The sequence below is a fragment of the Girardinichthys multiradiatus genome, chromosome 8 (genome assembly GCF_021462225.1).
Source record: "Girardinichthys multiradiatus isolate DD_20200921_A chromosome 8, DD_fGirMul_XY1, whole genome shotgun sequence".
NCBI classification, from domain to species: Eukaryota; Metazoa; Chordata; class Actinopteri; order Cyprinodontiformes; family Goodeidae; genus Girardinichthys; species Girardinichthys multiradiatus.
Window position 1 is genome coordinate 19137484 of NC_061801.1, and position 72089 is coordinate 19209572.

Genomic DNA, 72089 nt, shown 5'->3' on the forward strand with positions numbered 1-72089 from the left:
GTAGCAGCAAATTTCAGTCGAGCTTGAAGATGTCAGTTTTGGAGCAGGGATTTCTGTTGTAGTCAGCACTGGAACAATGATCCCAAACACACATCAAACCTGGTTTGAGAATAGACAAAGTAAGTTAACATTAAGCTTATAAAATAAAAACAAGAGTGGTCAAATGTCCAGCTGGAATTAAATTGCCCTTTCCAGAGAAGAGGATTTTGCAATTAACTGAAACAAGACAGTATACGAAGTATCATTTTTATTTAAAGTTAAATGAACCACAAAGAGTTGCAGAAAGTAGTGGAATCATTAACAAAAATTATATTTCTCAGTATCCATTAAAAAAGAAAACTTGATTTAAAAAAAACAAACAGGTCAGTCAGAATTGAGAGATCGCCGGGGTAAGAAACATTCAAGAGGAAAGTATTAAGAAACAGCTCAAAACAGGATACGAACTTAAGAACATGAAGCATCATTTTCACTTTTGTTTCTACTGTAGCTGCAGCCCATATTTAGATTACGTCTGTTGCACCAGTAAGTGCTCTGAAAGGAAAGAAAAGAACCACATTCAAGTGAATGAAAAGACATACATCAGCTGACATGACCTCAGAGTTATCTATAAAGTGCCCTTTAGATTTAGTTGTGTTAGAAAAACAGGAGGGAAGAAAATAAAAAAAAGAAACATGTAAGAAACGTGCTGCTTATATTCAGCGGTAATCACAGCTTTCCACTCAAACATTTACTCACGCACTGCTTCATTTTAGTGTTGATCAGTAATACTTCTGTTAAATGTAATACATACATATATTTAGATCTTATGTAAGAACTTAACCCCCCCTCAAAAAACGATTTTACAGCATTATGAACAGCAACAGGCATGGGGAGTATTAAGGTAATCACAGAAACTTGCCACGATTTGACTTTTCCCTTCGTGACCTCGAGAGCGATTACATTTCCAAGTTGGTATGTATTCAAAAGCAAACACAACACAGTTTCATGCTGCTTTTAAAACACTACGGTAAAAACATCGTTTTCAAACACATTTGCTATCACCGTAACAGATGATATGAATTCTTCTCGTCACAGACTAACCAGATCTGAACTTCAAGCGTCATGTCGTATGCAGGCATTGAAATAGTGAAGAACATTGTTCATCAGTAAAAATACATAACATATTATCCTGCCAGTTATACAAACGATTAATTAAAGAAATTCTGTTGCATGACCACAAAATTATGTAAATATATATATAAAAAAAGGGAAATCATAGCGGAGGTCATGTCATGCGCCGTCAGTGGCTTAAAAAAGAAATTTTTTATTCTATAAAATCTGCAGCAGCGTTATCTGATCACATGACCCAGACAAGGCTCTACGGGGGGGTGTGTCTGATTTCCTGAAATGTGATTGGCTAGCATTCCTAAGGTAACCTGGTGTCTGGTTAAATATCTGTATAAGATCTAAGATCATAGCACCTCTGCAGCTTCTTAGGTGGAATAGTGCATGTAGGAGCCAGATTAAGACCATGCTAAGAGCTCTCCACTGAAAGGGACTTAAATGTTGAAATGCATCAGTATTTTCCAGCACTGCAGAGTTTCACAGGAAGGGGAATAAGGGGAAGAAATTGTGGATTGGGGATTTCCAGCTCTGGTTATTTTCCGCTTATGCCTGTAGATGAGACATTTCAGAAATGAGGCAGTGCATCGCTCCCTTTTCTCTCCCCAGCACCTTGTAGGGGTGACCCATCCCGCACTGAAAAGTTAGAAACATGTAGGCATATTGGCTCGACAAGTCGCTGTACAGTCTTAAAGCCACGGTGCAGTGGAGACGGCTCACAGTCAGGCATTACAGTACAACATGCTCGCACAAAAACTGCTACAGCGGCTGGTTTCACGTCCCTGTAGATGCAGTTTCTATTTCTTGCTATTGGATTCAGTCAGAAGGGGAGCTTTAGTCGACTCCCTCGAAGCCTTGAGCATTCTCCACCGCCATGAGGAGTTTCTCTCTCAGGTCCTCAAAGGATTCGTAGCTGGGCAGATCCAGGCGGTTAAAACTGAGAAGAAGAAGAAGGAGAAAATGACCAAAACTAATGGTAATGGAAAGAAAGTTTGAAAGAGAAACTAGTTCTGTGCAGACGTGGAGTACCATGTATGAGCTCTTGGCAACTTATCTGGTGTTCCCCACTGCTCAATTGTAAACAGCTGAGGACCATTAGAACCTAAACAAAAAGAAAAATAACATCATTAAGCACAAAATGTTGAAATGACATAATACCTGCTTCATATCTGGAGTTTCTTTCTCTCTCTCTGTGGTATCAGACGTGAAAGTCAACAAATTAAATTGGAAGTAAAATAAACATGCGTTATGCGATATGACTTGCAAAAAATCAACAATATTGTTTTGTCTCTCTGCTTTGGGTTCACGGCCAACAACAGACCCCAGAAAATGAAAACACTGTCCTGTTGCTGCAAAGAAATTTTATATGATGCATCATTTTTATCTCAACAAGAAAGTTTAGCGGAAAATGTTGCCTATGACCGATGGACCTTTGGAACTGTTATATTTCATACCGATGCTGCCGTATGCAGTTGTTTTGATTTGGGATTGATTCAAAAATATAATGAAATCAGTCTTCTGTATTTAAAAAAGGGGCAAGCAAGATATTCCTGCTCTGTTATTTACTCATAGCATTATGTGCACTCTTCTTTAATGGTGCAGGAATTTGAATTGCAGCTGAACACCGATATATATATATATATATATATATATATATATATATATATATATATATGTATATATAAATTAAATGAGGAAACTGAAATATATATTGAGATTTTTTGCCACACAGTTTTAGCCAGATATTCATCGCCAACAATATTTTTATAAAGGTTTAGCATTTTTTCCTCACTAAATATATTGAGTTAGCGGGTAAATCACATTATGTATCATGTTACAGTGATAGCAGTTGGATTGTTAGGTTACAAATAGGACTAATAACCATCAATAGAGAGATTCAAACTGGTTACCGGAGTTTCAAAACAAGCTTTGAATGAAGGACATAAATCTGAAGAGAATACATCACCATAAAGTTCAGCAAAGCCATTCATCGGTACCCGTGACGTTCCTGTAACAAACTGGAGGAGTCGGATTCTCTTCTCAGCATCCATCAACAGGACAACCTTATGAGAGAGGACACAAAAACTCTCTCAATGACAGATTCAATAATTTTTTAGTTCACTAAATACTTTATTGAAGTCTGTAACTTCACACTTTAAAAGGTTCACATTTGTTGTTCGTGTGTGAAAGATAATTTTTTGTTTTGGGGTCAACTTAATTTGGGTTTGACGGCCAAAGTTTAGGATATCAATGATGTCAAAGTGTCCTAATGACAACCAGAAAGCAACCGAACCAATTCAAACAGAAATGTGTTTGATGTGTGAGAGGACGCTAGCGCTCAAGTTAAGATAAAATCTGGGGCATGTAATACTTCAGGCTCTTTCATCAGAGCAAACAACTCTGTTCTTCCAAACAGACTTTGATCTGGCAGGTCGAACACACAGGAACATGACATGAACCGGCTTCATTATAACACTCTTCCAGGATGCTCACCTTCCCAGCAAGGTTTACAAAGAAGTGAGGAAACTGTATGATATTATGTTTATAATCTTTAAGAGAAGCTAGAAGAATCCGCTCTGCAAAACTAGCACCTTTCATCACAGTTAGTTATTTGTCTGTTGGTGTTAGTGACAGTAAATTGAAAATCTTTTTAGAAATTGGGTCCTAATAGCAAAAACAGGACCTTGCTAAATTATCTATGCCCCATGAACTTCTATGTTCAGGAATGTTTTATGCCTAAATGATTCATAGGTCAGAGTTAAGTGTGTAAACAATGACTAACCTCTGATGGTTAAAGTAAAAAAAAACAGGAAATGAGTTGTTTTTAAGCTGCTAATGTCTAATGTGCCTTCAGAGGCACATAAAGACAGTAACAAGGTCGGTCTTCTATCACCTAAAGAACATCTCCAGGATTAAAGGACTAATGTCTCAGCAGGACCTTGAAAAACTAATTCATGTGTTCATATTTAGTAGAATTGATTACTGCAACGGTGTCTTCACAGGTCTGCCTAAAACGTAGATCAAACAGCTGCAGTTGATCCAGAACGCTGCTGCCCGCGTCCTCACTAGAACTAAGAAAGTGGAGCACATCACCCTGGTTCTAAAGTCCCTACACTGGCTCCCTGTAGCTCAGAGAATAGAGTTTAAAATACTTCTGTTAGTTTATAAATCACTGAATGGCTTAGCACCAAAATACATTACAGACTTGTTGTCAGTGTATCAACCAACCAGACCTCTCAGGTCTTCTGGCTCAAATCTACTCTGCAGAACCAGAACCAGAACCAAACATGGAGAAGCAGCTTTTAGTTCTTATGCTCCACTAATCTGGAATAAACTCCCAGAAAACTGTAAAAGCACCAAAACCCTAAATTGCTTTAAATCAAGATTAAAAACCTATTTGTTTAGAGTGGCCTTTGACTGTACCATCTAAACATTGTTAGTTACGTTTTCAGTCAAGTTTTCCTTTCATTTTCTTATCCATCATTCTATTCTATTCCCTTTATTTTATTTTTATTTTTTTAAATTACCTCTGTTGTTTGATTTTCTGTTTGATTGTAATGTTTTTCCTTATGTACAGCGCCTTGAGTGCCTTGTTGCTGAAAAGCGCTATATAAATAAACTTGACTTGACTTAAAGAACAAAACAAAACTTTAAAACATCTGCGAAACTATTTCAAGATCATTTAACAAATGCAAAATAAATATATTTCAGGAAAGTCCCTGCTTATGTTGGCTAGACAAAACCGTATTCTGATCCTAATACAGTTGAGGAGGCCTGGCCAGTGTCCTGCCTGCAAAGCAAAACTGCACAACAAAAGTCATGTCTGAGTCTAATGCAAAAAAAATTTATTATATATGTTTAATGTTCAGTCCTAATTCAACCTAATTCAGTCCGAATAAATTCAAATAAAAAGGTAATTCAGCTAAATTCTGCCAGAAACAACAAAAAAGACAAAACAAAAATGGCTTCCGTTGATTCTAAACCAGTGGGAAATATCTATTAGCCCTTTAATCTCTTCAACTTTGTGTTTAAACATATTTCAGATAAAATGATCTGATCTAATCCTTTCTTTTAACAAACCTTCCAAAACCACTGTATCACCGGGTGGTTGGGACAGTAGCCGTTCTTGTAAACCGTGTGCTGTCTCCAGTCGTTAACGTCGACGTCGCCGAGGCCACACATGAGCAGCTTCAGAGGGGGAGCATGTGAGAAAACACAATAAATTTAAAGGCAGAAACACGTTTTATCTAAATATGTTAGACTGAAGGTTATCAACACAATAAATCAGTGACAATGACCAAGGTGTTGTCCCAAACAATAAAAAACTAAAATATGAATATTAAAGTTTTCCTTTGAAAACCCTTATATTAAAAAAATAACTCTTAAGTTTCATAGTTTTTACAGTAACAAATGATCAATTAAAAAACTGTTTTTCCATAACCAGGCAGGTGTCCATACCTCAAGTTCATTTTCATCAAAGATCTTGATCAAATCTATTGGAATGAGCTCAGTGAATCCCTGAAAATTAAACAAAATAAGTTACAACAAGGCAACCAAACAAAAACTAATATTTCAATTAGCTAAGAGAACCAGAAGAATAGAGTTAAAACGGTTTGTAGCTATGACCTATACTAAAAATCACAGCTGCACTGCCCCCATGTGGACATTTAAAATCACTGCACATGAGTACCTCCAAGAAGGCGTTCATCTGCTTCTGGACCCGGTTGACAAACCTCCACTGGATGACCAAGCTGAAAGACAGAAGATTATTAAAATGTGTTAGAAAATGAAACCTTAAATGCTGATCTTTTAAAAGAAAGAAGCACGAGTTAATTTCTCACTCAATGTATTCCTTCTTGTTCTCATTGGTGACCACCATGTCTGAACCGCTGGGCTTCAAGTCAACCTGATATGTCTGAGGAACAACACAGAAACAAGATGAAGGCTAAAATAGAGAAGCATTTATAAGTATGCTATTCAATGAACAGCAAAAATAAATGAATAAAATGCTATTTTGATGTCTTCTCACCTGTCCAAAGTTGTCCTCGTCGATACAAAATCTCAGGTCCAGCTCTGTGGGGTCATTCTCCAGAATCCACTTTAAGGAGTTATAGTATTCACTGTCCTGTGGGGATACATGCATGTGTGTCGGCCTTTTAACTGGCTTCCATCTATTAGCTCAGAGATTTTATTTTGAATGAATTGAGAAACACTCCAAACAAATAATAAACATTTCCCTTGAATGCAATAAATCAGTGGATGTGTCAGATTTACAGTAATGGTAAGAAAAAAGTACACCCCCTGTCAGTTCGGCCCTTCTGAAATTATTGAAATCAAAAAGAATCCTAGCTTTTCTTTAGCATGACTGTTTATCGCAGGGACAAAGTTAAGTAGTTTTGATCAGAATTGAGAGGTTTTTTTTAATGAACCAGGTCTTATAGAAGAAGAAGGTCCTACCACAGACTCCATGTCCTTAAGCGATATCTGTTTCCCCAGCATCATCTTATAAAATGGACGGATGAAAAAACCTGCAAAGACAGAAGGCAATGTTGTAATATACATCAGCATGTGTGGAGAAAAGCTTAAAACACAACAATGACCACACTGCCAATGGTTTTCACATGCTGGACCCATCAAAACATTTGAAATAAACAGAATCTGAGTCCCTCCTGATATCCATTTGTTGGTTTACCATCTATGATTTCTGTCCCTCAACCAGCTGTACAGCCACAGTTCACACAATTAATGCTTTTTAAGTCCCAGCTTATTATCATGTGCACAGCATGTAGAACTGTATTGCAGGCCAGGCACATTATTCTGGGGTAAGTAGCTGAAACAGTACTCGTTAAAGTTTACGACGTTCAAAGCAAGGCTTTTGGGTTTTACAACCCCTTTGAAAAATTTATGAGACAAGCTTTCTGTAAGTTTATCACTGCATGATTATCTGGAAGCACATTAAAATACACTATATTGCCTTAACACTCAAGCGTCTACCATTTGAACCTGAGTGACATCAGATTCCTAATCTAAAGGGGTTTAATATGATGTTGGCTCACGCCCTTTGCAGCTATAACAGCTTTAACTCTTTGTGGATTGATTTGCACTTTGTTGTTTGTGGGAATTTTTGACCCTTCTTCCCATAGCGTCTTTGTGAGCTCAAACACCGTTGGTAACAACATAACCACGCTCTAATTTATTCCAGGGGTGTCGTCTCAGGTGAAGGGCGGGACGCTGTTGAGGTAAGTCAAGTCCTTACACACCAGACTCACTGATCCGTGTCTTTTTGGACTTTGCTTTGAGCACTGGTGCTCAGTCCTATTGGAACAGGAAGGGGTTGAATCTAAACTGTTCCCACATTGGAGATATGAAAAAGTACAAAATCTCTTGATATGCTAAAGCATTAAGAGTTCATTCCTTGGAAGTAAGGAGCCAAGCCCAACTCCCAAACACTTGACAGCATCCTCCTGGAAGCTGCCAAACTCTAACTGATCCGTTGGATATCTGCCAGACATAGGCACAATTTATCAATCCAGAGAACATGTCTCCACTGCTCTAGAGTCCAGCGGCAGTCTGCTTTAGGCCACTCTTTGGATTGGACTTGGTGATGTAAGGCTCGGATGCAGCTGCCTGGCCATGAAAACCGATTCCATGAAGCTCTCTATGCTCTGTTCCTGAGCTAATCTGAATGCCGCATGAGGTCTGGAGGTATGCAGGTGTGTTCTCTACAGAAAGTCCTCTGCATATTATGTGCAGATTTGTACACTACCCATTTCAGCATCCATCGACCCTGCTCTATAACTTTACGTGACCTACCACTTCATGGCTGAGTTGCTGTCGCTCCCAGTCACTTCCACTTTGCTGTAACACAGTTGATGGTGGAACACATGGTTGAGAGGAAATTTGATGACTGGACTTATTACACAAGTGGCATCCTATCATGGTACCATGCTGGAAACCACTGAGCTCCTGAACGTGACCCAATTCTTTCACCGGTGTTTGTAGATTTAGTCTGCACATCCAGATGCTGAAGTTTACACACCTGTGGCCATGGACATGATTGGAACACCTGAATTCAATGGTTTGGATGGGTGGGTGAATACTTCTGCAATATAGTGTATGTTACAAACTGTCCAATCATTCAAACGTTAGCCTAGCACTTGAGAAAATTGCTCTGCATGGAAACATCACCAGAAGAGGGAGGAGTACAGGTCCTTCTCAAAATATTAGCATATTGTGATAAAGTTCATTATTTTCCATAATGTCATGATGAAAATTTAACATTCATATATTTTAGATTCATTGCACACTAACTGAAATATTTCAGGTCTTTTATTGTCTTAATACGGATGATTTTGGCATACAGCTCATGAAAACCCAAAATTCCTATCTCACAAAATTAGCATATTTCATCCGACCAATAAAAGAAAAGTGTTTTTACTACAAAAAACGTCAACCTTCAAATAATCATGTACAGTTATGCACTCAATACTTGGTCGGGAATCCTTTTGCAGAAATGACTGCTTCAATGCGGCGTGGCATGGAGGCAATCAGCCTGTGGCACTGCTGAGGTCTTATGGAGGCCCAGGATGCTTCGATAGCGGCCTTTAGCTCATCCAGAGTGTTGGGTCTTGAGTCTCTCAACGTTCTCTTCACAATATCCCACAGATTCTCTATGGGGTTCAGGTCAGGAGAGTTGGCAGGCCAATTGAGCACAGTGATACCATGGTCCGTAAACCATTTACCAGTGGTTTTGGCACTGTGAGCAGGTGCCAGGTCGTGCTGAAAAATGAAATCTTCATCTCCATAAAGCTTTTCAGCAGATGGAAGCCTTGATACAGCACTCTGGGAACAGCCTATTCGTTCAGAAATTTCTTTCTGTGTCTTACCCTCTTGCTTGAGGGTGTCAATAGTGGCCTTCTGGACAGCAGTCAGGTCGGCAGTCTTACCCATGATTGGGGTTTTGAGTGATGAACCAGGCTGGGAGTTTTAAAGGCCTCAGGAATCTTTTGCAGGTGTTTAGAGTTAACTCGTTGATTCAGATGATTAGGTTCATAGCTCGTTTAGAGACCCTTTTAATAATATGCTAATTTTGTGAGATAGGAATTTTGGGTTTTCATGAGCTGTATGCCAAAATCATCCGTATTAAGACAATAAAAGACCTGAAATATTTCAGTTAGTGTGCAATGAATCTAAAATATATGAATGTTAAATTTTCACCATTACATTATGGAAAATAATGAACTTTATCACAATATGCTAATATTTTGAGAAGGACCTGTATATCTGTATAATTCGAGGCAGCTTTGCATGCTTTAGGTTGTCAGATCATTATGGGGGCTTTTTGAACCTAATTAACCCCAATGTGGTGCAGCATCTTGAGCTTGATCTGCAGAAACTCCAGTTGGGACAAAGCATGCATCGCTGTCAAGAACAACAGAAACTGCAGTGCCCCCAATGCCATTTGTATTGAGTGTAATACCGATGAAATGTAGTGCGTTATTCAGTGCTGCTGGGCTCTCAAGCACTCACGAAGCCCCTATAGTCATATTCAATACATTAGAATATGTGTTCCTATACGACTCGTTTGTCAGATTAAAATACCTTTTGAAAATAACCTTTAAGCAGGTATTAAACATGCTTTTCATTAGGCACACATTTCTATATTGAAAATGTTTTTAAGTGGTCTGATTTAATTCTAATTCTAAATGTGTTTCATTTCCTGTTAGCAGAAAACCATCATAATTAACAAAAATAAAACATCTGTCTGTGTGTAATTAATCTATTTATGGTGTCTCACTTAGAGAATTGAGTTACTAAAATATGTGACCTTTTCAATAATTATAATTTATTGGATATGACCGTATATTAATTTAAATAAGGTATCAAACAAATTCCTAATTTGAACTTGCTCCTGTATCAGTGTCAAGAAAATCTTCTTTTTTTTTTTAAACATACAGAGGGTTTCGAATCAATAATTTTACCATCCAGCAGTTTTCCATGAAACACAGCCATTCCTGCCACACGGCCGATGAACTTGAAATAGGAAAGGTGATCCTCGTTGCAGAGGCCAGAGTTGGGATTGATCTGGAGAGTGTAGTTGTCCCTGGACAAAGACGAGCAGAGAAACATGTTTTTAAAAATAAAATCACATATTAAAACACACAGGCAGAGAATATGATGTTTTATGTTAATTTCCCCTTAATTAGAGAAAAGACAAATTCTTCTTTATCTAACAACTAATCAGACAGAAAACGTCAAGCTGATTTCTATTTGCTTTTCATTAAGCTGCTGCTCTGAGATGATGTTAAAAGCAGATTTGAAAAACAACCAAAAAGCTTTTAATTTAAAGCCTGGATGTTTTATTACACTTTTCTTTTCCAAGAACAGTTGGTTTTTACAGCCTCTTTGTTATTTAACTGCACTTGTGCACAAAAAAGGCAGAGCTGCGTCATTGCAGGATGATGATGGTGCCAAGAAAAGGAACAGAACATATGGCACTTTTATTATCATGTTTGTGGGAAGCATTTGCCTCAGGATGGCTTTTTGAATACGAGGAAAAGTTAATCATAGTAAAAGGAAGCCTTGACAGGTCTCATGGGAACAAAAACAGCACAGCAGAGGGTATCAGTACACCTTGTCTCCCAAACACATTAGAAAAGGAGGTTATTTTTAATTACACCATGGTCCTGTTACAACTTTACACAACATTGTATCCCACGTGTTCTGTTGTTGCAGGAATTTGAATGTTTCACCCTATAGAAATAGTCCCCACAAACAAGAAGACGCTTACGTGGCTGAGTACTCGAACAGGCCGTAGTAGGGATTGAACATCTCCTTAGACAGGAGGAAGAACCACTCTCTGGCCACGCCACCATAGTCCAATCCTTTCTCAGATTCAAACTCAATCCATAATCGTGCTTTTAGAACATCTGGCCTCTTCAGGGACATGATTCGACGGTAGGACTCCTCGAAAATGTTGTTCCTGTGTAACTTCATCTCAAATCGGTTGGGGATATCAGCCTGCAGCAGCAAAGAGAAAACCTTCTTACTACAAACACACAATTTAGAAAATCTAAAACATGCTGTTAAGCATGTACAGATGTAGCTGAAGACTGGCAAATAAGACAAAACGCACCAAACTCTTTTTATCTAATAAACCGTAGAGGTAAAACTAGCAGCTACTAAACATTCAAACATGCTCCAACAATTACTACAATAAATCATGTAGGCAACATGAGATAAAGTTAGTTTTATTCTGCTGTCAGCACAACGTATGAAAAAGAGATGCATCACATTATTAGTGTATTTGTGGGTCTCTATGAGATTCTGACTGCATTACCTCCAGTAAAAAGTACATGTTTTTTTATTTAAAAACAGAAAAGCTAGACAAGTTCCCTCTGTGGTTAAAAGAACAGATTATTACAGTTCTAATGGTATCTATAACATTTATTTATTGTTTTTCTGATTCAGATATGAAACATGCATCTGCTGGATTGAGCAGTACTTTTCAAGCGCTTATTGGCTGGAATATCACCCTTTTTGCCATTTCCACTCTTTATAGAGTAACACAAGTATAACAAGCTAATATTCTAAGAAAGTTAAATAATCCTAATTTCCAATCGGAAAACCAGAAAGCCCCCTGGGGTCAGAGATTTACTGGGAAAGACAGGGGTCTCCTTGCAGTTCAGAGTTCAACATGCAATATGATGGCTAAACATAGAAAACATGATGAAAGCTGCAGGTGGAAACAATGTTTTTACTTCTTCTGTGGCTTGTATTTTATGAACCGAAGGCACAAACACTGTAAACTCTTATTGCTTGGACGCATAAAAAGAAGAGAGGAAGTTTCCAATCAGCTGGGATTGCTTTGCACCACAATTATTCGCAGATCAAACTGGAAGGGGCTCAGGTGTTGCATCATTCCAAGATTCAAGCTCGGACCTCCGGGTCAAATCAAATGCAGTGTTGAGCTATCCACATGCCTCTCATGGCATACCAACTATGATTTTTACTGAGACCTTACTGAGAGATGGGTGGCGCTCCTTTAGTTTTCATGCCGTAACTGTCCATGTTTTTAGGAGGCATATTGCCAAGGAGTTGAATTTGTATTCCTTGTAAGCGAGGGGACGGTGTGATAGCATTCTCAGCCAACTGGCTGGCAGTGCACAGCAAGAAGTGGGGGACCGGCATCTCTCTGGCATCTTATTAAAAGAGGTTTAAATCGTAGGAACAGTATTAGCAGATCTGAAACCATAACTTTTCAAAACCGTGCTAGACCTTAGTAATGGAAACTAGTCTATTCCTATAAAAGCAGCTTCCTATGCAAACAGAAGTCATTAGGGTTTGGCAAGACACCAGAGACACACGGGGTAGGATTCTCTTCTTACTGGTTTCTTTAATTTCTTCCTAAAGTAGTCATATTTCTGCTTGAACTCTCTGGAGTAGGGAACAGCCTGTAAAAAGAAAAACAAACAAAATGGTTGAGGACTGACCAACAGTCTTGAATAGTAAATAACTGGAATGTCTCTGGTGAGTAACAGATAAAATCACACACAATGAAATAAATATGTTCGTATATTAAGTAACAAATGCAGTGACAAAGTGATTTATCTCTGCTGAGGCTGAAAATAGTGCGTGTCAGATAAAACTGCATTGCATCATTTCTTGACACTCTTGTAACCTAAAAGCAAGAAGATTTATAAGAGGTCCAGTTACTTACGGGCCCTGTGATAGCCGGACTCTGTAAGCGGGGGTCCTCCCACTGAGTGATCTTTGTATCTGGGTAAAATAGGCAGAACATTCTTTTATATTGTTTCAGACCCAAGGCAGGGCAAACAAAACTCCAATAAGATTTCCTTCTGACAGCTTTTACAGTGCCATGCAAGTGTATTTATACCCATTGAATTAAAAAATGCATTCCCACAGCATGATGCTGCCACCACCATGTTTCACCGTGGGAGAGGTGTACTAATAACAAACTAACAAACCTCTGAGGGCCTCAGAAAACAGCTGGATTTAAACTGAGATTCAATTATTCAAAGGTGGACTATTTACTAATTAGGTAACTTTTGCAGTGCTATAAGTGGGACAGAATCTTATTTAGGGATAGGAGTAAAGGGGGTTTAATACAAATGCAAGGCATAGTTAATACTTCTGCAAGGCATTATAAGTTAAGCTTTGCACAGAAACCAAAATAAAAATCAGTCAGAGAAGGAATCTTTATGCTCATGGTAAGCAGAACTCGGGTTGTCCAAGTTTTGAATATTTTTGCCCAAAATGTACTACAGGTACATGGACAATCCAAAGACAAGAATAAAAACATAAAATTATGGAAGAGATGAGAGTAATCTTACTGTGGTCAATGTAGAAAGTGCGTCCATCTGTGTGAACCCTTTCCTCCCATCCAGGCTGGAAGAGAAATGATAAGGAAAATGAGGAGTCCATTAGACAACACCATTACAAAAGCTCGAAGTTATTTTGATCCATCCAATTATTTTTTCTTCTTGGTTGTTGTTCAAATTGAGCTGGCCAGGTTATCAAAAGGTCAAAACACTGAGATCACAGCACTGCAGGTGAGGCAAGCTCAATCAGACACAGCAAGAGAAATAAAAGGATTTCCTGCCCTATTTGAGTCAAACGCATCAGCAAGGCAGGCAGGGCTATGACCACAACAGAAATTTAAATCATCGCCACTGATACAAGCCAGCATACCACCACTGGCACGGCGAGCACTCGATGTACGGTGTCCCAGGCCACACACACTCGTACAGCACCAGCAATCAGGGAGTCAAACGGTCGCAGTAGATTTAGAGTAAAGACAGGAGACAGGAACAGAGTCGAACAGGGTGTTGCTACAGGATGTATGTTTTTGTGTTTCTAATTATGCTGCTGCTACATGAGTGGGGGCCAAACAAAAGCTGTTAATACATGCAGCAAACAGCCTGTCCCTTCCTCCGAAACACATTTATGGCTGCTCTAGAAAGCTCTCGCCATTTTTTCACTCCCCTTCTTCCTTTAATCAGCACCTCTATTAACATTTTTTCTCAAGGATCTTGCCTTGTTCCGCTATACAGACATTTGTAATTGCGCCTCCGTTGCCAATGCAGGAACAAAAACTTGGAGCGGGCTAAAGTATCCAAGGATAATGATTTTTTGGAGCTCTAAGCCAATCATTTTAAAAAATGGTGTAGTGCTGTTGCAGGGATGGAGCTGACAGAAAGGCAAAGTGGGGGAAAATACAAAAATATTGAAAGGATGAGAGAGGTACAGTCCATCCATGCTGGTCATGAGAGAGAAAAAAAAGAGAAAGAACCGGGGAAAACCAAAGAAAAATCTACAATGCTCTCTGCAGGCGAATAATCAGACAGGTGGGTAGGTAGGCGGGCAGAGGAAGGGAGGCACCAACCAACCTCCTCTGGTAGGTTCTGCCAAACAGATATGGCCAGGTGCAGAAGTAGCAAACATTAGATCCATCAGAATGGAAAGAGAAGAGAAAAATGAAAGAGAAAGAGCGCACACACACACACCATACAAGCCTGTGAGATAGCCAAACTAATGAAGTTCTGATTTCTTAACATCATTAGCCTCAAGTAATCTTTGACCCATCAACCCAAATCAACGGTGCTAAGCTTGATGGAAGGTTTTACCAAAGAGAACTGCATAACATATGCTGCAGAATACAAAAAATAACACTCAGCATCATTAAAACAGATCGCAGCATTGATTTATTTGAATTACTAAATCTGAGTCCAGGTATATGCATAAATCTGTGCTAATGAGTAGAAAGGCTACTAGTTGAGCAAAGCACCACTAAACAATTTGAGTCCAGGCACACCTACATGGAACTTAAAAAAGTGGTTTTATCTTTAAAAGATCTCTTTGAAGCCAATTGTTGTTGTGCGCCATGTCCAATACTTAGCGGCATTTTTAAATCCAAACTTAGACCCCTGCAATACCTGGTTACCTGATCTCCAGAGAAGCAAAAACATTAAAAGAATCTCTAAAAATACATACATTGGTCATTTATTTTCAACTTTTAAATCAACTTTTAGGTTAGACAAAAAAATAAAACACATCTGGTAGGAGAGCATAACAAAAGCTTTATACTTATTATTGGTACTTATGTAGCATCATCTCACTCTAAAAATTAAGAAAGAAAACAACATTTAATTGGGTCAATTTGGAGAAAAAAATACAAAATTAGAAAATAACAGTTTTTTCTTTTTTTCCCCCCCAACATCAGTATTTTCCAACAAGCTGGCACCTTTAACAACTACCAGATAGATGTATTTTTAATCATTTTAAAAAGTGGAACTGTGACAGAGCTGAATGAGGACCCATATTAACTGCCACCACACACAGCTAACTGTTAGTGAAATTTAGTGAAAAATCTCAACAACAAATGGAGAAACATTTTGAGTGAGGCTGGGGACTAAAACAACCCCAAATCAAGCTGTGATGGTACTTACAGGAAGAGGACCGAGTTCACCGGGTTCCATGGAGTTCTTATTCCTCATATGGACTGGATATTTCAACCTGGGATCCTCCTGAGCAGAGGAACAACAGTAAGAAGGAAACATTATTGTTGAAAATAAACTAATACCTAAATGTTAATTTTATGGATAAAGCACTAGATATTCAAAACGCCCCCATAACCTAAAGATTATTATGTCACCAAAGCTTACTTCCCATGAAGTAGTCACATTTTAATTGACTGGTACACCACTAGATGTCACTATGAGCAAAGCTAATCTTTGTTCTTGATTTCTACGTTTAGATGTAAGAGAATTTCAGATACTACACACCACAAAACATGCAGCGTGTTAGCTCACCCAGGTGGTGGTTCTGCTGTTGTGGTCGATGAAAAACGGCCGTCCATTCGGGGCTATTCTCATCTCCCAGCCCGGAGGCAGGAAGCTCTGCTGGGTCTTGTGATGTGATTTCGGGGAGCTGTAAGGGGACGGCTGGGGAGACTGGGGATTGGAGAGGGTGTCTTTCACCGCCCTACGCACCTGGATATTATTGGCACCCTGGGAAAAATAAAAGGCAAAAAACAAAAAGTTACATACATCAGACACTCCACTGATAAAAGCTGAGGCTGAGGACATCAGGCTGACAATGGATTGAGATACAGTGAGAGTTTGACACAATTAAGAGCAATGCTTAAAGTAGCAGACAACAGGAAGCTCAGTATTACAGAGATCGTCTTCATCTTCGGCTTAAATACAACAACAGACATTTTTACACCCACATTTACACTCCAAAGAAGTGAATGAGCACTTTCCACCTTATCAATTTAAGTCAAACGTGTATTTTTCAGTCTCGTCTCACATAACAGAGTCCAGTTGTCTTCCAATGCTGCAAACTTGACATTGAAAATAGAAAAAATGTCAAGCAACTCAGCTTCGACCAATTTCTAATACAAGGCATTTTTATTTTAAGAAAACAGCTGATTTTATTTTGCCTTTTTATTTTTGGCGACCAAAAAGCCTAATATAAACTATTTTTCACTTTTTTATTGTATCAACCGAGAGGCAGACTTAAAATAAAAATAAAAAAGCCAGAATACACACAGAAAACACAGCATGCGTAGCAGCTTAAGATCTTCTAAAGAAACACCAGTTAAAACTGTAATTTTAACTGGTGTAACTTTACTGAACATTAGTAATCACATGTTTTCACTAGGAAATGTCACTGATCTGATTTTTTTAACAGGAGAGAAAAAGAAAAGCTCGAAGAATTAATCCACCTCCACTGAAACCTGTAATTACACCAATTTCTGAGTGTTTTTTCTTTCCTTTTACTTCCTCGATAGCTCAAACATACTTTAATTAAACTTTTTTCAGGTCTGCTCCCTCGGTGGCAGCAAATGATTTTCACCACCGAGTGAAGCTGTTAACAGCGGTGGAGGGCCAAAAGGCGTGCTGATTTTAATTAGCCGTGTTTCCTCGATATTTCTGGTGTCAAAGCATAATGAGTTCATAACATTATGAATAAATTCATTTCAGGAACAGTTCCAGCTGCTATAACAAGAAACTGTACTCTTTAAAAAAATCATCTGCCTGGTCTGAGTGCTTAAAAAAGGTCAAAACAAGAAGGTGAAATTTAAATAGGTCATTTGAAGAATCAGGCGGATCAAATGTTAACTATCGGAGCTGAACGATTATTAACACACTTTAAGCAGTTAGAAAACAAGCCGACAAGTTAGAAAACATATTGATGTGAACACACTGTTACCAGGAGAAAGTAGGAACTTCAAACATTAAGGTCTTTTTTTTTACATTACAAAACATTACATGAGCTTAGTCGACCATAACAAGTACATAAAAAACTGCTACATAATGATCCCTGACCTAAAAGCTCAGTTTGTGCTGAGCAGCTCAAATTTAAAATCAGAACTTATTCTTTTTCCTTAAATCCGATGTAGACATAAAATGTCAGAGACATTTATTAGGACCACAGGCAAAGATGTGTAAAAAGCCTTAAAATAAATTTCTCCAGTAGAAAAATCCTGGAAAAATCAGCTACTTGATTCAGGGTGTCCAAAATATGACCCAGAACCCATTTCTGGTACTAGGGATGCACTTTTTGCAATTTCTTTCTACACTATGTTAGTATATTTCTAGAAAGTTGTGCGGCTACATGTTTTATGTAACATATATCAGGGTTACTTTTTCCATAAATAGATCTTTACATTTATAAAGTCACTTACCCATTAGTATGAACAAGAATGTGTACATGGATGTGTGTATGTATTTTTACTATCTCTGTTTGGTCTCTTTACATTAGCTCTAGCTGCTGGCTCGAAGCTTTATAGTCTTGGACCTTCAGAACTGAACCTGCAGTTGATTTCACATTTAGATATGAAAATATTCTCCTGATGCGATCACATTTTTTCTTTATCATATTCAGGAACGATCCCCTCCAAGAGCCCACTAGGGGGCACTGTTTTTTATGCCGATTGGTGAGGAATTTCCCATGGAAGTAGCTGCTCTTTTAAACTTGAACCAGAAATGCTTCTCGTGTTGCAAAATCAGAGCATCTAGATTTGTTAAAGTTGAAAGAAGTTCTTTAAATTTCAGACCAAGACACCTAAAGGGCCAGGGGTGGTTCGGAGGCCGTAAAATGTCAGGCTTTGATCCAAAGAGAGAGGGTTGCAAAAAGGCCCAACCCGTTGAAATCTTACAGGAGAGGACTAAGTGGACAAAAGGAGGTAGGGCAAAATACCGACAGCTAGAATCTCAGCCTTCAGTGATTTTGTTAAAAACAAGACTGACAATTTTAGTGCAATAATGGATGAATTTAAAATTTAAGATACATACACATTTCAACTGCAACGTCAATGCCACTGGTTGGTAACCGTCTTGTAACAAATAAAAGATCTGCCAGAAAACCTCGTTTCAACTGAAACATCCCCTAAACCTTTGTGGCCATTGTCGAAGTCATCTATCCCATCTTAAATTAAGATACCAAAAAAAAAGCATAAAGACTTAAAATCATCAATGAAGAAGAAATGGGAGAAAACATTGATTAAATAGAAAAATTTACTCTTACACGAGTTGGCAATAACACTACGTTAATAGTTAAACCAGTAAGAGCTAACGACTGATGCCATGGATGGTATAAAAAGATAACCCTGGAGGATGAGGGGAGGTGGGATAAAGAGGACAGAAGGTAGTAGGGGTTTCTAATTCTCACCTCCAAAGGGGTGGAAAGGGTGACAGTGGGAGAGCTGAGGCTACGAGGTCGTCGGACTTGAGGCTCATGGACGTGGTGGTTGGAAGCATTGGAAGAGGAGGAGGAAGGGGTGGAAGCAGGTACCAGGGCGGAGGCTGCCCCTAATGCTACTGCTGCGGCTGCTGCTGAGGTGCTGGCTCCATCTTCAGTCAGCTGTTGGTGAAAATGGCACTTCTAAGGTTAAGTGGGGTTAGGATTAAAGGAAGAGGTGTTGCCTGACAGAATAAATCATGAGGCATCTTGTCAAATATGCTGCACTGGAATAGTCTGGATGCCAACTTTACACTCAGGAAATGAGCTCCTGAAAATCTCAAAAGCAAGAGTCGTTTAGGACGAAGAGGAGAGAATGATTTATGACTTGCTAAATAAAAGTAAACAGCAAAAATTGAGTTTCCAATGAGAAAGTAGGGAAAAAAAGTTTGATCTTCTCTTTCTGAGTAAAAACACAAAGAAATGAGGTTCACAAAGGGAAGAGTCAATGTGGTGATGAACATGTAAAGGACAAGTGTTGTTTTTTAAAGAGAGACATGAGCAGCAAAAGCACTGTCAGTCCCTCCGTATTGATCTCGCTGCGAGTTCAGACAGAAAAACAGGGTAGAGGTGGTGAAAGGGGGGAAAGAGTGGCAGTTACAGATCCATGCTAGGACTCAGAAAGCTGTGACCTATACAGAGATGCACTTTAATCAAGCAAAATGCTGGAGAAGAGAAGGAAGACATACATTAGAGTTGAACAAGGAAGGAAACTGGACAGAAGGAACGACGGAAAAAAAAACTTGAGGTTTACAGCATGTGTTTAACGGCCACAGAGGGGGACAGAGGGACGCACAGATCAAAAACACCACAACAGGAACCAAGTTGGTCCAGTCCCATGCATTGAGCCGGCACCACTGCCAGCCTTCAGACCCGCTGTACCTGCACAATTGGCCTAGTCCAAGTAGTGGTGCGGTTGTTATGATTGACGTAATAAGTTCTTCCCTTGGTGTCCTTCCTCTCCTCCCATCCAGGGGGCAGACCGGGGGTGGTCAAGGTGTAGGAAGCTGCCGAGGGAGACTGATCAAGTGTGGAGAGACAGAGCAAACCAAAAACAGCTGATCAGCGGAGGCTTGAAAAATCCAAAGACACTTGCAGGGAATATTAATTAATGCTGAATATTTTTTTATCATTTGTCAGGAAGCACATTTGACAATTATTTCCTGGTTTAGATACCAAATAAGGAAACAACACGAGACAACAAACCTGAACACAAACAGAAAGATACTAAAATAATAAGAGTGGTGCCTTGCAAAAATGTTCATATTTAAATTTTTTTCCTGCGTTGGGTTCTATTAAAACCACAAATTTCTTCACAACCTATTTAGCTTTTACATAACAGACCAATCAAAAGTAGCAACATTAAGAGAAAAGAAACTAATAGATGCTTCAAAATGTTTTTAGAGTTAAAAAAAAAGTCTTACTTCGTATTCAGCCCCCTTCATTTTAATAGGCCTAAATGAAATCCAGTCACCTACTTAGTAAACATAGACCACCTATGGTAACTTAATTTAGGATACATTTTGACAGGATGACTAATAGGCAAAACGTTATGCAGGAGGGAAAACAAGAAGGACAATACTGAAAGAAAGTAATAAGAAGTCCCATTATATGTTTGCCATAAGCCTGGCTGAGGACACAGCAAATATCTCCAAGAAGGAGCTTGGTCAGATGAAGGCAAATTTCAACCTTTTGGCATTTATTTCCTTTTCCTTAGTGAAACATGGTGGTGGTAGCATCATGCTGTGGGGATACTTTTCTTCAACAGAGACAGGGAAAGCTGGTCAGAGTTGATGGGAGGACGGGTGAGCAAAATGCAGGGCATCCCAGGGAGAAAACCTCTTAGATCCTGCAAAAGGCTTAAGAATAGGGTGGAGGTTCGGCTTCCAGCAGGAAAACACTCAAATGAACCACTAGAGCTGCAGAGCATGGGTTTAAACCGCGGCATGTTCATGTGTTAAAATGGCCAATTCAAAAAAGCCTTATAGCTGAAATTCAAGCAAAAGGTGGTTCTAAACAGAAATGCATGCCACGCTTTTTAAGATTTCCATTTAAGAAGTGTTTTAAGCTATCAATTATTTTCCCCTCTTTTCAAAATCATGCACTACTTTGTGTTGGTCTATTACATGAAATCATTATAACATCTATTCAAGTTTATGGCTGTAGCATCACAAAAAAGCCAACAAGTCAACCATGGAAAAAAAAAGCAAAAACCTTTACAATTTGATGTGAAAAAAGGCTTCATAGCTTTTTAAGGTTATCTGATCCCATAACAACACAAACAGATGTCAGTTTATACCAGAGAACTGTGTTCCAACATATCAGATGGTGTTAACAGCAACAAAGGAACCAACAAAGAGAGAAGTCATGATGAAGTCCCCTATCAGAAAGGAGTTTCTTATAACCTTATGCTCCTTTCAGGTAGAATGTGTGCAGTGTTGTTTTGTGCACTTCAATGTCAATTAAATGTGTCTAAACCTCATAAGCTGCAACCCAGGAAACATGTTTTACAGGATATAACTGGCTAGAGGTCCATGTTTTTGGTCTGCGGAAATTCAGTTTTAATACGTCATTTGTGAAGCTGGTAAAGCAACAGTCCATCCTGCACAAGGTTTGGGAAATAATGAGGTGTATAACTGATACTTTAAACTGAACATGAACTGAGATATTACCATGGGCTCCTCACCACCTGAGACTGTTTGAGCTCTTGTTCTTCTGGTCTGGGAACCCTGCTGGTGGTAGACAACAGGGGAACATGGTCTTTAGTTTACACTTTGTTTTCATAGGGAGAGGCAGAATGAAGGAGGGAAATATTTGTGACGGGGAAACTGGGTGGATGAAGAAGGGGGATTGATTCTCAAAAGGAGGTGAGGAGTGGCAGAAAAAGAGGTGACTCATTGGATTATAGACCAGGGTGGCAAAATGCAGAGGCTGTGAAAGTGCTGTGATTAATTAACAGAATAGAGTATTTTAGCACTGTGCTTTATTTTTTCTGTTAAAATGAAGATGTTTTCCCTGATGAGTGCATAATTTTTTGAGCCAATGCAGTTCCCGTAATCAAGCCCAAGAATAATAGTAAACTAAAGCCCCACTACTCAGGGAAAAATAAATCTTTAAAAGATATTAAAGCAGTGAAGTGATTTTATGTGCTGACAAACATAAAAAGGCCTTTTAACATAATTTTGATTTTAAAAAAAGAATCACAAAAAGAAAAATCTAGTTATTTTCAGACAATCACAAGAGACGCAGGCAAAATGGTGATATCACTTTAACAAACGCTAAAAGATGTCTCTGTACCATAACAGCTGTGACCTTTCACTTACAAGCAAATAGCCCAGAACTCCAGTGTGTTTATGATGTTAAACTATTCAGAATTGATCTGGACCCACAACCCGAGATCTACAATTTAGCCTCTCTGAACTAAAGCCACTTCAAACCCTTTTATTTAGACTATTAAGTGTAATATTGGTAAAGCAGAAGATGTCACAGCAGTTCATCATCTCAGATTAAAACAAATGGAAACTAACTTAACTTCAAAGTTTGCATGGAGATATTTGGTTGTTTAACAGGTTCCTGGAGGAATAAGTTTCATTCCTCTGTTTGTGGAATCAGAAATTTATCAGCAATAATCAGCTAATAAAATCCAAACTTTTTCCAATCATTGAAGGCCTACCAGGTCATAGGTGTCTAAGTGGAGTAGACTCAAATTTGGCTATTTTCAGTTTCAATGAGATGTTTAAAATGAAGTTAGAGGAAGCATAGAGAGCAGAAAAATGGATTTAAAATCAAACTGTATTTTCTAAGACATGTAAGCAGATCACTCCGGCAGCGGCAGAGTGAGAGACAGCAAAACATTCAGCAGATAACAGGAAGGGAAAATGCTGGAAATTTGGAAATCAAAGTTAAGGAGAGCATCTATATCTTCTAGCAAATACACAGAGAAACATCTCTTTTAAACATGCCAGCTGTTCTAAATGCAATAATCACTTATATAAAATGCTAAAGAGTTTTTATAAATGACTCCATCACTTCATTTCAAAACAATAAATGATGTACCCCTTTTTATATGAAAGTTCTGAAAGAGATATCAGAATAAGCTAAAATGGGCATTACAAAGCTGGAGATTGGAAATCGGCCTCAAAATCCTGATTGGTGCATCGTTCGAGCTTCATTTGCTGAAATATCTATAAACTTAATTGATAAGCAGTGAGGATTACTTAAACCAACACAGTTGTTGTTTGACAGCATTAAACATCACTCAACAGACACACCAAATATGTCCAGCTAACAAGGTACTTAATATACTTCCTCCACAAAATAACTGGATCTACCAACATGCCCAAGTTCTCCCTTCACCAAAAGTGATATGTTAGAAATCCAATATCCATCTTCTATGAACGTTCCTAAATATTCCCTCCGAGTCTCCCTTCAAAGTGCCCCAGTCCTTAAAGAAAGTTATAATTCATGAGCAAAGCCGACATCTGCACCTTTACTTTTCACTGGCCTAACGAAGCAAAATCTAAATGCTGTGACTCAGCCTTGCGGCCAACATCTGATTCAGATCATATGACTGTTTGTTAAACTCAATCATCACTGATGCTGTGACTCAGAGGACTCTGCGGGTTGAAGTGGTGCCGCTGTCCTTAGTCTCTGCTACCTATTCAGGGGCGCTACTGGAACACAGATTCTGGTACACAGATGCACCGCCAAGTTCTCCACCACAGGCCGAACACAGGTGCACGTAATTCACAAAAAGAACAGTAATTAGTGTGTAGGAAGAGATGTGGTTAGCCTACAAAAACAGAAAAGTGCAGTAAAGGCAGAAAGGGATTGAATTTTAAAAGAGTGAAGATGCCACAACTGCCTTATATGAAGACGTGCTAAAAAGGGGGATAGGAAAAGATTAAACAGATGTTGCACCCAAAGCAATCAGACATGGTAATCTGGAGAAGTTGGCCAGTTTAGGGAAAAAGGAGAGGTAGGGGAATAAAGGAAACAGGATGCAGGAAATGTAAGAGTTTAGATATATGTACCGTTAGAGGAGGAGGAGCCTGGGCCTGATCACTGACACCATCTGTCATACTTGAAGACCGGAGCCTGTTTGACAGCTGGCTCTGTTCAAAGTAAGGAGGGAGACAGGCAAAATGTTAGCAGGAAAAGAACAAGTAACCCGCAGCAAATTCATCTGGTTGGAAAGAAAGACGTCATTAATCAGTGTTCAGACACACGATTTAGGTTCTGACAGAGAAAAATTCCTCATTACCAGCGAGGAGCTGGGCCTTGGCAGTTCACCGTTCATTTCAGGGGTGATTGACAGCCTCAGATTTAAATCTTCAGAAAACTCCTGAGCAGCAGGCGTGGGCGAGTGCTGTGGGGTCAAAATGGAGGAGGGAGCAGGCAGAGACTGGGCGAAGCCGTCGTTGGGATCCTCTTCAGTGATGAGCTCCCAGGACTGAAGGAAAAACAAAGAGAAAAAGCATGTTTTTCTGACCTCATCACTCAGGATAGCCATGGCTCTGTGTGTGTGTGGGTATTATAGGCATGTCTGCGGTCTGTTCTCTTACATTGTCCATGTCCCTGGAGTCCAGGCGCTCGTTCTCGAGGTCTTCGCTGATGTGGCGCCGTGCACGAAAAACTCGGTGTGCCTCCTGATTTATTTGCCGCTGCTGATTGTCGCTCTCAATTTCTGAGATCACATCTCTTTAGATTAACAGCAGATGTTAGTAGAGGTGCAAATATAAATTAAAGATTATTTGATAATGAAAGCCTCAACGCATTTAGTATTTATGGCAGTATTAAAAGTCATAAAAGGAGTTAACAAGGTACCACAAAAGGCAAAAAGCAACCACAATTGTTCCTTTCCAGCTTTGTGCATAATATGACCAAACATACATGGTGGAAGGCCGTTTCCACTGTGTGGTGCGGTTGTTGTGGTTCACATAGTAGGTGCGTCCCAGGTTGTCCACCTTTTCCTCCCAGCCAAGAGGCAAAGGAGGCAGCAGCTGCTGGGGTCGCTGGGAGCCTGAATCTGCGGACTCATCCCAACCCTGAAATGAAATTCACAATTGACGCAAGATATTTAAATTTACAGAGTTGAGGAAAAAAAGCCATGCGTACAAATAATCTTAAGAAAATTTATTAAATTTAAGAAAAGATTAAAGTATGGAAAGACATTATTGGTGTGACTGTTGACATTTTATATAACTGCTTTATAGAACTTTAAAATTATTTACATGACATTTACTGGCTTATTTGTCTGGAAAGTAGATGGCAAGAAAACTGCAACCACAGTCAAAAACATCTACTCATGCTGACAAAAGGGGCTTTTCGATCACACCGGATGGCACTGTACAATATGGTTGCACAGGGCGCAGTATTTCATGGTTTTCCACTACAAGTAGTAACCTGTAATTGAAAATAATCTTTGTTCAACCTCCACCAAAGTTCCAAGCAACCTGAACTCATACCATGAAGTAAGATGGAAACAGCACAGGCTGCTGAATGCTCAAAGGGGAACATCACCTCTGTGTGTGTGTGTGTGTGTGTGTGTGTGTGTGTGTGTGTGTGTGTGTGTGTGTGTGTGTGTGTGTGTGTGTGTGTGTGTGTGTGCATGTGTGTGTGTGTCTGCAGCAACACACACACTTCCTATGAAGTTACTTTACGTCTGGCATCAAAGCAGCAACATAAATCATGAACATTTGTGCAGACGGACTGCATATTGTGTGCATGACTAATAATTACTGCGGCATATTCTCTGCTCTAAGTTGCTTTGGATGAGGGTAGCTGCTAGATTAGTGTGATGTAATGAGCAGACGGCTGTCTGTTACAGCATCTGTATGTGATAAACAGCTGATAACACCTAGGTGAACAGAGTATACTGCCTGCAATGGAAGATGAGGACACATATGCACTGTAGCAAATCATTTATTAGTTGGGGTGCTGATGGCGACGGTGGTGCAACAGTGGTAGAGTATCATCCTGTAACTGGTGGGTTGCCGGTTCGAAACACTGCTCTGTCTGTCTAAGCTGTGTCCTTAGGCAAGACACTTCACCCAACTTGTCTGCTGATGGTGGTCAGAGTGCTCGGTGGTGCTGATTGTATGGCAGCCCCACTTCTGGCAGTGTGCCCCAGGGCAGCTGTGGCTACAGTGTAGCTCACCACTGTCAGTGTGTGAATGTGTGTATGAATGGGTGGATGACTAATTGTAGTGTAAAGCATTTGGGTTATCTGGGAACTTGATAAAGCGCTATACAAGCACAGGCCCTATACCATTAATATTAGGTCGACTGGGAGAAGATGAAAAAGTATTTACATCCCCTTGAACGTTCATACATTTTGTCAAGTTGCAACCTCAAACTTCAACACATCTGTTTTGGGTTTTATGTGATACGTCAACACAAAGTAGTGCTTACTTGTGAACTTAAAGAAAAATAATGCATGGTTTCAATTTTTCTGACAACTAAAATGTGTGGTGTGTAATTGGATTTAGATCCAGTGAGTCAATACGTTTTACTTTTGGAAGTGTTTTTGCTTCAACACGCCTGAATCAAATAATTGGATCACTAGCAGGATTGTGTAGAACTCGACAGCTTGCTGACGAAGTTATTTCGTCATTTGATTCGGGGGTGTCGGACCAGGAACACATCTAAAAGTTGCTGGACTCCTGAACGGTTGGGGGACAAATCTCCACCCCAAGTCCTTTGCTGTCTCTAACAGATTTTGAATGTTTCTCTGCCATGATGGTGCTGATGGTGCTTTCAGTGAAGTGTTTTAATTCAAAAGAGCATTTCAGACCAAAAGTTCAACAACTAATCAGACCATAGAAGACCAGACCTTCTTCCACATGTGGCAAACAGGACTTTTTATGGCCTTCTTTAAACAATAGTTTGTTATTCTTGCTAAAATCTTCCATAAAAGGCAGATTTATTTAATGTACAAATAATGTTTGTCCTTTTGAGAGATTCTCCCACCTGAACTGTGACTCTCGGTTTTTCTTTTCCATCTACTTCACAAATTTGCACAACTTTGTGCTGGTCTATCACATAAAACCCTAATGAAATACATTGGTGTTAAAGTGACAAATTGTGAAACAGTTTGAGAGTGTGAATGCTTTTGCAATACCTAGTAAAAACTTTCCACTGTCTTAAAATGTAGAGGACTACAAAAGACACTAGAAGAACAGACATTAAAAGTAAGAGAGACAAAAGCTCCTATTTCTGCAAATATCAGCCCACATTTTAAATGATTTTTCCAGACTTCGACCTGGAAAAGACTTTATAGGTTCTGGCAACAAGAGGTTTCCCAAATTCTCAAGAAAATAATAAAAAACAGACTTGTCCTTCCTCCTCCCACTATTAGTAGACATTCCTATTGGCCTGAAGTAGGACATTTACTTTCATCTTTCAGCTCAGAGAGATGCTGTCATTGTGTGGGTGGAAGGAAGGAAGGAAGGAAGGAAGGAAGGAATCTAAAATCCTGTCTGGTTAAAAAAAAAATTGTCATAAAAAGGCCTTAGGTAATGCAAAGTCAGCCGTTTAACAATAACAACAACGTTTGAGATCTTACCTCAGCCTCTTCCCTCATCTCTCCAGCCTCCTCCTCTTCTTGTCCTCCTTGTTTGGGCAAATAGGCCATCTTCAGACGCAAGTAACCCTTCACCCTGGACTTGTGACTGGAATAACATGTTTGAAATGTAGGTAATTTTCCACATAACGCTATTAGCCCCTCATTTTTCATATTTAGTAGTCCAACAAGAGTCGGATGGACTTTTCACTGCTATCAGTTTTCATTCATATAATTGTGTACCAAATGTTTTTGTCACCTTCTCAGTAAAAACTAACCTTCTTGGTCGTAGCAGGAAGTCTTTGAATGTGTATGGACGCTCCATAGCCGGGTCCTCCGTCTATAAAGAGCACAGAGCTGTTGATCTTTGACACAAACACATTATCACAATCAACCCTGTGACACATCCCACTTTCGTTATGCAACGCTGAGGTTCTCCTGTTTCATACTTGAAGAGCATAAAGGGTTGCAGATAATTTCTCAGCAATCTCACACTGCTCCAAGACTGGGCCAATGCAGTCCACGCCGGCTGCTCCCCATATGCTGCTCTGCCAGATACCACTCAATCAAACTCTCAGTTTGCATAACTAAATGGAAAGAGTTTTCTATAATACATATAAATACCTATTTATAACCAGATATCCAAGGAAGCTATTAGAATCAAAACCTTATTGTAGATTTTTTTTAAACATGGGTAATGTTGGGAACTGCTGGACCACCAACACATGAGTCAGCTTTGAATCATGACACATAATAGACCCTGTGTGACAAACTACTATAGAGGAAAAGATGACTTCAGAAGTCCAGTAACTATGAATAAGACACATTCCTTACATCTTACAGTAATGTATAATATGAATGAAGTGAATGAAAACAACCTATACAGAAGCACTATACTCCCTGAGTCATGCTCACACACTTGACCAGCTAAAATGAGATGCAGTATGAGCAAAACTGCAGCACCAGATCCTCTTCCTTCACTTCTCAACATGAGTCAGCTGTGGCTTTTATCTGCTAACGATCTGCAGGACCGCTGGGACTCAAACAGGACATTAATAATTAATTCCAACTGTGTCTACTAATGAGCTTTTCAGGCTTGACAAAGATAAAACTCCATTGACCAACAACCAAAGCTGACAGCACACTTGTCAGATGTGTGGAAGGTCCATAACTCATTTGTTTGCATCAGGCATGGGCTGCTATGAGGTTCCCAAAGACTGATAGACTTTAATATAATTACCATATTTAATATCACAGCAATAACAAAAACATTTAAAAGCAAATGCATAATATGATCCAACTGCCTAAAGTTAAAAATACAAATGTAGTAACTATTCCTACTGCTGCTGGGTAATATAGCATTGATTTCCATAGTTATTATTATGTTATGTACAATATTTATGATTTTGTTTTTATTTTGATACACAAACTCTAGCAACACTAGAGTGAATACTCATAAATGTAGTGATTGGTTTCAAGTAAACATGCTTTTTGCACAGAATATTAAAATAGTATTGTTTTTAGAGAACCCCAGGAAGTCTAACAATGGCTGATTGATTAATCTTCTTGGGTCAGTCAACCTGCAGCTGACTACTTAACCACACCATTTTACTTTACCAGCTGTAGTTTAAGAATCATATTACTTTATTTATTTATATATATATATTTCCCAACAGCTACATTTTGTTTTCAAGCCACTTTACAAGACAGACGGATCCCTCTCATAGCCAATTCAATCCAATCATATAGACTGATTCAGATATAATAAAACATATTCCAAATATATTCCTAGTTATAATACAGTGCATGCAATTCCAGTTTATTCTGCCTGGAAACATGTGGGGCAATAAGTGGGGGAGGGGCAATGCTGCATTACTTTATGCGTAATGACAGTCCCTGAAAACACCAGTCACTCTGTCACCTTCTCCAGCATCTTTAACCCGTAGAAACGATATGATGGGAAGATTTTGGGGGTTTTGAAACAGTAACTTTTTAAAACCTCACGTATAGTTTACATTAAGGCTTCAAGTTTACAAATCAATAATATTAGTATATATAGTATATTAGTATATAAGTTATAATTAAAGCCCTTGAAGTCATTGTTCTCTGTAAAAATAATCACTTATTTGGACAGTTCTTTCTTTCTTTCTTTGGCTTTTGGGCATGCATACACTTTTAGTATACAGGGTGGGCCATTTATATGGATACACCTTAATAAAATGGGAATGGTTGGTCATATTAACTTCCTGTTTGTGGCACATTAGTATATGTGAGGGGGTAAACATTTCAAGATGGGTGGTGGCCATGGCGGCCATTTTGAAGTTGCCATTTTGAATCCAACTTTTGTTTTTTCAATAGGAAGAGGGTCATGTGACACATTGTGCTTGGTTTTAACATAACTTTATTCTTTCATGAGTTATTTACAAGTTTCTCTTTGTTTACAGCCATTGACATGTCGCCGAGGTTAACAAAGATAGTGGGGCCATTCTTCATCAATGAAAACCTCAAGGCCACTGGATATGCGAAATTGCTACATGATGATGTGTTTCCCTCTTTATGCACTGAAGCTGGCACGTTCCCTGAGTTTTTCTAGCAAGATGGTGCACCACCACATTATGGGTGTCAGGTCTGAGCATTCCTAGATGAACAGTTTCCTGGAAAGTGGATTGGTCATCGTGGGCCAGTTGAAAGGCCCCCAAGGTCTCCCGATCTGACCCCCTTAGACTTTTATCTTTGGGGTCATCTGAAGGCAATTGTCTATGCTGTGAAGATACGAGATGTGCAGCACCTGAGACTACGGACACTGGAAGCCTGTGCTAGCATTTCACCTGCGTGTTGCTATCAGTGTGTGAAGAGTGGGAGAAGAGGGTTGCATTGACAATCCAACACAATGGGCAGCACATTGAACACATTTTATAAGTGGTCAGAAACTTGTAAATAACTCATGAAAGAATAAACTTATGTTAAAATCAAGCACACCATTGTTTTTCTTGTGAAATTCCCAAAAGGTTTGATGTGTCACATGACTCTCTTCCTACTGAAAAAACAAAAGTTGGATTCAAAATGGCCGATTTCAAAATGGCCGCCATGGCCACCACCCATCTTGAAAAGTTTCCCCCCCTCACATATACTAATGTGCCACAAACAGGAAGTTAATATGACCAACCATTCCCATTTTATTAAGGTGTATCCTTATAAATGGCCCACCCTGTAGTTCCTATGTAGTGTTTTATAATCGAGACCCCTGGTCTTGCAAGGTAACACTACTGCAATGGATGAACATCTAATAAATAGACGGAATAAATGTTCCACAAAGAAGAATCCATTTGAGGATTAGATTAAGAATATCATAGCATTATTAGAACTAAAATAGGAAGAGGAAAAGAAAATTTTACATTCACATTTTAAAAGCCAATTCCATTGATCGCAGGAATTTTATAATGCTAAAGAGGCATCAGGGTGAATGTCAAAATATATTTGCAAAAAGTGCCAAGCAGCACAGACAAAAACAGGTAACGTTTTTTTTTTTTCCCCATTGGTTGTGAAATTTCACACCTGAAAGTCACTATGTTGACATTGTATAGTGCCAGCTATCTATTCCCAACCAGAACAGAGCTGTTTGACTTTACAACAACAAGATTGGTACAAGGTAGGCAGTTTCTCGTGCACACAAACACACCCTTATGGGGGTTAAACAAGCACAGCAAAACTGTGCCTCTTCAGAACAGCATTAAAACGGCCCACACACACACAGAGACGTAAATAACTCACCGGCAGATGACTGAGAGGAACGTCGACTTGTCCGAGGAAATCATCTCTAGTCTGGTGGAGAGAAATTAAGAAGAACAACTTTAGAAGCTTCTATGAGAGTGTTTTTGGAAAGCCATAATTTCCAGTAGGGATAAAGAGGGGAAACCACAATGTTGCTGGTGCAAAAAAACAGCAGCAGTTTGAGTGTTTTTGATCAGATAGAGAGAGACGTGATGATTTCTACATTAACAGCCCCATCCAGAAATAACCTTCAGCCTTATGTATGAGCACCTGTAGAAATCTCAGGAAAAAACTTTATTTTTACTAGATTTAGTAAACCAGACAAGGTTTCTAATTTTCTACCATGGGCGGTTACCATCTTTAGATCACCTAATCTCTGAAAATTCATATTCAAGAAAACTTAATGAGAGGCTTACGACCTCTTCCAATCCTGACAGAATACCACAGGTGCCCAACAAGGCTCAGATGTGGTTTTTATTTATGGACAGGCTTTTAAGAACCACCTCAGAGGGGCAAAAAAACAACAACCACCCTGTGAACCCAGCAAGGGAAAAACAACATCCACTGCCACCAAGTAGAAGCCAAGTCAACTGACGAAGGGTGAAAAGGACAGATGTGACGACAGGGCAGATTCAGGAAAGGTTTTATGTTTTGGTTTGCAGAGGCCCACAGATTTGTCCATGACTGAGCAATGATTACCTGTCCAAGATGAAAAAGCCCACTCTTGGAAGCAGCCTGTGTAGAACACAACTTTCTTTTAGACATTTGGCACAGACTAACAAAGGTGTTTTCTTGTTGTAATGGATTTGACAGAGAAGCTGGGCTGAAATAATGTACTGAACCTTAGCAGACTAATCTGTATGTGAAACATATGTAGATCGTGGTGAGTGATAAAGGAAAGAAAGAAGTAAACAATGTTAATCCCTGTTGTCAACTGAACAAAAAACAACCCTACAGTCTGCAATGATGCTCCATGAGTTCAAACTAGTTTTCTTTTTAAGAATATTCATATTTCCTTTGTATATATATATATAAACATGGAAAATCACTGCCTTTAGTCTCAACCAACTTAGATTTCACAAGGTTCTTTCAAATTTTCCATGTTTGTGAACATTTCAATCTTTTGTTTGGCGTTACAGAAAACAATAAAGTAATCAAAATACAATTTAATATAACAGATTCTTTAGTTTCCATAGGGTGGGAGTAAAAACTACATTGACCTAGTTTTCCCTGCTGGTTTAAGCATTATATTTTAAGCAGCTACATCATTTTACTTTGATGATAAGAAGTGAAAAGTGGAGGCACCTCTGGGAGGTGAGCTCACTAACCTCCCTCCACAGTTAACATAACTGGAAATCTTTAATTGGAAGAAATGTTTCCTGTGAAAACAGGCACGTCTGGCAGGGTTTGCACACACGTCCGCCCCTACGCAAACACAAGCACACCCAGTAAACCACTGCTGGAAAGGTATCTAAAATGACATCACGATTTGCTTTCAATTCCCAAACCACCAAGACCAAAAATGTACTTCTTACACAACTTTCACGTGATTCAAAACAGTTATTAATTAAAAGAGGCAGGCGAAAGAAACGTCCAGACTTCTAACACAGATAAAACTTTGCACAGTAAAACTGAAACTTATTATTTTCACCTCTAATGATAGAAAGCGGTGGGCTTTAATCTTGTCTACCTGTTGTTTGCCAAGGTTGTTAAGGACAATAGTTGTTTTTTCTGAGAAGTTGTAAAAAAATATAAAGATAAACTTAAATTGATCATTTGTAGAGATGCTCTTAGCTTACTAGGACTGGGATGATTTTCAGCTGGACCGGCACTGAACAGTTACCAGCTGGTTGCTAACTCAGACATCGGATCTTTTCTCTTATCAGTGAACTCAACATACCTAACCGCTAACACTCTTCAGTGTGGACGTTGTCACTGAGAGAAGATGCCTTAAAATTTGTCATTTTTAGTGGCAGTCAGGTGTTTAGAGATTAAGTCAGAGGAAACGAAAAAAAATATTTTTTCATTATTATTATTTCAAGAATATAACGGGTCTAAATGTTATAAATTCGGGCATAAATGAGGATCCCTCATAAAAGACATTGTCTAAGGTGTTGACCTACCCTCCAAACTCCCAAGATATCAACGTGATAAAGTTTTTTCTTGAATGAGAAACCAACTTGGGGTCAATTTGTCACCAGTTTTTCATTGGCATTTTAATAAAAATAGCCTGTCGAAAATTATTTATATGCTTCTCAATAATCAAAGAAATGCTTCTTATACGTGCCAACCACCTTTTTGCATGTTCTCACTGGTATTTTCATGATATATCTTTGATGATGAGCTCCAAGTCTGAGGTTGAAAGGCCTCCTTGTCTTCACCCTGATCTTTAGCTGCCTCCACAGATTACCAGACTGGCCTGGGACACTCCAAAACCAGTCAGAAGAAACATGCTGGTAAACTTAAAAGATTACTTTAAAGTATTTTCCATTAAATATGGAGAACAATAGTCACAAAAATTTTCAAATCTCTCATATAATCTAATTTAGTTATTTAGAGTTTTTTTGGAAAATGTTAGGATTAGCCCGATTTCCGAATTTATTTTGGTTCTTAGCAAACATAAAATAATATTACAAGTACAGCTCACTCAATTCAGAAAGTGATACTTATATATTATATAGAGTCATTACACAGAGTAATGTATAATTAAATCATTGGCTGTCAAAGCAGGTAAAAGTCTGCCGAACTGCTATTTGTGGCAGGGAGCTCCTTTTGGAACCTTAAAACATTGGGCAAGAAAATAGCGAAACTAAAAAAACGATCCAAAATGGCAAAGGTGCAAATATTCAAAAGCTTTTTCTTCAAACCTTGATGGCACAAAACACGAGGTGACAACAGACTTTATGTTTCAAGGCAAACTGGAATGAGTCCAGGCTCCCACTGAGGTGTCAAAAGTCTGTTTCACCTACTCAACCGTCTCAGTGCTGACACAACTGAATTACAAAGCTATGCCCGTCGGGGAGCAGAGGTGACAGAGAAAAGCCCCTCACAACAACAATGATTCAAATCTCTTTAACAGCCCATAGGCCAAAAATAAAAAAGGGAACCCCCCACTCCGACACCCTCCCATGCCTCCTGTCTCAGGTAAATATAGCCTTTGCAGTTGGTCATAAAGAGATGTTTGTCAAAGGCTTCTGCAGGCGTCAAGGCAAAACTGTAATGAGGTTAGGACTGTCTGGCACAGCCTTCTGCACCTAGTAAGTCTGTAGAAAACACATACAAAAAAGCACGTTCTATTGTTATCCAATGACCAGTCTTTAAAAAAAAAAAAAGGGGGGGACACCAACTTCAGGAAGATCCAAAAAATTTCCAGCTGCATTAGAGACAAGCTGCAACAACCACAACATTTAAATAACAGACGTGTAAGGATACATAAAATAACAAATGATATATTTAAAGAGTGAACAACAATATCCTCACTATATTCATTATTATTGCATTGTTATTGCAGTTTCTATCTAGATAAAGAAAGCATTTTGTACAGGCTGACCTTGGCCACTGACCCTTAATAAGGCTTTGGGTTAATTCGCCCGTTCGCCAATTCATTTCCTCATATGTACCCATATTTTGCCTTTGCGTCCCTCCCAGCTGCCATTTCAACCCGTAAACAAACTATTTCACACCCATGTACCTAAACCTCTGTGTATCAATTTATTGCTCTTCGTAGTAAAGTATCTTCAATAATTATGGAGATAAATTGTCATAAGTAGACAAACCACCACATACATTGCTCCTGCTTAGGCCAATCAGCTCTTGGAATATGACAGATTAGGACCCTGATTGAATCAGAATAACCCGAAACTACTTTCTGAAAATATAATATTGTTTTATTGGTGCTATAACTCCCATTTCCTGATGGTAAACTCAGGAAATATTTTTTGCCCTGCTGCCGGGCAGCAGACCAGCACCCCTCAATAGTCCTTGTATTGTTGATTCATTTCATAGTTGAATATTCTAGTATTGACTTTTTGGCATAAAGTAATTATTGAAAGGCAATAATACTTGTTAAAAAAGCTTGTCAAATCACCTTACATCTAATAGCAACACATCTGAGAAAGCAGGCAAATGCTGGGGCACAATTCAACCCAATGGCTACTGGCTTTTGGTAAGCACTGGTTGCTCTTGTGAGACTTCCCAATCATTGAACTGGCTGTACCAACACTTTCAATCACCTGCAAAGCAGCTGCATTATACAGATGCACACTACCTTGGAGCCAGAGAAGTAAAACCATCTGCCTACTCTTAAACTTGACACCAGCGCTTAGAGGAGGCTAAATATAGAAACAGCCAACGCTTAAAGAGGTCCGATTGCAATTGGGAGTTTTATCAAAACTTAGGTGTTAGATTTCTGAGACACAGTGTACATGGACAAATTTCCTGTTATTCACAAGCCTGCTCCTGTTTTCCTTTATAGCTGAATTGGCTGATGTGTGTAAAATTTCAAATACCTGTGGTTGCAAAGTAAAAAAAAAAAAAAACAACAGTGTGTGATCAGTAACTGTGTCTGTTCTTTTCAGTTCTCAGAATGTTACACCCTCTTTCTGGACTACACAGATCTCCAATCTAAGACAAATAAGTAAAAGGAAAAAAAGTAAGGTCCAAACCTTTCAAAAGCAGGCTACAGTCTGAATAAGCTTTAATAATCTTTACCTTGGGATTATTTGTTGCCAATTTCTTGCCAAGACTCACATCCTGATCTCCGCCTCCACTCTGGGTAAAGGATATCTTGAAATGTGGCTGCCTTCTGGGGTTTTCCCCACTGATTTTAAAAGTACAACATTTTGATCTATCTTTTGTTTCTAGTTCTGCTTCAGTCTGATTCTCCTCTATGGTCTGGAAGTCTGCCCCGCGTTTCTGATGTTTATTTTTCACAAGCAGCCTCGGTTGAGATGAGCTCCTCTGCAGTGGAATTCTGGGATAACGCACCATGCGGATGCCTCTTAGGCTGTCTTGACCAAAGTCCTCCTGGGATGCAGCAGTCCGCTGACTTTCCTGGGTGTAATTCTGCTTTTCCTGTAGCTGGAAAACTAGTCTCTGCGTTGCACTATTAACACCAGCACATGCCTCTAGACTCTGCTGCTGGCCATCTCCGCCATAAGGAAGAATCCTGAAATGCTGAAAATCAAAAATCTCAGGAGAATTCCTCTGGATACAAATGGTACCAACACTAACACCAGGTTGGCCTCCATTAAACGTTCTATAGCCACTAGAACCAATGCTAAAAACTCTGCGTTTGGGAAGGTTTGGCTCATTCAGCAATGACTGGGAGTTTAAAGAATCTGGGCTGTAGTATGGAGGAGGCGGCTGTCGTGGAAAGTCTTCCTGAATCTGAGGTTCAGGATATGCAGGCGCAGGTCCAGGTGGAGTATAAAGAGGCGGTGGCACATCATCGGCAAGGCCACCAGAATCCCTGCTAATTGATCCATTGCATCGTTGGAGGGAGATCTGCACAGACGAGCTCTTAGTGGGTCGTGGCTCGGGGTAGGTGGTGAGCTGTGGTATAAACATGGAGGAGCTCCTTTTCAGTGAAGGCTCTGAACGCAAACCAAAAGTTCCAGAAGGAACGTGTTGCACAGTTGACTCCTGAGGAGGCCTAGGTAATGGAGGAGGCCTTAAGTAGTGTGATCTCGCCGCTTCGCCCTCTACTTGCCCTTCCTCCGAGTCTGTTCCCAGCATCTCCGGAGCTGTGTTGCTGCGGCCAGATCCAAAGTACAAACGCAGACGTTGAGCCATTTTCACCTCATGTCCTTACAGCTTCTGTTCACTCTCACTTACTGTTAAAACTCTGACTTACTCTTGGTTCCCTCCTCTCCTTGTGTCACCCACTTCTCCTGTGGCTGGCCAGATGACTTATCCCCTTTTTTCTTCCCCCTCCCTTCCTTCCCACCCTCTCCCAGACTCTTCCACAACTTTCCTATCCCACAATGAACTGCACACAGACCAGAGTTGTCTCACCACAAAAACACAGCAGCAGCAGCAGAATACTCAAATATAAGGTGGAAAATAAGTTCAGAAAAAGGAAGGGCAACTCTACTAACTAAAAAAATTAAGAATGGAGGATCCCTATAAAGCAGACTATTAGGAACACCAAGCACTAGCGACAGACAGCAGAAATAGCCTTGGTGGAGTGGCAGCCAGCATTCCTGTCATGATAGGGTAAGAGCGTGCGGAGTTCCTGGTTGCCAAGGTGACAGAAGGTTGCCTGTCAGTCACATGACTCCAAACGGTCTCATCACCTCAGGTTACAACACCGCATTGCCCCCCGCCATCAAGCCACATCACAACAACAACTGCCCAAGCTTCTCCTCAGACACACGATTCCTAACATCATCTAGTCCTTCACATCCACATCTCATTAAGATGCTGGATCAAAGGAGAATAAAGTAATAAAACAAACCTTTGTGATTAAACTAAATTAAACTAAATTAAAGTATATTTCATCTCGAAAAATATATCTATTCACCCGAAGAGGACAACAAATCCATTTTTTCTTTCTAACACAGAATAATTTTCTTACCGACTGACCCAATAAATTTCCTTTTCACCCAAAAACCACAAAAAAGCCACATTAAATATGAAAGAAGTTCTTGTAGCTTAGAATCAGATAAGGGTTTGCAAGGAAACTGTTACTAAAATGGACCAGATAAATAGGGACCAGGAAAGCAGAGAGACTATCTGACAGATTGCAGCTTTGATAAGATGAGCAACGCTGTCGTCTCTGGAGATCCAGCAACACAACACAGAAGAGACACACTGTCTCCCAAGTACAGAGCCAAACACTTAACTGGTTGATTGTTTTATAGGCTGCTCTGCTTGCATCCAAAAGTCACCCAGAATACAGTTCAGCTGTGATCCTTATCTTTACCCATGGAATGACATAAAACATTTAAATAATGTTTAAGCACTTCTAACAGCATCTTGTAGATTCATAAGGAGTGCTTTGTTTACCTCAACAGCGATGTGATTCAGCAATCTATCAGCATGTTGAAAAGAAAAGATTGTTTTGCTGAGCTGGCACTAGCGGAGGAGAACGTAGAGGACCGACAGAACCTCAGTCATCGGTTGACCTTTTAGAGGCGCCTGGAAAGCAGCTGGCTTGTTTTTACCTTCTGCCACCATTCGATCTAGGTTCTAATCTACTCTGGAACAAGCTGCTCATGTTCATTTACAACAAAACAAACCAAAAAAAAAAAAAGAAGCAAAGGAGTGCAAAGGAAAAAGGAAGAGACTAGAGTACAAGAAAAAATCATGTCTTGGCAGGCTGTTGCGCTTGGAGATGACAAACTGCCTGCAGTGTTAGGCAGAGTCAATACATGAGTGTGTGAAATGTTACGGCGAGTGATCTGTATGAAGAAAGGAAAACGTCAATGTGTGGTCCACTGGCAGCGTGATCAGCTGGCAAAAATGATGTAACATGCCTTCCTCGAATTAGATGTCATGCTGTACTGTAGACCTATTAAACCCCATTCTTTTAAGCCAAGTAAGTTGTACTTGTGTTGTATTGGAGGCATCAACAACAGAATATATTTAGTGTACCTAAAGCCTTAGTGTTACATTTCTATCTTATTGTAGCACAGACTTAAAGCCATCTGATAACAGAAGCATAAATCAATGGACCTAAAACAGCAAGCACCCCCATTAAAAAAAAAAAAGTACAGGCCAGAGTTGGAGGAGCTGCCTTGGCAAGCACCTCCTCAGACTTATAAGGAGTGAATTGTGCTTGAGGTTGTCAGTGATGTGCTTTCTTGTCATGTGATTTCTACAAAGTCTAATACCCTAGAATTGGTGAGAACCAGACGGACGGTCTTATCTGGAACGGAACATACAAATAAACCTTGGCTGCGTGTAATGTTTGTTTCATCTAAACAAAAAGCTTGTGAGTCATTCAGGAGACATAAACACAGAACACCCTGGGATTAGTCTTCCCCTTATTCAACAGACTCCATTAAGTCAACCACTTCACTATACCATCGGCTCCTCTGACATTTTATCGACGTCAAGTTTAAACAGTAGCGTGAATTACCAAATTTGTCATCAATGCCTACTTGTAACGCTAACCGCTGCAGCACTTGCAACGGTGGGCCTACAACTGGATATTTTAACAAGTGAAGGACATCGGTGTTCTTGTCGGGAAGGAAATACTTTGATATTTGACTACAGACTAATGCAGCAGCCATTAAAAGGCAGACACTGTTGTAGCTGAGCAATAAAACAGGCAGACAAACAGGCTGTTAGTCGTTTAATGCATAAATCTGCCTCAGCAATCTACTGAAAATCTTCATATTTAAATGGTGTCGGTGAGTAATGAGAAAACGCACAGGAGAAAGGATTAGGTTAACCCAAGTCACTGCAGACCGTTAGATAATCTTGTGTAAAATAAATAAAGAGATATTTTAATGTCAAAACATCAGAATATTTGAAAATAAAGCGTATCATTACCAAAACTACTTCTAGTGCTATCAAAACACATTTAAGCTCCAGCAAACTGTTTGCAAGGTAGCATAAAACACATTGATGGATAAGGAGGGAGTCTTACCAATCTGTTTTCATCAAACACCTCAAAGAGCAGCCTGTGGTTCTGTGGGCATACCTGTGTTGGTGACAAAACAACAGTGATGAGTGATGTCATCGTTAAGTAATTACTCCACATACAAATTCATTTTTGACGGACCCTTTGAAGGCATCTGCCTTTAATTCCATGTTAGGCACATTTCACATTTTGTCACCACAAACTTCAATGTATTTTGTTAGGATTTTATGTGATTGACCAATATAAAGCAGCCAATAAATCCCATAAAGCAGAGAATGTTGAAATTTTGTTTATAAAACAACATCCCAAGCTTTAAACAACTCATAGCATTGTTCAACCCATCATCCAAAAATCAAGAAAATGGCACAAATTGAAAATCTGATACGAACGTTCTGCATTTCACAAATGTCCCTTATGAAATAGTGATGAGAAAGTAGTATTTGAAACAAAAGTTATCTGGTCAAAAGAGACCAAAATGTTCACCCTTAACACTATTCCTGCAGTGAAACAAGGGAGTGGAGCTAAAGTGAAGTGGTTTAGATCAAAGCATACTCGGGTGTTCGAATGACATAAAGTCTAGACATAAACCCAATTGAGCATCAGTGGCAAGACTTCAGCAATCATGAAAAGGGAAAAAAATTCCAGTCTCTAGATATGCAAAACCAATAGAAACACAAGTCTCCAGCATCGTTTCACTACATATTAAACCCTGTGTTTGATACAATTGACATACAGCAGCCTACCACAGATTATTTGGACCTGTTCAAGGATTTCATCGATAAGAACCACAGACACCATGTGTGCCACTGTTACAGAATCAGCACAACTGTGAGTCAAACTCTGCAGCGGAGTAATTACATTATCTAATCAGACATTTCACTCAACTCAACATGCTGCATAATTGAAAGGGAAAGTGAGACTGAATGATTGCTCTACTTTTCTATTAATTTGGCTAATAATTATCTGACCACTCAAAGCATTAGAATTCTCTTCTCAATTGACCCTTTAATATAGGGAAGAATAAATGAGACTAGAGATCCACAAAAAGGTAACACACCCGCTCTGACACAACACAAACACCACAAACATGTGACAGGATTCCCCCCTTCACGTTCTCACATTTAGACCCACACAAAACACATTTTTCTGTTCGTCAGCAAACAAGATAGGAAACAGCGTGACAGCAGATTAAGTTTAACAATACCACAACAAGTTTCCAAAAAGGCTGTTATTCTGCAGAGAGCTAAAAGCTGAACTTACCCGAAAGAAGAATTCTTCGTTCCATTTAGGATTGAGGGTCTGAAAAACAGAGTTTAAATCTCATTAGACCAGTTAGTTGATGTTCCAAACCACAGCTTTGTGTAAGAGATTCTGAAACGTTTTTAGAGGGGGAATTAGAATCATATTATATCCAATTCGTGAACATTGAAGCCCTAAATTAGCCGTCATAAAGATCTTCATGTATTTCTAGGATGAATCAGATAAGCAGATACAATGTGATAAAAGGTACTGGTGAACTCCCTGAACTTTGACAATCAGCTTTTTATTGGGAAAATGATGGCAACAAAACAAATAAAGTAAAATCTACAGGGAGCACCGTGAATCATCATTTCTAAGTCTCATTGAGTCCCCCTGCTTTTTGCCATACTTTCCTTCATGCTTTATATCATTCAGCCATGAACCATCCACTTTGCCTCAACATTAATGATACCAGCAAAGGTGTCCCACTTAAAGAAACAAAGAACACGCAGAAGAGCCTGGGAACTGATACTTCTTCATCTGCTCCACATAGCAGTGTATTGTCAAGCTATTTATATCCTATAAAGCAATCGTGGCCACTGGCAGCATATGTCTGCCTGTATGGAGGCCTGAGCTGTCCAACTCCTATGGTTGCTTTTTGCTGGAACATTGATTCTAGCTACAAGAACATGACAAATTATTGGCAAATATATTGGTGTTGTTGATAGCTAAGTTAGGCTAGTACTTCAAACTTTTACCCCTTGTATTATACAGCAAATATCCAGAGAAACACCTACGCTTGAAAATAATATACTACAGAGTAAATTATAAAATATGATTTTATACCATAACAGCCCGTTTTGAAATTTAAAGCTTCACTAAACCGCATTAACATTAATGTCAACTAACAGCTCCCCCTGCTGTGAAAAAATATCCTCCCCAAAATAGCTCTCTGGGGGTAAAGACTCTACTGAACATAAAAATGAAGGACTGCTTTCTTTTCTCGTTTTACATTGAAACGACTGCCTTGATTCATGCAAAAAGCTGGTGGTAGTTTTTAAAAGGGGGGCAGCAGACAACCAGATGATTTAAATCTTTGTCTCATTTGGACTCACCTTTTTAATAGTTTTTGTCTGGACTAAAGCAAGCTCTTTGTTTTCATCAGCAACATAGAGGGATAGCTTGACATAAGGATCACTGCAAAAAAAAAAAAAAAAACATTAATAAAATAACATAACTAATGTGTAAAGTGGTAATGTAAGAAATGGTTACAAATGAAACACGAAGCTTTAGGCTTAAAATTAAAAGCATCTGTGTCTAGTCCATTATTATATCATCTGTAGACACATCACACAGCTAGTCGAGGATCACAATGGTGGACAGCTTTAAAAAACTGCTATTCCACACCTAACACCTGAACTAATGACAGCCCCGCAGGTAAAACTCCTTGCCTTTGGGAACGGCGAGATAAGGCTCTACAGTCTTATTGACAGGGTTTTAAAAATAGAAACAACTAAATATTTTGAGGTGAGAAGAGAGTAATGTGACTGTGGAAGTGCTGACAGGGCAGAAAGCTCAGGTGGGATCTGCTTAGAGAGGCAGACCTGGAGCATTCACAGGACCACGGACCACATGCTGTATGCTTACATCAAAGCATTTGTAAGCATTACTTTTTACAAATTGCCTATCCAGCTGGTAAATCTACAGTCCACAAAACACGAAAACATCAAAATAACATGTTATTTTACATTGTTGTGAAAATTGGCTTCTTCTTAAAGAAAGAATTGTAATAATTAATCAATTTACTTTTCATTTTTCCTCCTCTCCAAAGTACGTATTCTGAATTAACATCTATCACCGTGATATAGCAGATAATGTAATTCTCCACTAACACCAGGCAGCAGACTGAGAGTGAGAAAAGTGAGCTCTAAAAAGAGTGTCGCCTCATAGGAAAAGAACATCAGGTCTATTTCTAATAACTGGTTTTAAGCTACTGAAATGCGCTGCAAACTGTGCACAGAATGTGGTGGTGAAGATAAAACAGAATGATGGTCCATTGATTTGTTCAACTTTATAAGGCAAAGGTTGAACAAATGAATTCAGGACGTCTCTCACTGAGTACATCGTCGTTTTTTCATGTCATTGTCCACCAGCCGTTGTTATTCTCCAGATGAAAAGGCAGTTGATCACTCATGCGATCCATCATGTTTTTGTTACCTCTAACTTGCTCCACATAATGCCAACTTTTCTTTCTCACGAGGCACAACCAATGTTAAAAGGCTTGCAAATCAGCAGCCCTATCACACTAATCAATATGTGGGTTTGTGTTCAATAGGAAGCCTTAAGTAAATATCATTCCAGCATTGCCTCCCTGTGCGTCAGATCCCAGCTAAGCCAGACAAATTCTGGACTCGTTAAAAGGTTCCAGAGCATGAGCGTCACAACTCTGGGACACCAAATGTACCACAAAATATTTATACCATTATTCACTGAGTTTGTAAAAAACAATTCATGTACTAGGGCAATGGTTCCCAACCTTTTCTGACTTGTGTGTATATATACATATATATAAATAAAAGAATGGCCTGGCCCACAGTTTGCTCTGGCTGCCACCTGTTTAAGCTCGCTACATATTCAACTGAGCATTCCTAAGGAGAAAAAAAAACCTCTAAAATGTTCTTTGTTCATCTTCTACCTGCTGTAAAATTTAAATATGATTTCTATATTTTTTTAACTTTAACTGTCTCTCCATCTTTCTTATTTACCTATCTTTCTGTCTCTCTCTTCATCACTTTTATCCGTTTCTGTCTCTTTCCATCTTTCCATCTTTATCCATCTATCTATCTAGTATGTAATTACCAAGCTCAGTCTGTACTTTAGCTGCATGTCAGGGTCAGGGTATGAAGCACTTGGGCTATTTTGTGTACATCACAGAGTATGAGTGTGTTTTCGTTCAACTTTTGTCAGGTTTGCCAATGGAAAGTAGGGACAGACGCAGGGGCAGAAATCGCTCACAATATGGTCTAATAAAATGAGTAACATCAACTCTGAGAACGAACTATTACTACCTCGTCATCCCCTTGGATAATGATAGGGGAAATGCTGCCCTCAGTCAAACGTGTTAGCAAAAATTAAATGTACAACAAATGATTATTAAATAAAAATAATTTTATTGAATCACTTTAACTTGAACATCTTGCATTTTATTCTTTTCAGCTCAAATTAAAAATAAAGGAAACTGCTGCTGTGAAAGTGAATAAGTAATCTAAATAAATACAAAATCAACATGAATAATAAACCTACTTTTGTTATAACAAAAACTGGAGATCTTTTGAACAAGTCCCCAATAAACAGACATTTTAACCTAACAGATCAGCAACAGAACGCTTAACAAAAATAATATTCAGGCTCACTATATCAGTTTTACTTTGTTTTCATCATTTAACTCAGCTTTGATGAGACACGTGAGATAGTTTGTCCGTGATAAGCTTAGATAGATCTGCAGAGTGGAAACAGCAGCTCCTTCTCTCTCTCTCCTGGTAGCGGAGCATCGTGCAGATGAACAGCAATGACACCTCTGCTCTAGTCTTTCCCACCTTTAGTTGTTTTATTGTGTCTTTTTTGCTAATTTCGTTGATAAAAGCTTGGTGTATATTGCACCCGGGTCCTAATAAAGCATCACAGATCCAAGGATTATCCCTACTAACTGATGATATTTACCTTTCATCTTGGAAAATTTTTTTAAATGTTTCTCACGTACCACCTCGGATACGAGTATCCTCGGTTGGGAATTGCTTTACAAGGTGAACAAGAAATCTTCACTTTATATAGATATTATCTATATAAAACAACACTAACTAGCAATATGGTGGCCTTTGACTTCTCTGGAAGACAAACACTATAAATTACTTTTAAAAAAAACTTTTTTAAACTAAATTTCAAGCCTTCATTAAAAATAATAAATGAAAAAAGGGAAAATTTACAATTCTCATTAAAAATTCTTAGTTTGTCCAAACAATTTCGCTCACATTTTAATGCACTAAGACACTAAAAGATCCTATAAATGTCCCTAAAATTTTAACTCAGACTGATCTATGACCAACTAATGCAAAAAGTGATGGCTGGATACTTACCCAAAAAAATTTATTTTTAAACGTAAAAAAATTGAAATGTAACTTCTGATCTGTTTATTCGTCTTTAAAGCCACACAAATTAATTTTGGTAATTTCTGTTTCAATGCGGCTGCTGCTCCCATCCTCTTTCAGATGTGACTTCAACCTTCAAAATAGCACAAGCTCGAATCAAACAAAGGAGATTACAAAATAAGAGCATACCTGCCAAGCAGAATATGTCAAAATAAGATAAAAACATAGTTTGAAGCCAAAATGGAAACCAAACAGAGCCCCTCCACACATATGGTCACTGCTATGGAGTTGAGATTCTTTAAACGACACCAAGACACAACACAACATTACATAATCTGTTACTACCTGTCTGCACCGATGAAGATTCACTCATCTCAGCATACTGAATGCTTGAAATGCCTCTAGCAGAGAGACATACTTTCTTATTTCTGTTAATAATTATTTGACCCTTTGAGGCACTCACAGAGCACTTTCATCTCAAGATGGTTAGCTGATGGGTAAATAGAAAAATTAAATAAAAAAAGACGGCGACGTAACGGCAAAACTAACATAACTCGTCCTGGTGGAGCAGAAAGCAGAGCATTTCACACCCATCATCTGACTTTACAGGAATTTTCTGAAAGTAGAATTCCTGGAATTTTAATTTCTGGAGTTTTCTGGTTTTAGGCAAACTTTTCATATTCCAAAATTTTAAGATTTAAAAATAAAAATAAAAAATTAAGATAAAAGCTGCTGGGTTTGTGTAAAGACACAGAGAAAGGCTTCAAAACAGCCGGTAATGAAACAATTATTTAAACCTTTTGGATTCCTTCCAGAGCTTACTCTGAGTTTGGTGAGAATTTTGTTCTGTTTTTGCTGATTCTGAATATCAGCTAGATTTCTAATGAAACTTTTTCAGTAAAACCTTACATAACACCAGTATATTACACAAACTTCCCCACATCAAGCTTAACTTTATCGGTCTTTATCTTTATTCTACCGCTAACAGTATAAGGTTTAGATTTATGTTTAATCCCCAGTAACTTTAGACTGCAGTACACTTGTCTTGATATTTTACAACAGGTGCCCAAGGCTAGAGTTACCCAATACTAAAAATATATATATATAAAAAGATTAAACATTTCTATTCATTCACTTTGAAGTAAATTACATAATTTGTCAGAACCTTAATATTAAAAGTTTGTACTTCAAGAAAGACTGGTTTCATGACATAGTATGATGCAGAGCTAATTTACACACAAACATCCCGCACAGTATTTTTTGTGGTGTAGGAGGATAAAAACATTTGTTGGAAGGACATTTTGTTAAAACACTAACTGCCTGTTACCGTGGCCACATTTTACACCCTTTGGATCTTTCAAACATTTACTCCTTTAAGCTAAAACAAACTACTACTAACTATTCCAGAACAGTGGCTTCAAATGTTTTTAACCACAGAAATCTGATTATCGGTTTCCTGACTTGACTCTGATTGCTGTTTGAGGTCAAATTAAGCCAGCTGCCTCCTTCCTGGATCCTAAATCACAGCTTGCAGTTACAGTTACTGAGCAAAAGTTGATTTGGGCACATTTCAGACCATTGGGAATTGCTGTAAATTTGATTTGCCATGATCGGTTTTTATGGGATTGCGTGCCATCCCAACTGGACCTGAAAATAAATCAAATTCCAGTCCAAGTATACCCTGCTGCCTTAAATCCACAAGATACAAAAGAAAACAGGGTAAAGAGGAGCACGGACATGGAAAGAAGCTGAAAATGTGTCCTTATAAGCAAATGTGCTGCTGCTTGATTGCTAATTAGCGTCTTCATGATCCCAGCAGTTTCTAATTGCATGTTTGCGTGGTTGTGCCATGTGCAGTGACTAAACATTAGCAGTGAGCCTACAGTATCTCAGTTCTTTTTGGAAGCATTTTGTTCTGCTTTCCTCTATTAATAAAAAAAATCCTGCAAAGGTAAAAACTTGGAAACTTCAATTCATCACAATAAAAGCTGCTGGATTCAAACTGAAGCTCAGACAACATTATCTTTGAGACTTTATCAGCATATCAAAGTAGGTGTAATAAAGCAGCTACAGCAAGACATTTGGAGCAAAAAGAAGAACAAGCTGACACTGTTTGAGTCTCTCAAAAGGTGACAGACTGCCAAGTCAGCACCGTCTGCGCGAGCTAGCCACACATCAGACCTCATTCAGCGTTTCTTCAGTACGATCCGGCCTGAGCAGTGCTGCCAGCGTAGAAGAGCTCGCACAGACCTGAACATTCAGTGGCTTATCCTGCCTGGATAGAATACGTTACTGTAATCCCAGAGAGTGGTAAAGACTTAAACCTAATTGAGGCTTGCACAGAACATAATGTAAATCCACCTGCATATAAAAGAAAATCACTTGATTTCTTATTCTAAATTGGCAATGTTCATGTTGAGTAAAGAAGAAGATTGCCAACTCTTAGTCGGCCTCCTTTGACAATGCATCAATAACTGCAGGGCTGCTACATGTGTCTGCGTCGCTGCTTCATGTACAGACCTATTCAGGCATTCAAGTGCTGGAATGTTAGTGCTGCTTTCTATGAATTTGATGTATTTAATGTGGTCTTGGGGGAGTTTAATGACAGCCATATCACTGTAGGCGCCGCTCCTATGACAAAACCCTGGATTTGAACAGCTTAAATCTTAAATCTTTTTGCCGGTTCAAACATGAAGCTGGTCGACTATTAAAATGACAAAACATTTAAAGAGGCAACTAACTAATTAGCATTCAAGTGATTCTTAAAACCACATGCCAAATGTTTACAGTTCTCACAGACCAGACATTTATAGGTTCTTTGTAGGAGGAACTAATAAAAAAAAGGTAATTTAAAATTGTTTTGCAGCATTTTCCTCTATCAGAGCATATTTAGAATTCTTGCTTAATTTAGAACATAAACAACAGTTCTACTGATTGCAGCTGGTGGATTAAAAGCGTGTCATGTGGTGCTATAATAAGTTTTCATTATGTACTGGCAATCAAATTATCAAATTATGCACAAATTATCATTATTGTTTGACTTCTATCGAAAGACAGGCTGACAATTACAAAAACACAGACTTGGATTTGGTGTCTTGCAAAACTATTCATACCCTTTGAACTTTTCCACATTTTGTCACAAAATTGAATGCATATTATTGGGATTTTCTGTCATCAGCTAGAGTCTAACTCATGAATGTGCTTTGATGTAAATCCTTCCATTGTAACTCTGGCTGTATGTTTAGGATTGTTATCCTGGAAGGTGAATCTCCGCCTCAGTCTGGTTTCCTTTACTTCTTCATCATCTTCCTAATTCCTCCACTCTGACCAGTGTCCTTTTCCTTGCTGACAAAAAACATTTTCAAGGCGTGACCATCAAGTTTCACCATTAGGTATTATTTTGAACGTGATGTTAGGTGTTAAATTTACTGTCAAACTTAGCGTTTTGTCTTTAGGCTAGAAGATACAGTTATGGTTACATCCTTCTTTAACAGGTGAGCTGTGTCCTCTGCATGGTTACTGGCAAACTAAAAATGGGACCTATTACGTCTTCTTACCAGGATTTCAAAAGATTTGAAGAGTGCCCAACTAATAGTTGTCACGTCGACTGTTTTTCCTACCAGCGCTGTAGATCTCTCCAGCTCCTCCAGAGTGAACATGGGCTTCTTGGCTGTTTCTTTAGCTCTTTCTCAACAAACTTTCTGGTAGGATTATGGCGTCTTTTTGCCATTTTTATGTGTTTTGTGAATATTTCTATTTTCAGATGATGGACTGAAAAGTGAGATATTTTAAGCATGAAACAGAACCCTGTTTTAAACTTCTCCACCACTTTTTCCTTTAAGTCTGGTACGTTCCTTGGTCTTCATTATGCTGTTGACCTATGAAGCCTTCAGACAACAGCTGCATTTATACACGCACAAAGGTGAACTATTTATTTTAGAGGTGTCAGCATAAATGAGACTGAATTTAAATGCACGCTACCCTTTGTAACCCTACTGTTGCTCTATCGCATTAAATCTCAGCCAAAGTTTGTGGTTGTGTTATGACAAAATGTGAAAAAGTATGATTGGTATAAGGACTTTTACAAAGCACTGTACAAACCCGCAGAGGTATGCTGTGTAATGCTACGTGCAACTTGATCAAACAATGGGTGACAATTCACAGATCGAGGACACTGTTGAACAAACATTCTCAAAGTTCTACATCTGCACGCTCTCACATGTGAGAAAGTACGTGGCACATTTAATGATTAGTCAAAGTCTTCTATCTAAAAAACATGCAACTACAGAGGATTACGCATAGGATGGGAGAGGTAGGTAATCATTGATTAACACATGAGAGTTCAACGTCTTTGTAGCAATACAAAAATGTAGTTCCTAAAGTGCTGTCCAAGGTTGAAAGGACAAATAATCAGGAGACCCTAAAAGTCACAGAGCAGGATGCTACACACAATAACTAAAGTTCTGCTGCTGGTTTTATACCAGGCTTCTGTTACAAAGCATCCCACAAATTACTACAGTAACAATGGCCGGAAGCAGCAGGTAAAATAGGTAGTTCTTTGCATGAGATTGAAACATTTTACATTGAAAACAGTCGCTTCTGTTGCAATTACGGAAATGCTGTGACAGTTACCTGGCGCCGATGATGTCTTTCTTCGCAAGATCAATTCCTGCAATGACTTTAACCCGTAGCACTCGCGTTTCATGCTGCAAAACAAGAAGAAGGCAGAGATCCTTCATTTGATCTTCAGAAGAAATTGTCTCATAACTTTATAACAAACCCATGTCAGGCTTTAATCTGCCAGATGTGCTAACCTGACTCCATGTCATAATTAGCAGCAGAGGACGAAGGGGTTTGATGATAGAATTAAAGCAGCAGCTACACCCAAAAACTGGCACCTATATTTAGTATTATGAAGTAATAGCTACTCTACGAGTCTGTGAATTCATTCCTTTCCTAGAGAAAATCAAACATAAATCAAATATATTCTAGGTTTTCTTAAACCGCCTGTTCACCAGTGCTAAAGGAGAGGAGATAGTGGGAGTCCAGGGTGGCTTAGGGGTTTGTATGGACTTGTTTTGAAGTGTTTACTTCTACGCTACAACTAATGCAATGTCTTGTGCAATGTATGGGATTGCATGGAAGAGCTTGTCATCAGCTCAGTTTTGATAAAAGAAGCAGAGAACATTGAATAAGTGGTAGACAACATGGCAATAAGAGGATTGTTTTAACAGTACACTCTTACCCAAGCAAATAAATAGCCATTTAAGAAAAACTAACATATATAACAGAACATTCCTGAAGAGTTTAACCAGTGTGTGCAGTTGTGCTAGCTTGTGTCATGTACAATTGGCCTTCAATTTACCCAGAACCACATTGACATGGATTTAATTTAAAACAAACACCACCAATCAGGTTAGCTTTATGAAGCTAAAGGAAAAGAAGAAAAAATAAAAACTGATGTGATTGTGCAAGAGCATAGAAAAGCAATGGATATAATGTTAGGTGGAGGTGATATTATCAAGTTATTGCATTGTCAGCAACAACAAATCCATAACATCGGTAAAAATCGATTATTAAAAGTGTTGGCAACAAATTTCATTATCGATTCATTGTGTTGCTCGATTTAAACGTCACACGCCATGTCGTGGAGCCATTTACGTCACGTGCAGAGCTTTGTCACTGCAGGCTGACCAAACGTTACTTAATTTCAAAGGAAATTCAGTAAATTCTACAAATGACTGATGCAGAGAAAACGGCACAACCCAAGTCCTAAAACATATGGGAGTACTATACAAAACAAAAAAATGTGTAACACGCAAGCTCTGCATAAGTGTTCTGACATGGCATGGCACTGATATATATATATATATATATATATATATATATATATGTGTGTGTGTGTGTGTGTGTGTGTGTGTGTGTATGTGGCCAGAAGAAGTGTGGCCAGAAATAAATCCTGAATGATCATGATCAGCGATCATTTAAACGTTTGGTGAAGTCAAATCAAAGAAAAACAACAGTAGAACTCCGGGCTATGTTTAATAGTGAAAGTAAGAGCATTTCCACACACACAATTTGAAGGGAATTCAAGGGATTGGAACTGAACAGCTGTGTAGCCTTAAGAAAACCACTAATCAGTGAGGCTGGGAGCATAAAGATTGGACTCTGGAGCAATGGAAGAAGGTCATATGGTCTGATGAGTCCAGATTTACCCTGTTCCAGAGTGATGGGGGCATCAGGGTAAGAAGAGAGGCAGATGAAGTGATGCACCCATCATGCCTAGTGCCTACTATACAAGCCTGTGGGGGCAGTGCTATGATCTGGGGTTGCTGCAGGTGGTCAGGTCTGGGTTCAGCAACAGTATGTGTTCAAAGAATGAGGTCAGCTGACTACCTGAATATACTGAATGACCAGGTTATTCCACCAATGGAGTTTTTCTTCCCTGACGGCACAGGCAGACTCTACCATCATCAATGCAAGATCTTGGTGAAAAATGAATGCAAGACCGGGTGAAAATAAATCTTGTGACATTGCAGAAGCTTATTGAAACAATGCCACAGCGAATGCGTGCCGTAATCAAAGCTAAAGGTGGTCCAACAAAATATTAGTGTGTGACCTTTTTTTTATGTGGTGACTTTTTTTTTTTGGCCAGGCAGTGATTGTGATTGTGTGTGTGTGTATATATATATATATATATATATATATATATATATATATATATATATATATATAATATATATATATATATATATATATATATATATATATATTATATAAACATGTTTATTAATTTTTTATTATTTATTATTATTGTAACAGAACACTCAGGCAGCAACCTGTTTTTTGTGTGCTCAAGGTAATACTCAAGGTGTAAACTGTTTGTTACAACAGCTGTTTTAAATTTGTGGCACCCATATTGGATTTTAAGATTGGGTTTGATAAGAAGTCTCCATCAATTCCTCTTTGACATTCTGACATCAGGGGGCCTTCCTGTTTATTTTTCCAGCTTGGAATCTGGAGATGTTTATCTCAAACGTGGAACAAAAACTAATTGATGTTTTTTGTGGCAAAACACAAAAAACTGTATTGTCCAATTCCTGCTGTCACACTGTTTTAAAATGTCTTTATAGTATCGTGGTATTTTGAAAACTTAGTATTTTGAAAGGTGGTACTTATAAAGTTGGAGAGATACCGTTCTAACTGACCTTGGCCTGAACGATCTAGGGAAATCATGCAACTGCAGTTTTACTTTTGAATGCTGCCATAACGATATCAGCTGAAGTAAAACCATTCTTATTGTGTACATTTTAGCACATCCTCGAGTCTCAGGAAAACACCCTAAGACATCAGATTAAACTGCTTCAGAAGTCTGACTAAAGGGTTTTAGAAAAAAAAGCCATAAGAAAACAAAAGTCTTTAGAAAAAAAAGGTCTCAGTAAAAAATTCTCAGACACCTGTGCCTCAGACAGAAAAGCCTGCTGCAAGTGACGCAAATATGTCATCAACATGCGACAGTGGCAGAACGTATGTTTAATGATGTCACCAAAAAAAACTGTTCGGGTTCGTAACAACAACACGGTGAGTTTAAGTTGCTCTCCCTTTTCTCTGTTCTTTTACTACAGTTGTGTTATATTAAGTTGCGTTTAGGTTGTGAAATTTACATCGCAGAAAATAATAGAAGCAAAGCTAATTTTGTATGACGGTACCATGTTTCTGAGACCTTATTTCCTGATGACTTTTTTGCCTGATGACTTTTTTTCTGAGACACTTTAGTCAGAAGTCTGAGTCCTGAAACCTGAGGATGTCCTAAAATGTACACCGTAACATTCTTTCCTCACTCCTTTCCCTGGAATCTGCCAATAAGATGCATCCATCTTTCTCTGTAACCTTTAGCATTTTGGCCTCTATCGTCTGTCAGGTTTGAACATCTACAGGGCTGAGGGTCCAAACAACAGACTGAACATAACAGGTATGCAAAATCTGAATTCAACAGTCAAAATAATATTGCATTCTAAACAGCCTTTTGCCATTTTAATATTCCGAAAACTGATATTGCGGTGATGAGTAACAAACATCATGTAATATCAAGATTTAAAAAACAGCCAAAACAAATGTCTCTGATACTGCTCCTACAGTCCAAACTCTTGACAATGAGATGCCAGAGAAAGTGCCAGAGTAACTGCAGTTTTCTTTAGCTGTATGGAGCATAAAGTACGGCAGCGCTGGTGATCCCTCACCTGTTGCTATGCCCTAGTAGATATTATATTTCAAGCATCCATTTACAGCACTAATGTTTATTAAAAAATACAATCATTTCAGAAAATCCTTTATATTATTAAATGTCACACCCAAAATGATAAAGCCATGTATTTAGGTCAAGAATAGGGCTGCACAGTTTCCAGGAAACATGCAAATGCAATATTGTGGTGACAGTGTTGATTATGTTTAACCGACATTTTCACCACTGTTTTCTTTCCTCTCCTTCATCACAATGCCTCCACCCCTCTTTGCAGCGTTTCGCATCTCAGGCGCTAAAAATATACACCCAGCATGGGCATCGAGGGAAGTGAAAAGTCGTTCCAATAGGCCAAATGTGTTGGCATATATAACTGGCAAGCATGGCAGCTGTACATGACAGCATAATATGCAACCAAATAATGCATTTAAGCAGTCCTTTGTGACAGCAGTATTGCCCGGATTGATATGGCCCTAACAACTTTGATTTGATATGTTGAGCAGCTTTAGTCAAGAACACAAAGAGAAACTAAGAGGATTAATAATCAAAGTCACTATTATCTAAAATAAACCCGTACTAAGAGAAGAAGCCTTTATCTATTTATTCCAGAACTGTCACTAAGCGGGTCTACTCAAATGATTTGACAATAGTGATGAATAGTTTAGCAATACACTTAGACTAGTAGTTAATGTAACTCTTGGAGTTAAGTCTCCTTTTTGACGATTGCCGAGTTTGATTTTGGTGTTTGTTTTTAATGAGGCTTTCGCTGTAGGCAGTGATAAACACAGCCAGAAACATGGCGAACAACTTTGAAATACTTTTTTATTGCTACTTTTATCAAGACAGCAACAACTGCCATAAAATATTGTGATACATTTTGAAGTCTATTATCACCCATCTGTTTTTGACACATACAGACACATTATGTTCCTGAATGTTGCCTGAACGTCCTGCAATGAACAAATCCAACAATTAACATTTTGAGAACTCTTACTAAGCTACAATTATTCTGGCTCATTGATGAGGATGATGGCAAAACAAATAAATAAATAAATCGTAATACTCCTTACTTCTTTTAAGTGCATTAGAAATGTCAGACAGGTAATATGACAGCTGCTCCATGAGAACATGATGTAGTGATGCTCTTTGGCTGGACTCGTGACTGATGCAGCTATGTATAATCACAACATGCGCAGACCATCTATAATTACCACTGTGTATTTATGTGGGTTTTAAGCTAAAGCCAACACGGAGTGACCTTATATAATCATACATGCCTCTATTTCACTCTCAGCGGTCAACTCACCGTCAAACAGCTTTGATTACTACCTGGCAGGGTGTGTTTAGGACTCACTGAAAGGTTTAACCCTTCATGCTAAACATAAAAACGGAAGATAAACTGATTTATCTTCTACATCTAGTGTGATGGAGTATGCTTTAATGCTGCAAAGTGGACACTTTCAATTTAAAACTTTAGTACACCTTGATTTGTTGGGTCTCGGTTGATATATTTAAATTAAATAAATGTAGGTGGACAAAAAGACACAGAGACAGGGAGCAGGGATTGGCAGCTACCTGAACATCACAGCGGAATGTTGCCATGGGTAAGGGCTGGTTAGCTCCACTTACGGCTAATCGTTAGCCATCTCTGCTCTCAGTCCTTCATAACACCTAACGACTTCGCTCTGCATTTCAATAACACCTTAATTACAATTCAAGCTTACCTCGTCCTCTGAAAGTCCATATATAGGTTCGTAATTCGTTGCCATATAGCCCGCGGTTACCTACACAAACAAGCCGCTTTGAAAAGCTAGCTGGCTAGCCTTTAACAATAAAGTCCCACTTTCCTCTCTCTGCCGTGCGGTGGTGGTAAAGTCCACGGCGATATCTAATCCTCGGCACGGATCGGGGGTGGATTCACGGCCGGATAACGTAATCCGCGCCAGGGTGGTTCTTACGAGACACAATTTAGAATGACGGGAAAAAAATATATGTACATATATCTTATATGTTTTCGATTGATACGGACGGCTTTTCTCAACTCTCAGCTTAAAGGGCTAAATCTTGTGACAGTTCACTTCTTTTTGACAGTTCAGCCAATCGCTGGCTGACTTGAGGTGATCGCTTCAATAATCAACCAATAAGAATTTCCCAATGAATCCCTGCCCATCCAATAAAAAAGGGCGTGAACTGGAGGCTGCCGTCTGAGCCCATTTTCTAATCTCATGTGTTATATTATATGAGATTTAGTAAATTACATTCAAAAAATGAGCCATGAACTCAATGTTAATGACCAAAAGAAACCAGTATGAGATATTTTCGTGTGAAAATGTTAATAACGTTGGACTTATATTTATTCTGTATTTTAAAATATGCAGAAAAGTGACTTCATCTGTAAACTGCCGTTTCAAATCCTTTTTTTTTTTCTTTCTTCTGAATCTGTTTTTTTTTTCTACCTAAATGATTTATTTATTTATATTTTCTGAAATATATGTGGTTACATACCAAAATATGGAATTTTGAAAAATAAAAATGAAAACAAACAAAGCTGTCATGGAGTGACATTTTGGACTTTGTTGTATGGGTACTTGTGATGGTTTATTTTGTCATTTAGATTCTCCTTATGGCTCTTTGTTTATTTCTTAGGTTATTGTTTCTATGTTCTCCTCTAGTTTCGTTGTTTACTTTAGTTCATAGTTATTCTAGTTCTTTATTTCCTCCTCTGATTTATTCTCTTGCTTTGTTTGTGTTTTCTGTTTGTTTAGTCCTTTCACTCTTTTTCAGCCTTTGTATTTGTTTCACCTGTTCCTTCTGCTTCCCTGCCTCCTTGTCGCACCTGTTCTCAGTTTCCTTGATTACCTGCCTTTGTTATTCTCACAGTATATTAGTTGGTTTTGTGTCTTTGTTGAGTGCTGTTTCCTTGTGTTCATCACTACCCCTTTCCCTACCATGACTATGTTTTGTTTATGCTTCGCTTATGCTACGTTTTGCCAAGTTACCTGCAGTGTTTTGTTACGTTTTTGACCCTTTGAGAAATAAACTAAGATGCGACTGCCAAGCTCTTGTCTGCACTTTGGTCCGACCCAAGATCCTTCTTTGACAAAAGCAGCTGCTGAAAAGGCAAACAACATGTTTCACATTGTCATTAATGATAGAAGAAAACAAATGTATGGTCAATACTGGTCTTTAGCATGCAGCTGAACATAAGACAAGGAGAAAATTCCATAGTAATGACTTTAGAAAAGTAATTGCTGCTGTGAGTCAGTCAGGGAAGTTGATTATTATGCCATTTCAATCAGAATCAGAATCAGAATCAGAAAAGCTTTATTGCCAAGTACGTTTTTGGACATACAAGGAATTTGTTTTGGCGTAGTCGGTGCAATACAGTACAAATTAAACAGTACAAACATATCTACAATATAATATAAATATAAGTGCACAGTTTTAAGTGAGTGAGAGTAAATATAGAGCAGTATAAGATGCAAGAGCAATACAACAGTGCAGGTGATCATTGTGCAAGTAAAGCAGTGCAAGTAAGCAGGAGTCCAAGCTGAGCGTTAATGTAACGCATAGAGTTACAGGTTACAAGTGTCCTGTCAGCAAAAAAAGGGGGGGTGTGGGGGAAAGGGGGAATGTCAGGGTGGTTTCCGGGCTTTGTTAACCAGGCTGGTGGCAGATGGGAAAAAACTGTTCTTGTGGCGTGAGGTTTTGGTCCGGATGGACCGCAGCCTCCTGCCAGAGGGGAGAGTCTCAAAGAGTCTGTGACCGGGGTGGGAGGGATCAGCCAGAATCTTCCCTGCCCGCTTCAGGGTCCTGGAGGTGTACAGTTCCTGGAGTGACAGTAGACTGCAGCCAATCACCTTCTCAGCAGACCGAATGACACGCTGCAGCCTGCCCTTATCCTTGGCTGTAGCAGCGGCGTACCAGATGGTGATGGAGGAGGTGAGGATGGACTCAATGATGGCTGTGTAGAAGTGCACCATCATAGTCTTTGGCAGGTTGAATTTCTTCAGCTGCCGCAGGAAGAACATCCTCTGCTGGGCTTTCTTGATGAGGGAGCTGATGTTTGGCTCCCACTTGAGATCCTGGGAGATGATGGTTCCCAGGAAGCGGAAAGATTCCACAGTGTCAATTGTGGAGTCACAGAGGGTGATGGGGGCAGGTGGGGCTGGGTTCTGCCTGAAGTTCACAACCATCTCCACTGTCTTTAGAGCGTTGAGCTCAAGGCTGTTCTGGCTGCACCAGTCCAACAGATGGTCCACTTCCCATCTGTACGCGGACTCGTCACCATCAGAGATGAGTCCGATCAGGGTGGTGTCGTCCGCAAACTTCAGAAGCTTGACAGACTGGTGACTGGAGGTGCAGCTGTTGGTGTACAGGGAGAAGAGCAGAGGAGAGAGAACACAGCCTTGGGGGGAACCGGTGCTGATGGTCAGGGAGTCAGAGACGTGCTTCCCCAGCCTCACGCGCTGCTTCCTGTCAGACAGGAAGTCAGTGATCCACCTGCAGGTGGAGTCGGGCACACTCAGCTGGGAGAGCTTCTCCTGGAGCAGAGCTGGGACGATGGTGTTGAAGGCAGAGCTGAAATCCACAAACAGGATCCTGGCATAGGTTCCTGTGGAGTCCAGGTGCCGGAGGATGAAGTGAAGGGCTAGGTTGACTGCATCATCTACAGACCTGTTGGCTCTGTAGGCAAACTGCAGGGGGTCCAGGAGGGGGTCGGTGATGTCTTTTAGGTGTGAGAGCACAAGGCGCTCAAAGGACTTCATCACCACAGAGGTCAGGGCGACGGGTCTGAAGTCATTAAGCCCTGTGGTCCTTGGCTTCTTGGGAACAGGGACGATGGTGGAGGACTTGAAGCAGGCTGGCACATGACATGTCTCCAGTGAGGTGTTAAAAATGTCTGTGAAGACTGGAGACAGCTGATCAGCGCAGTGCTTCAGGCTGGCTGGTGAGACAGAATCCGGACCAGCAGCTTTCCGGGGGTTCTGTCTCCTGAAGAGTTTGTTGACGTCCCTCTCCTGGATGGAAAGAGCCGTCCTCGGCGTGGGTAGGGGGCTGGTGGGGGTTGGAGGTGCCAAGGCCCCTCTTGAGGTTGGGGAGGTGGGGGTGGTGGATTGTGGCTGCAGCTGTTGGGGGGCGTCGTGGGAGATGGTTGCAGGACTGTCCCTTTGTCTTTCAAAGCGGCAGTAGAACTCGTTCAGGTCGTTGGCGAGGCGTCGGTCGTTGATGGAGTGGGGGGCTTTCGGCTTGTAGTTGGTGATTTGCTTGAGCCCTTTCCAGACAGACGCAGAGTCGTTGGCTGAGAACTGGATTTGGAGCTTCTCAGAGTACAGTCGTTTGGCCTCTTTCACTGCCTTGCCAAACTTGTACTTAGCCTCTCTGTATATGTCTTTGTCCCCACTCCTGAAGGCCTCTTCCTTATCCAGTCTTAACCTTCTGAGTTTAGCTGTGAACCAGGGTTTATCGTTGTTGTAACTCACCCTGGTGCATGATGGTACACAGCTGTCCTCACAGAAGCTGATGTAGGAAGTCACAGCCTCTGTGTACTCGTCCAGACTGTTGGTAGTAGTCCTGAACACATCCCAGTCTGTACAGCCTAAACACGCCTGGAGATTCTCCACAGCCTCACTGCTCCACTTCCTTGTCGTCCTCACAACAGGTTTGCAGAGCTTTAGTTTCTGCCTGTATGCAGGAATCAGGTGGACCATGATGTGGTCGGATTGGCCCAGTGCAGCACGTGGGACGGCGTGATAAGCGTCTCTGATGGTGGTGTAACAGTGATCCAGAATGTTGTCCTCTCTGGTCGGACATTTTATAAACTGTCTGTATTTGGGAAGTTCGTGGGTCAGATTACCTTTGTTAAAGTCACCAGCGACGATTACTAAGGAGTCCGGGTTGGTCCGCTCCACACTCAGTACCTGGTCGGCGAGCATGCGCTGTGCGACCTGCACGTTAGCATGCGGTGGGATGTAAACACCGACCAGGATGAACGAAGCGAACTCACGGGGGGAATAGAAAGGCTTACAGTTTATGATGAAGGATTCCAGGTCTGGAGAACAGTGCTGTTGAATCACTGTCACGTCGTTGCACCAACCACTGTTGAGGTAAAAACAGATTCCTCCACCTTTCGCTTTGCCGGAGAGTTCCGTGTCTCTGTCCGCTCTGTAGAGCTGGAATCCTGCCAGCTGCAGCGCGGAGTCCGGTATTAATCCACACAGCCACGTCTCCGTGAAGCACAAAACTGCCGATGAATAAAAGTCCCTGTTTTTCCCCAACAACAGTTGTAGTTCCTCCATTTTGTTGGGAAGTGAGCGCACGTTAGAGAGAAATATTCCAGGTAACGGTGTTCGTAGTCCACGCTGGCGAAGACGTACCAGCACCCCAGCCCGTTTCCCTCTCTTCCGGCGTTTCACCGCGTGAACAAAGGTGAGCGCACCTTTGACCAGAATGTCCAAATATTCCAGAGCAGTAGGTAGAAATGTTGGAAATAACTCCTCTGGTGTAGTAGCCCTGATGTTCATGAGTTCTTCTCTGGTGAGAGAGCTCCGGGTACCATCACAGAAGACCGTTTTAAAGCAAAAAACAAAACAAAACAATGCGCACCAACACGCCGAGGCGACCATCTGCGGCGCCATCTTGTTGTCAAGCAACTTGAAGTCCACTGTCAGTCTTCCCAGTTGTTGTCTCTACAAATGAACCCAAACGTCCAACCACACAATGCTCAGAAAAAGGGTGAAAAAAGAAACCCAAGACTCTACAGACTTTAATTGGGATATTATATATTAATGCTCATGACATTAGAATTGAAAAAATAAACTGAACAATATGGCTTGTTTTGAATGGTTGCAAGGAGAAAACTTTTTTCTTTTTAAAAGAACATGGCAGCTGTATAAAGGACAAGATTTCAGGAACAATTTCCTTTGGACAGATGAGCTCAAAGTTGTCTGACTGTAATGCACAGTACCATGTTCAGCAAAATCCAAACTGAAAATCAGCATATAATGTCAACTGCCAAGCACCTTGGAGGAGGATGGATGATTTGGGCTTCTTTTGCAGCCTGAGCACCTTGCAGTCATAGAGTCAGAATTGAACTTGTCTGTAAATGTTCTAGAATTGATTGTGAGGTCATTTGTTTGACTGTGGAGGGTTGGCCCAAACTAGTGTGAAAGCAATTAGGCAAAGCTGCATTACAAAAAGTTGGCCAACATTTCTCCATATTGATAGAGACTAATAAAGTCATACAGAAAATGATGCAATAGATTAGATTAGTCTAGATAAATACCTGATTTCTTTTAATAAGCAATTGACCAAAGGTGATGCACCACCAGTGTGGCGGTCACAGTCAGGTTACAGTCAGCAGGGAATTAAGTCACCTCCTGATGAGCATCAGATATATATGATTAATATTCTTTTGACAATGTTTTATTATTTTTTGATAGATATCTGTCAGTTTTCTGATCAGGAGCAAACTTCATGGATGAATGAACATCATTTTAGCAGGGTTATGGATACTTTTGGACTTAACTGTATCTCTAGGACTGAGTATTGGGACTGACAGAAAATGACTGATAGTCTGAAGAAAAATTGCCAAAACAATTGCAAGAATGCCTGACGTCTTGGAGAGAAATAAGTATTTCATGGTGCTTAGAAATTAACCCATTTGTTCTTAATGTATTTTCTTTATTTTTATCTATTTTATCTTGTTATTTTATCTTCTAGAATTGCGCCGCTCAAGGTGGCAGCAGGTTGGAGTAGCTCTGTTACTTTTGATTCTGATTTTTTCTTTTTTAGGAACTATTCCTCTTGTGGTGGATACAGTTGATTATTTTTTTTTTTTTTTGGACAACTGTCCTCTCCGGTGTCAGATGCTGTGCAGCTTGGAGGATTTTTCCTAATACTTCTATTTTTGGACATTTGTTATGATGCATTGCCATGGCAACGGGGTTGTTTCTTATAACCGGGAGCAGCTGATTTATATCTCAAAAGCTCAAATAATACTTCAACTACAACCCCAGATCTCTGATGAGTTGAAAAGGAGATGCTGTGGATGCACAGCAGGAGCTAAGAGAAGAGAGAGAAGGAGGAAGTTCAAACCATCTCTTCCGTCGATTATGATGGGCAATGTGAGATCGTTGGGAAACAAGTTGGATGAACTCCAAGCCCTACAAAGGACCCAGCCAGAGTACTGGGCATGCAGTATTATGTGTTTTATTGAGACATGGCTGCAGGATCATATCCCCAACTCCAGCGTCTCTGTGCCGGGCTTTTTAACCATACGAGCAGACAGAGATTTAAAGAGGAGCGGCAAATGTAAAGGAGGTGGACTGGCAGTATTTGTGAACAACAGATGGTGTAATCCAGGACATGTAACTGTGAAGTGTCATCTCTGCAGTCCAGATATTGAACTGTTGGCAGTAAGTTTTCATCCATATTATTTACCCAGAGAGTTCACCAGTGTTATTTTGGCAACAGTTTACGTTCCACCTTCCGCTGTTGCCGACACTGCATGTGATGCTATCAGCTCAGTTGTTGCTAAGCTACAGACACAAAACCCCAGTGCTTTTGTGGCAATTTCTGGTGATTTTAACCATGCCTCCCTCTCTGCTACACTTCCAACATTTCAACAGTTTGTCAGCAGCTCTACCAGAGAAAACAAAACATTGGATTTGTTTTATGCAAATGTCAAGGACTCATACATCTCTACAGCAAGACCTCCTCTAGGCAAATCAGATCACAATCTTGTTTTTCTCTGCTCGAAATATAAGCCCCTTGTTCAGAGGCAACCTGTAATAAAGAGGACTGTGAGAAAACTGTCACAGGAAGCTGAAGAAGCTCTGCAAGGTTGCTTTGAGGCTACAGACTGGGATGCACTGTGCCAGCCACATGGAGAGGACATCAATGCCATGACTGAGTGTGTAACCAACTATATAAACTTCTGTGTGGATAACATCATCCCCTCCAGAACTGTGAGATGCTTCCCCAATAACAAACCTTGGATCACCAGTGATCTGAAGGACCTGCTTAACAAGAAAAAAAAGAGCCTTCAGAGAGGGAGACAGAGAATTATTGAGGAGTTTACAGAAGCAACTTAAAGTCAAGATAAGAGACAGCAAGGAGGTGTACAAGAAGAAGCTGGAGAGCAAGCTCCAGTAAAACAATATCAGAGATGTGTGGACAGGGATGAAGAAGATCACAGGCTTCAAGCAGAAAGAAGATCAGACCAATGAAGGTCTGGAAGGAGCCAATGAACTAAACACATTCTTCAATAGGTTCAGTTCAGAAACAAGCTTTGCATCCTCCTCTCCTGCTCACAGCCAAACAGACATTCCACCCTCCTTTGACCCACAGGACCCACAGCTGTCCTGTAACACCAAAAAATTTTTATCTTCCACCTCAGCCCTAGACCCTTCTGCTTCTACATGTTTGCCTTCAACCATATCAGAAGATGCTAATGCTTCCTTTGCTTCCCCCTTCCACCTGTGTGTCTCAAGAAGTCAAGTGAAGGTGCAACTGGAGAGACTGAATCGGAATAAGGCTGCAGGTCCAGATCATGTCAGCCCTAGAGTCCTGAAGGGCTGTGCAGAGTGGGATTCTGCAGCACCTCTTCAACCTTAGCCTGGCCCAGAAGAAGGTTCTGGTGTTGTGGAAGACCTACTGTCTTGTTCCGGTACCAAAGAAAACTCACCCATCAGTCCTCAATGACTATAGACCTGTTGCCCTGACATCCCACATCATGAAGGTCCTAGAGAGACTCCTGTTGGCCCACCTGAGTAAGTAAGTAAGTAAGTAAAAGTTTATTTATACAGCGCCTTTCACAGACATTAAATGTCACAAGGTGCTTTACAGAAGTGCACAATTATACATTAAGATAAAACAATAAAGGCACAAAAAATGTGATAAAATCCATCACTATGAGGGTAGTGGTAAATATAATAGTCACAAGCCTATAGTAGCATAACTACATCCAACGCACTGGAACTGTTAAAAAGATTTGCAAAAGAGATAGGTTTTAAGTTTGCTCTTAAAAACTTCCACAGAATCAAGAGAACGTAACGAGAGCGGGAGATCGTTCCAAAGCTTTGGCGCAACGGCCTGGAAGGAACGATCTCCTCTAGTCTTAAAACGGGTGTAATGGACCTTAAGAAGATTCTGATCCAATGACCTTAGCCTTCGAGAAGGGATATACGGACACCACAGGGCTCTAATGTATCGGGGAGCCTGACCATGGAGAGCTCTAAAAGTCAGAACCAGGATTTTGAAATTAAAGCGAAAAACCACTGGAAGCCAATGGAGAGATTTTAAAATTGGGGTAATATGAGCCCTTCTGTTGGTGCGAGTCAGCACCCTAGCCGCCACATTTTGGACCTGCTGCAGACGAGACAGCTCCTTTTTGTTAAGACAAGAAAAAAGGCTATTACAATAGTCTAAACGAGAAGACACAAAAGCATGACTGATCAGCTCAAGATTATCTTTGGAAACAAATCTTCTTAGTTTCGAAATATTCCTGAGCTGGAAAAAACAGTTCTTAGTGAGCTGATTTGAATGATGCTCAAGTGACAACTCTCTATCAAAAATCACAACCAGATTTCTTAGGCTTGGTTTAGCAGACGAGCATCTGAGTAAGCAAACAGTAAACCATCAGGACCCCCTTCAGTTTGCTTATCGCTTTGGAGTTGGAGTTGAAGATGCCATCTTACACCTGCTTCAACAAACCCACTGTCATCTGGACAAAGCCAGCAGCACTGTGAGGATCATGTTCTTTGATTTCTCCAGTGCATTTAATACAATTCAACCTGATTTGCTTTGTCAGAAACTCCAGAAGACTCAGGTGGAGGCCTCAACAATCTCCTGGATCAAAGACTACCTGACAAACAGACCACAGTTTGTGAGACTGAAGGGTTGTGAGTGTAACCAGGTAGTCAGCAGCACAAGAGCACCACAGGGGACTGTACTCTCACCATTCCTTTTCACTCTGTACACCTCAGACTTCCAGTACAAGACAGACTCCTGTCATCTGCAGAAATACTCAGATGATTCTGCAGTCATGGGGTGGATCAGATATGGACAAGAAGCTGAGTACAGGAAGGTGGTGGACCGCTTTGTGGCATGGTGTGGAAACAATCATCTCATTTTCTATAAGTCTGTTGTGGAGAGTGTGATCTCTTCTGCCATCATCTGCTGGGGAAGCAGCATCAGAGCCAGAGACTTAAAAAAGCTCAACAAGCTGATAAAGAAGGCTGGCTCTGTTCTGGGGACTCATCTGGAACCCCTGGAGATCATTGTGGAAAGACAGATTCTTCATAAAATTAATAACATTATGGAGAACCCTGAGCATCCTCTTCATGAGACTGTCCTACAACAACAGAGTGTCTTTAGTCAGAGGCTTCTTCAAATGTGTTGTAAGATGGAGCTCTACAGGAGATCCTTCCTGCCCACAGCCATCAGCATCTACAACGGCTCTTTGAGGAAACCTTCATAATATGAGCTATAACAACATTTAATTTCCCTTTGGGATCAGTAAAGTATTTTTGAATTGAATTTTTGAATTGTTAAGCTTTTAAAATTTGCTATTGTTTTTTTTTTTAATCATCTGCTCTAACAGAAGAACTTTTCCCCGTTTTCATAAATGATTACAAATACGTTAATAAGACGAGCTGGATGAAATGAGTAATAATATTCATTTAACACTTGACCCTGTCTGCAGGAGAGGGGATCAGCGTAGATCGTTTGTATAGTTCACTTGGACAATAACAAACAGTAGATGGCAGCAACACACCATTGATGCGTCTACTCTGCCTTACCCAGCAAAGAAGAAGAAGAAGAAGACGACGAAGAAGACTACGAAGAAGGGACTAGCGGCATCTGTGGACTGACAAACGCAATATAATTCACAACATAGACGTGTATAAAGGCTGTCTGTTAGTGAAAAGCATTGGATCTCATATTTTAATATGTAAGGTCCTTATATATATATAGTTGAACAGTTTTTAATAGAGGGACACTTAACCAAATGCTAATATTAGCCTCGCGTGGGGAAACGTGAGTGTTTTCAGTGTAATTGATCCCAACGTGCGGCGGTTTCCACGACGATGAGGTGTCATTACGAAGTGTTGGGAGTGAAAAGGGACGCGGGAGATGATGATCTGAAGAAATCCTATCGGAAATTAGCCTTGAAATGGCACCCAGGTGAGCTGCATGCATGTCAGCATCCAGATGTCAGTGTGTCCTGAGACAGTGTATAACACAGGTGGCCAACTCCAATCTTCAAGAACCGGCGTTCTGCATATTTTAAATCCTCCCTTCGGTCAACACCCTGGATCAAACGAACGGTTGATTATCAGGCTCCTGAAGATCCGAATGAGATGCTGAGGACGTACTTCAGTTATTTGAAATGGCTGCGTTGGAGCATAGACACATTTGAAACATGTAGGGCTTCGGCTCTGACAGCGATGTGATGTCATTGTTGTTTTTACAGGAAACGATAAATGACAACAACAGACTTGGTGTCTTGGAGAAATCTTTAAGCTTTAAATGAAGTGCCTGAAACCAGATATTACAAACACTATATAAAAACACGCGAAAACCTTTTTTTTTTTTTTCTCAGTTTCTCACATTAAATTAAATCCTCTGGTCTCTTGGTATTACCAAAATTATTTTCTTTGCTAAATGCCAAAATAATGAGAAAGGATTTAGTTATCAGAGGTTTACATAGACTAAGATAACTGTGCCTTTACACAAGCTGGGAAAGTCCAGATGGAGATGTTAGGACTTTCTATCTAATTTCAACTGTATATTTCAGCATTTTCAAAGAAAACATCACATCACATATATAGTAAAATATCCATTGTGGAGAAAGTGGCAGTCTAGGCTGTATGTTGGTTTATTATTATTATTTGGCACTCTTTCTGGCTCATTCCATCCAATGCCAGAAAAGGTAAACACAAACATATTAACACATCTAAACAATTAAACCCCAATACAAACTTTAAGTGACATTACCCTCTCACTCCTAATGATGCAAACATTTTAAAAAGCTTCTCACATACATTTATTAATCCCGATTCAATTCTCCCTCCTTGGACATGCACTGGTTACTCCCACTTCCCTCTGGAAGGAGATGGTGGGCAATGGAAGTGCAAACAGATTAAAAACAGTGAAATGCCTTAAATCCCTGACTACGATGCCCAATTTTGAACAGTATATTATATTAAGATATTGAATTCCGGAGGTCAGTAGAATATCTGTGTGTTTATATTTGAAGTGTTGACACATTGATGCTCTATCTCCAGTCAGCTTGATGGAGCTCCATGGGGTGGAATACTTAATCTCATTTCTCAAAGTGTCTTTCCTCGGAAATATTGCAGATAAAAACTTGGAGAACGCCGAGGAGGCCGCGGAGCAGTTCAAGCTAATTCAAGCAGCTTATGATGTCCTCGGTGATCCACAAGAGAGAGCCTGGTAAATTCAGTCTCCCTCCTGATTCTACGACAGTAAGCTGCAGCAGCTCTCCGACTCTTACTGACGCTCTGTTCTCCTCCTGTGGGCCAGGTACGACAATCACAGAGAAGCTCTTCTGAAAGGAGGCCTTAGCAGCGATTATGAAGACGACAGCATTGACCTGCTGCAGTACTTCACAGTGACCTGCTACTCCGGATACGGAGATGATGAGAAGGTCTGTACTTCTATAGTGGTGGCTGCAGGGACGATGTTTGTATGTGCATGCAGTTACATGAAAACATTTTGCTAAGGCAGGATAAATGTCCTTTTTGTTTTTTTATGGTTTATCCACTACTGCTTTTTTGTTTGCAAGAAACTCGAGAGACCATTAATTGATAAATTTCTGATAAACAGAGAATCTGAACATGTGCATGAGATACTGTGTGTATTATTTTATTGAAATATTCCAAACAAATGTCAGCCTTCAGACATCTTACACCTGTTTTGCTCTTTTATTTTGTTTTTATAGTGGCAGTTGTTTTTCTATCATTTTCAGTTTTCAAAATCTTTTTAGGACTTTATTTAATAGTAGGTTTGGGATTTAACAAAACTACAACCCTTTCTTGGACTTTCAGTACACAATGTAGCCACTGGTTTCCTTCCATAAACCTGCATTCTATCATTTGGCCAGCAGAGAGCGCGTTCTTCCATTCCATGGCTATATGGGCAAATGTTAATGTTTCCAGACTTTACTCCCTATTTCAAACATCTAAAATATCAAGCATTGAATCAGTCATTACAGTTGGTGATATTTGTAGGTGAAGTATTTAAAGCATGACCACTGCCATTGATTTATAGTAAAGATTTGTCTAACTTAAAACCGACTGATCTGAATATTTGAGACTGGACAAGGAGGACATTTTGACATGACAAATGTGAAGAAATTAGAATACATTCAACTCAGATGTGACGTCATTCATAAAGATGAGCTCCGCCTTCTGAGACAATTCGAACACGACATAAGAACCCAGTTTAAACTCTTATGCGGCTCATATTTTGGTTTACTTCACTGAAAGGAGTTTGAAATCAGACATCTGCTTTCAGCCAAGCAATAAATCTCACAGTCGACGTAGTAAGTTTTGGTCTCAAACCGAATGTTTTGCTGTCCTTATGTTCCAAAGCACAAGAAAAATGAATTGGTATTAGACCTGCACAATTCATCTGATCGCAGTAGTCATTGCAGTATCAGTGTTTGCAGATTTACAATTGAAAAGGACTGGTTGGATGTAATATATCTGCTCATTTGACTGGTCTCTAACTGCCCCTGTTGACCAAACCAGTGGCTGAGGTCCTAAAGCTCACAGAAACTGTAACGTTTGAAAAGAAATCATCACAATGCTCAGCAGTCATTTCGTAATTACATGTTTTTCTGATGTTGTGCATCAGAAGCTAAGTGCGACTTTTGGGACACGTGGCCTTGAGCTTTATTTATAAAACATTTGTTGTTGTTACACATTCCTTCTTAGTTTGAGGGGATTTTTATTCTGTCTCAAAGTGTAAGCACCGTTATAAAAATAAAATTCCTTATGGCTCTAGAAGATCAGGTTGTTATTCCAGTCAGAGCTTCTCTTCATCTGTCTGCCGCAAATGTAACTAGGGTGGAAATTTGAACCTTTAAAATTTGGAAATTTCATCTTTGCAATAAGTTTGGAGTAAATGACTTAAACTGAAGTCGCTATGAAAAAGAAAACAAGTATACTTTTTTTTGACTGAAAACCATGACCTGTTATCATAACAAAAGGTTTTTCGTTCTCCTCACACACACTCTGCAGCCCGTCCTGCAGGCTACAGAGGAGGAGAAACTTTCTCTGCCCTGGAATATTTCAGAGATAAAGGTTCAGCGTTGCATGAAGGAAACATGCCTGTAGTGTCTGACTACATTATGTTGGACACATTGATGTTTTATTTTGGAGTATTTGTTAGTCTTGAATGTCACCTCATGAAACGCAGAGATAGAATTTTTGATGAACTCCTCTAAACTCTTGGAGTTTCAGTGCTCAGTGTCTAATTAAACTCACCACTACTGTAACGGCGGTGCTATTTTGTCAACTTGGGAAGTGGATTTGCACCCGTGAGAGAGGTTTCCGTGACAGAAACAACATTAGCTCTTCCCCTGTGTGTGCACCCAGCTTCATCAGCATCATCCCATGTTTAGGCTGGCACTGCCATTAAGCTGTGGGAAAGGAAATTCCTCGTGCCTCTCAGAACACTGAATTTCTAATTTACGGGTCCTTTGGTGTTTTTTCTCCCCAGGGCTTTTACACGGTGTACAGGAATCTTTTTGAGTCCATTGTTAAGGAGGAGATGGAGCACAGCAGGATGGACGACGAGGAAGAGGAAGAAGGGTTTCCTCCCTTTGGAGATTCTCAGAGCGATTATGATACAGTAAGCTGCAGCCACGCTAAAACGTCTGTCCCCAGGTCGTCCCCATGGTTCAGCCCATTAGCGCTCTTAACAGGCCTCAGTACGTCTTTACAATGTAACAACTTTTAAAACTCTCATTGTCTGGTCTTTCACCATCCAGATTCACTGTAATGTATTTAGGGATGTAAATATATGAACAAAATGATTTTTATGTTCAGATTCATGACTGCTATCAGCATTGCTATGGTTTTGTAAAAATGTGTTGAAATTAACTGAAAATCTCACAGTGATGTGAAAAAGTAATTACCCCCCACACTCCACAGTGGAATGTGTCAGATTACAAAAGAAGCTTAACTACAGATGTTTTGGGCGCACCGCTGGTGGCGTAGGGGGTTAAGCATGCAACCCATGTATGGAAGCCTCAGTCCTTGACACAGGCTGTCGGGGGATCGAATCCCGGCCCTTTGATGCTTTCTGCGCTTCCTAAACCTGCTGTTTCCACACCATTTCCTGCCTATCTACTGTCAAAAAAACGAAGTTTTTGCCACTAGCGCCTAAAAATAACTTTAAAAAAAATACAAACGTTTTCAAATGTTGATTCGATTTATTAAGAGAAAAAGCCGCTCAAATTTAAACACATTTTTATTGAGATATGTTTGTTGATGTCGCGTTTTATAAGTATTCACACCCATGGCTTGATATTTAGTCAAAGCACTCGTCTATTTTGTCTTTTTGTTTGTTGATTGGTACTTTAACACAATTTGGTCTCTGGCATGATAGTTCATTTGTCTCTTTTGAATGGTTTCTGCTTTAATATGCTGTACCAACTGAGACCCTATATGGACAAGTATGCTCTAGTCCAAATCGAGTTCAATCAACAGAGTTTAGCACATGTGGGCTTCAATTGATGGAGCCCATTTGATCATCATGAGGAGGATCAATGGAAATCTGACGCACCTGAGCTCAGTTTTAGGTGTCATAGAAAAGAATGTCAATATTTATGTAGCTGTGATGTTTGAATGTTATAAATATACAAAAATCTATGAAAAGATTGTGGGTGTTTATGTACACACCGTAGGTTGATTTTAGAATAAGTATGTCACGCAACACAATGTGAAAATAGTTAAGAAGTGTAAATGCTTTCTAGTGGCACTGTAACTTTCATAGAGACTGGGTTTCTGCTTGCTGTACACACGTGGAAAATCTGAGAAATATAACAAGAAGCAGTTTTAATTTACTTTACATAAGGTTCAAATTTGAAAAGCTTGTAACCATATTGTGTTTTTAACCAGTCTCCTTTTCCATGTTACAGGTAGTTCATGTATTTTACGCCTACTGGCAGAGCTTCTGCACTCGCAAGAACTTTGCTTGGAAGGAGGAATTTGATACGAGGCAGGCCTCCAACCGCTGGGAGAAAAGGGCCATGGAGAAGGAGAACAAGAAGACCAGGGAAAAGGCTCGGAAGGAGCGCAATGACCTTGTGCGACAGCTAGTGGCCTTCGTCCGTAAGAGGGACCGCCGCGTCCAGGCCCACAGGAAGTTGGTGGAGGAGCAGAACGCTGAGAAGATCAAGAAGATGGAGGAGCTTAGGCGGCAGCAGAAGCTCAAACAGGCCAAGTAGGTGGAGATCTAAGTGTCGGGACAGATGCGAACTGTTGTTCTCTTCCTTTCTCAGTTTCACTGTGTTGTGTGTTTCAATCCAAGGCTGGCAGAGGAGTACAAGGAGCAGAGCTGGGCCGCCATGTCTGAGTTGGAGAAGGAGCTGCAGCAGATTGAAGCTCAGTACGGAGAGGAGTTTGGAGATGCATCTGAGAGTGAGGAAGAGGATGTGGATGTTGGCACTTTTCAGAAAAACAGTGAAAGAGATGGAGGTAAAGAAACTACAGGTTTGTGTTTTGCCTCTCAAACATGTACAGGCTGTATCCAGATTTGACAAAAATATACCCTGTTAAGCAGTCACGCCGATGGGGTAAAAAACCCTCCAGTTTAGGAGTTTCTTCAGAATTTATCCATCTGTCCTTCCCTTAATAAGTGAAAAACTTTGTAAAAGTGAAAAAAACAGATGATGTCCTCACCATAAAGCAGGTCCAGGTAATCTAGAATATCAATAAATTTAATAAAACTAAAGTCTTGTTTTACTTTTAAATAGTTTAGCATTTTAGGGTGTGATGCTGTTTTTATTAATTATATTCTTACTCTTTCTCACATTTATCATTCTTGTTTTGGTCATTTGTATGTGAAATGTATTTTTTGGTAAGACACAAAATGAAGTTATTAGGACACTAAAATAGAGGACATGTTTGATATAAACACAGCAGTACCTGAAGGGAACCTCATACCAAGTGAGAAGCATGGAGGAGGAAGTGTCATGGTTTGTGGATGGTTAGTTGCAGCAGGATCTAGCCAGCTCACCATCATATAATTCATCACAACTTATACTGTTTCTATGGGTAAAGAAAATAAGGCAGAACCAGAACTGGACCCTGCAACATGACAGTGATCAGTATTTAATGAGTGAAACAAGGTTAATTCTTGGTGTTGACCTGTAAATAAGGCACTTTATTTACCAGAGATAAACAAACAACATTAAATATCAAAATGTGAACATTTCTTTTAAAAGAACTCGATAGTTAACTGGGCACATTTTAGGAACTGAAACCAGTCACATTTCTAGTCTGCTCATACTCTACTGCCTGGAAATAGCATGATTTATCATATTTCATAGGATCAACGGGCCCAAACAGGGATCAGAACAACAATCAAAGGAAAGAGGGTGAAATGTAAAAGAAAGCAATATGATATTTGCATTTC

At 39.7% G+C, this 72089-nt stretch overlaps 2 protein-coding genes across 12 annotated transcripts in view; one reads left to right on the top strand and one right to left on the bottom strand.

Annotated features, from left to right (window-relative positions):
* Positions 1-232: 232 nt before the first annotated feature.
* nedd4l (NEDD4 like E3 ubiquitin protein ligase) lies at positions 233-55478 on the bottom strand. 9 transcript variants are annotated; one of them, XM_047372332.1, is made up of 33 exons: positions 55139-55478; positions 49808-49881; positions 42146-42227; positions 41052-41090; positions 39798-39851; positions 31901-31936; positions 31202-31252; positions 27709-27770; positions 27434-27539; positions 24760-24914; positions 24432-24567; positions 24131-24319; positions 23901-23981; positions 21540-21599; positions 19750-19887; positions 18799-18990; positions 15933-16130; positions 15570-15647; positions 14511-14525; positions 13455-13509; positions 12821-12879; positions 12489-12554; positions 10892-11121; positions 10083-10204; positions 6559-6629; positions 6131-6226; positions 5943-6016; positions 5792-5852; positions 5560-5619; positions 5182-5289; positions 3068-3164; positions 2131-2203; positions 233-2038 (listed from the first exon to the last, which is right to left on the bottom strand). In XM_047372332.1, the coding sequence occupies exons 1-33, from the start codon at positions 55181-55183 to the stop codon at positions 1936-1938; spliced, it is 3066 nt and encodes a 1021-aa protein (XP_047228288.1). In that variant the 5' UTR covers positions 55184-55478; the 3' UTR covers positions 233-1935. The 9 variants fall into 9 exon arrangements, with proteins under 9 accessions (XP_047228288.1, XP_047228289.1, XP_047228291.1 ...); XM_047372333.1 differs by lacking the exon at positions 31901-31936; XM_047372335.1 differs by lacking the exons at positions 14511-14525; positions 31901-31936.
* Positions 55479-65219: 9741 nt separating this feature from the next.
* The window catches only part of dnajc21 (DnaJ heat shock protein family (Hsp40) member C21), a 13366-nt gene continuing 6496 nt past the window's right edge, over positions 65220-72089 (top strand). The window contains exons 1-6 of one of the 3 annotated variants that reach the window (XM_047371760.1): positions 65220-65603; positions 66782-66875; positions 66966-67089; positions 69168-69299; positions 70591-70895; positions 70983-71164. In XM_047371760.1, the coding sequence (XP_047227716.1) occupies positions 65507-65603; positions 66782-66875; positions 66966-67089; positions 69168-69299; positions 70591-70895; positions 70983-71164 (934 nt within the window). In that variant the 5' untranslated portion in view covers positions 65220-65506. The remainder of the gene's footprint in view (positions 65604-66781; positions 66876-66965; positions 67090-69167; positions 69300-70590; positions 70896-70982; positions 71165-72089) is intronic. The other 2 variants (XM_047371761.1, XM_047371762.1) reach the window with 2 other exon arrangements.

Coding starts and splice junctions, on each gene's coding strand:
- nedd4l (XM_047372326.1), bottom strand. CDS start 36,994: ATGGCTCAACGTCTGCGTTTGTACTTTGGATCTGGCCGCAGCAACACA. Junction 27,771..31,201: donor TTCCTCTCAGTCATCTGCCG/GTGAGTTATTTA, acceptor TGCTCTTTATAG/ACGGAGGACCCGGCTATGGA. Junction 15,648..15,932: donor ACAGCAGAACCACCACCTGG/GTGAGCTAACAC, acceptor TCCTCTGCTCAG/GAGGATCCCAGGTTGAAATA.